Below are 71,927 nucleotides of genomic sequence, written 5' to 3' on the forward strand. Positions count from 1 at the left end.
GCGCCCGTGTGCTCACTTCATGCTCCGGATGCTCCAAAGGATGCACTGTGTTTGCTCGACCCCCTGCCTTTTACGACTCATCGCAGGCGAGCGTGTGTGTGCTTTCCCGGGACCAGCTTTCACATCCGTTTCCACTCGCACCACCCGGATGCGTTAGCCGGGGTGCGAAAAACGGAAAATAAATGGGCGGCAGCATAACTCAAACGCCGGTGCCAGCCAGGCCAAGTGATAATCGTAAAAACAAACTTGTATTTTTCACACGTTTCGCACACTCAGAGACGACGGCGACTGCGATGATGTTAACGGTGTAGCCAGAGCATAAGGAAGCAGAGCCTCCTTTGCCCTGGGCAGGGAAAAGGATTCGTCTGGGGGTCGCCTTGTGCACTTTGTGCCGAGTCTGCCAGCGTCATGGGTAGCTCTTCCCGGGGCCCGGATGCAGCTTGCGGTGTGGTCGGTTCCAGAAACCCCACTTGATACCGTAACGGTGAATAATTTTGTCATTTGGCAGCCGAACCGAACCGTGTCAGGAATATTTCGGTTACGCAGCAGACCCGATGAAAAATGTAGAAGCAATTTCGAAAGTATTAAAACAAGGTGCTCAGCACGGTAAAGAAGTAAGCGACGCAGGAATGTATCAAAATATAGTAACTAAAAAGATTCCTGAAAACCGCAATAAATCATAAGTTTTCTTCCACCACCGAAAACAGAGAGAGGATGAATTTCGGACTCGCCGCTGCCGATAAAAGACAAGCGATAACACGCCACATTAGCTATTCAAGAGACATCTTCCAGTTTATGACAGTTACTTCCCCATTGTAGCATTTTATTTCAGTTTTTCCCTCGTTTTCGTTTCCAACCCTCTTTCGCGCGCTCCGTTCCGTGTTTTTCTTGTATAATTTTTCCATAATTGAACGTTTTTACTTGCGTCGTGTGTGAGTGTGTCTGTGGTTTTCGATCGGTTCTATGGTTGTGTCGTGTGATGAGGTGTGTTAGTATATTCTTCTTCCTGTGAAAACTTTCGCGCGGCCACCGAAGCACGTGTTGTGCGACGTCCTCGTTACCGGGGCGTCGGCGGGGGTCCCCGCGTTAATGTAGTGACTTGTTGACCACCCGCTTCTTTTTAGTGTTCCTAGTTCCTCCCCTGTGTGCCTGTCTATTCTTACAATCATTTTTGTGGTTTATCATAGTTTTCGCTTCATCGATACCTCTGCTGTTGCTGAGGACCGCGTGCGCGTGCTGCCAAAAACGGGCGCGGTCTCGGTTGAAACTCTGTTCTCTCTCTAGGTAAACATCAAGACGTTGTCATGGGGGACATGGTTTTTTTCTTATGAAGCCCTCGGATCGTTTTTATGACACTTTCTGTGGAAAATTTTTGCATGCATTGCCTAGGGTGGTTTTTGCGAGGAAGATGGCGCGGAATGCGTTGCCCCCTTGTGGCCACAATCGGCCTGCCGGGCCACTACACGATGTGATAGAGGTTTAATATAGTGTGTGTCACACCAACTTTAGTGAACTGTTTAGCTCCACCAAGGGGCCCTCCTTTCTTTATGAGTATTTGCGACGTCCCCCCGGGGGGGCCAGAGGTGGTCTTGTGTTCTCAATGGGGATGGTGTACGTGTCTGTGTGTGTGTGTTTTCTTGTTGCTTTTTTGTCTACTTGCAATGGGAAACAATGGATGTTCTCTCGCGCCCGTCGTCGCCGCACTCGGCCGCTCTGATTTTTGCTTTAATATCATTTCACTATATTTACAACTAGGATTTTGGTATCGCTATTTAATAATATTTACTGCACTTTTAAGGGTCCTCCTCTTTGCCCTATCTTTAATCCCGCCCCGCTCGCACTCTCTCACACTTTCGGATGCCACTTCTCTCTCTCTATCTGTTAGTTTCCATAACCATAACAGTGACCATAGCCAAAGTGACACAACTGTTGATTGTGTCCATTTCTATTGTTTCGGTCGCACTCAGCCTGTTCCAGAGAGTGATCAGAGAGTTGGCTCTGGAGACTCTAGAAAGTGGCGCCGGAAAACGGGGGGGCTTTCGTCACCATTTTCCCCCTTCTGCTCGCTCGCTCTGCTCTATGCGGTTTGCGGTTTTATTTAAAAAGTCATTCATATATACTTGGCTCATATATATAAATATATTGTTTTTACTCAATTAACTAACGATCTCGCAGTGAGTGGATAAAGGTGCCGTGTGTGTTTGTGTGTTTTTTGGGGTGTCCAAATTTTGGTCTTCCATTTTCGGCCGGGTCTATTGCATCTGTCTCTGCCTGTGAGTGGGGTCTGGGGCGTTGATAATAGGCTATAGAGTTTCGTGTCGTTGTTGCTCGCACCGTTCCATGATATCGAGTTTTGTCTAGAGTCTCCTCCGTGTGGCGCGTGTGTGTAGCGAGCGAGTTTTCCCCGAGTGTGTGCCCCTGTGTCCTCCTCTATATGACCCCTTCTCGTGTAGTTTCACTGTTCAAACTCTTCTTCTAATTTACCCTTACGTGTATGCGGCGCATGCAAAGTGTGAATGCAACGCTATCATGGCTGAGCAGTTTGTGGGGCAGCTGCCCGCGTGCAGGGAGAGGACCTATTACCTTACCTATACGCGGAACGAAATCATCAACAATGAACGGGGAATGTGCAATAGAGTGCGTGTATGTGTGTGTATGTGTGCTACACGAGAGTGGCCCATTAATATGATTTGCAAAAAAGGACACGTTCACTACATGGAAACTGATGAGGAAACTGTGAGTGTGCGGACACACAATGCGGAAACCTAATTCACGGTGTGACGACGCCGGAGTGTGACTGTCCCCGCGCGTCCGATCGTTTTTGCCTATACTGTTCTCCTCTCGAATGGGTGTCGGTGTGTATTGTATGTATTAGGTTGTGACGCTTCTCTCTCTCTACTAATTCGGTACACGACGCGTTTGGTTAGTGGATTTTTCTTTAATATTTTGTTTAAAAACGGCGCCACGAGCGGTTCAATACGAACGAAACGGGGGCCCCAGCCACGTGTCGCGCGCCCAGCCCAACACAGAGACGGGCGGTGTCTCCGTTCGAATATTTAGATTTGTAAAACTCAATAAAAGTTTTGAGGAATAAATTAGTTGTTGTTGTTGTTGTTAGTGGTTTTGTTTGTTTCGTTTCAGATCTCTTACACATACTACAATAGATAGAGTGGTGGCCCACCACCGCACCACCGCAGCGGCCTGTCGGAATATTATCGCCATGTGTGCGCTGCAAATTTTCAACCCCTTTTCCTTTAGGTCGGACTCTGCGCTAACCTTACACAATACTTAGTAGCCTCACGCCGTGCCGACTCGCCGTGGGACGTGTATCTGTCTGTGGGTGTGTGTGTGTGTATTATGGCATAAAAAAATGGTCGCGAGCACTCGCGTCACGAACCCCTCTCTCCTCGATTAGTGTCCATTTATAGTCAATACTTAATAATAAGATAATGCAGTTATCTGTCTAATCGGCTTACTCCTCTAGTTTATCGTTACCATTTGCTGCTGCTGCTGCTGCCCTGCCCTCAGTTGAAACAGGCCCTCGAGTTTGCTTTAAATGCACTACATCTTACGTGCGCTCGCGCGGAACGGAACCGAAAAGAATAAATCCCCGCCGCTGGCGTCACGCTCTCATCTGTCTGTGTAACTTACCAGTAACTTATCGTGACAACTAAAACCGCCTGGCTTCCGCCAAACTAACAGTGTGTTACAGTCTTTGGGTACGTGTAGTAATATCAGTTTTGTTTCGCTTCGTTCTGCGCGCGCCACACCACACACGCCGCCGCCGTTCCCCCCGTCGTATTACATTCGGCGGAATAAATTATTTACTAGAGAGTACATAATAAGACTACGAATTCATGCGCGGGACCCTCCACCCGCGGGGCGGTGGCGCTTAGGGCGCTAATACTTTCTCGTGGCGCATCTCGGTAGAAAAGGGTCACCGAACCGAACCGGAACACCGGGAGAGAGCGAGAGACTGTCTCTGTGGGGGTTAACTACTAGGATACGCGGGGAGCGGCACCGGCACCACCAAATTGCGGACCAGTTACGCGAGATGGACCTACTACCCTACAACACGAGGCTACTGGACACGTGAGGCGAGCGCGTGAGGTTCAGAAAGGGTGCGTTAGAGAAGCTGATGTTGTCTTAATCCAATACCGCGTGTGTGTGTGGTTGTATATTTGATTTACTTACGCCTAGAGTTTGCGCGCACACTAAAAGACTGACTCCGCGCGCCCGTGTTGTTACGTTTCGCATGATTTCGCTCTGTTGTGACGAATGAGGATCACACGGGGGTTGCAATCTCTTCCGTTCCGGGTTCCCGGGTTCAAAACACCCGTGCCCAATGTCCGTGGCAAAGCAGCGTAAAATTTTGTCCTCCCCTCTTCGCGCATAGTCTTTGACCCCCGGTTAAAATAGAAAAGATAGGGAACGCAAAACGAACCGAAACAAACCTGCCATTGTGGATGGATGAACTTAGTGCGAAGCTAAAACTATACTCAAAACCAACAAAAAAAAGAACCTCAACAAACGTATGATACAAGCATAAAACTAGCTTTTTACAACTTTCAACCCACAGTCGGCTTCCGGTTCTCGGTGACCCATATTTCGCGTGTACGAAAGCTAAGGGCGGTTTTCCCGGGTGCCGCGTGGCCGTGATGAAAGCAAACTTAAATCAAATCATACGATACACTCTCTTTCTCTCGGTGCACTCACCGGAAGGCAGGCGCCTCTCGGCGGTTATGGCCAGTTCTAAAATTATTTTCACCCCACCATTCGAGTGCTCCGTGCCAAATGCACGGTCCATTGTGGCAGTGGGAAAGGGCATGAATATAACAAACTAACGTTAATGAATGGACCTGTAAAAACTGGTACCGCCCTTTTGGAAGGTGGTCTATTGTTTCTATTGCGGCGTACGTTATATACATGTTCATGAATAAATTAGAGTACTTCGAACGCGCGATCCTCTTCACGTTCTCCCTGCACGATCTTTGACAAGTGTATAGTGGAGGGGTAACAAAAAACCCGGGGTCGGATTGGTGGCCAAGTGGCAACCCTTTCAATTTCTTCAATTTATCAACCAACGCCTGTCAACGCCGGCGAGCCGACGGAAGTCATTCACGCTCAGCAGGATTTTGGGGTGTCCGTCCGTGATCGATCACTCGTCATCTGCCAGCCAATCTTTGCGTCCAAACTCGCGTACCCTTGGCCCAACCGTGCCACACCTCAACCCGCGCTCTCGATGCCTCGTTGTCCTAACAATAATGCCTTAAAATTAAACTTTGGTTTAAAACGGAGAAACTCGATGTGCCGTGCCGTGTGGCCTGCGGTTTTCCTCTTCCCGGACACTCCCCACGGGGTGAGGGACATTATCAGCACCGGAATCGGCCAACCGAACGGAAGGTCTCTTTGGGGGGGAGGGCAGCCAAACCAAAATTGGACGACTGATTACTGTGCGGCAGCGGTTGTCGTTGTGCGGTCACAACACATTACTAGCTTAGTAGTAGGACCCGCGCTAGGGCCAGGATCCGCGGGTTGTTTAGGGGTAGGTTGTCTTGTGGAGGACTCACCTTGACGCCGGCGAAACGATACCTCGGCAGTGTCCGCTTTGGGCCAACACCGGCGCACCACCACGACCACCGTCAACCAACATGATGATGATGATGATGACTGGCTGGCTGGCTGACTGGCTGACTGGCTGGCGGCCGTGTTGACCGTTCGTTCGTGAGGAGTCGGGATCGGTCGCCAGGGCGCTCAGGTTTTTCGTTTTCCCTTTTCTCCCGTCGCTGGTTGGCTACTAAGTACTCGCGAGAGACGTGGAGGTTTCGAGAAGTAAATTTGACTAAAAACGCACTGGCGTAAAAGTGCCGCGTCCCACGTCCGTCCGGCGTTTTTTGCTACCGTAAAAGTCCGTCCTCCGCGCCTTCTTCGTCGCCCCCCGGAGTGCGTCCGGTGTGTGTTCTGTGTGTAGTTGTAACAAAATCTTTTTTCTCTCTCTCGCTCGCTGCTCGCATTTTTTTCTTGCTTCGATTTTCTTATCCTCGCTTTCGTTAATAATCTGTTTGGGGTTCGTTCCTGTTGCCAGCAACGAGACGGTGTGTGTGTGTTCTTGTTGTGTTCGGTTTGTTTGCTTTACTGCTGCCGAGTTTGCTGATGTCCTTTTTTCCGTTCCTCTTGGCGGTCGCAACCCGGGACGATCGATACCCGGAGCCAGGATTTAATTTAAATCATCAAGCTCAGTCGGATGATGATCGCCGTACATGTTGGCCAGCTTGTCGAACCGCGGTCCCCAGGCGTCCAGGTAGTCGAACTCCTGCACCTCGTCGTCAGTGCCTTTTTTGGGGGGGGAAAGAGAGAAAGCGAAATTAAATACCCCCGAAGTATGGATACGGTAAGCTGCTTAGGGTGCACAGCATTAAAGGGCGAGGCTTCGGGCGAGTTTTTCCGAGACCTCCGAAAACAGAAAAGCGCCAGCACGGAACGGGGCCAAGCAGAGAGATAAAAGGTCGCGCGCGCCCGCGTCTGGAGCGTTGCCCACATTATGTAGACTTTAACTGTTACATAGTCTGGCGCGCGATAAGGAGAAGGTCCGGCGTGTCCCGAGGGCGATATGGCGACCCGGAAGGACACAGAGCGAATGTGCGAACGCACTCGCATTGCTTTTCCATTTCCACACAGCCTGCCTGGATCGATTTTTGGCCCTCGAGACACAGAGAGACACAGCAGCTTCCCACCTAATCTCGTTTGTCCGCCACGTTCGGCCAACTTTTAAGGGTCCAACAAAGCTAGGATTTTGGGCCGGAATAGGCGACAAAAATCGCGAACTGTTTGCCCAAGTCCAACAATCGGAATGCGGGAATTTTAATGTCTGCACCATTTTGGGCGCGGATTGAAAATAATTTTTAATCATCCATCAACAACGCGAAAACTGCATTCCCGCCGGTGCCGAGGCGTGCCATACCGTAACTTCGGGCGGATCAACCGAACCCCCCGGGGGTGGTGTGGTGCGTGATAAAATGGACGATAAACGTATTTCAGAGCGTTTCGCACGATCCGCCAATATGGAAGTAGATAAAGCATGAACAGCACAAATTGATCACTTTTTATTTGCCCATAAACTGTGCGCCGTCGTCGACAACGGCCACAGCATTCTGGCAGTCCGGTTGATCGGATAAATTAAAGGAAATTATTTTTCCTCTTCGACGTTTATTATTAATGCGCACCCCCCGAAAGGGTGTGTTTAATGTGGCCGGGCCATTTGTGGCAGTGTGGCCGGGCCATTTGTAAACTGTGTGTAATGCACATTAACAGGAATTGATTTTTGCACGACGTGAAACGGACAATTGTGGAATTGAATGCCAAGCTGGGGGGGATTCAGGTCCCGGAATCTCACCTGACTGCAGCGAGCTGAGCGATCCGGCCGTGCTGCCGCCGCCTTCGTACGCGTAGTTGCGCAGATCGTCGAACGGGGGCGCGTTGGGGTCACTGTCGGCGCGCTTCTTGTGCTCGTCGATGAACATGCCCACGTTCGGTTCGTGGCCCGGTCCCATCGTCATGACTGGATCTGTGAGTGTGGAGATTTGGAGGAGAGCAAAAACCCAGGTCAGTGGCTCGTCCGTCGGTCGCGGGACCCCGGGGGCGGTGGGGCACTTACACATCAACGGCGGCATCTTGCACTGCGTCAGCTCCGGCATCGGCCCGATCGGGATCTGGAGCGGCGTGATGTCGTACGCCGTCATATCGTCCTCGCCGCCGCCCTCATCGTCGTAGTTGATGATGTTCTCCCGGACGTCGTCATCCGGGCCCGGGTACTTGATGTGCGACTCTCGCCTCCGGTTGTAGACCACAAACACCAGCACCAGAACTGTGCGCGACGAAAAAGAAAGGTCCCCGGTGTTCCGGGGGTTAGAGAGAAAGGGCGTTTCAATTTGCGGGCGCATTAAAAATGGAAGCCCAGCCTTTAAGCTGGACCCGCCCGTGTGGCCCCATTGTGTTTTCTCGCTTCCGGTTCGGCTTCCTCCTGTTCGTATCGTGACACATTTCGTGCAGTCGTGGCAAAATTTGGACACCATTGTGCTTCGTGTTTTTTTTGCCGACGGAGGGACAGAATAAATGGACCGAGATGACCATCGGGGTGCGCGATGGTGGTTGTGGTTTCCTGTGGCCCCACCGTGTCTCTGGCCCCACCGAGGTCAAAGCCTGAAAGCCACCACATGATGGGTTTCCGTTCGGATGGGTTTCTTTCCCGTTTTTCGCCCAGGAAGAGGAATCGAGTCGGAACAGCGGAAAACACATGGAACCACGGAGCGCACACACGCTGTCTGACGTGGCGACGTGGCCACGAGCTAGTAGTGCTAGTAGGAACATCGAAACGAACGACGGCAGAAAGCATGCATGCCACGTCGCTGGTAAAGTGCACAACGTCTTCATATGGATTGGGCGGCCCTAGTCGGGTTTTTGTGCCGCCGCTACCAGTTCTTAGTGTGACGAGTGTGAGGCTCCGGTATTGTGAGCACAGCGGGTGCGGCTGTGGTGGGGCGAAAAAATAGAAAGAGTTTCAACGGCTTTCAACAATGAACCCGACGGAGAGAGAGTGCATCTCGCGGTGCATCGCGGTTCTCGTAAGCCGAGAATTCTCTTTCATTTTCTGCCACCGACAGCGCGGGAACCCGTCTGTTGCCGATCAAACAACACTTTTTGCGGATTTTTTATTATGCAACAACGACACACTAGTGAAAGGTGCCGAGTTTGGAATCAGGTTCATGAGCATTGAGTAAATGAAATGTGTGTTCTAAAAGCTGCATTCCGCATTAATGAGTGACGCATTTGATTGGCAACGGCACGGGTTACACCAAGTGACCTGAAACGCCTCGTCTACGACAAAGTCTAATGAAACTATTCACACTTGCAGGGCGCACTAAGCTACAGTGATGTGAGTGGCGGCCATACAAACCCTCGTCGCACGACGAAACGAACGCAAGATCCTGAAAAGTCCTCTGTTGGCGGCACCAAGTGGCCTCCGGATGACGAGAGTGTCTATGGCTGTGGCTTATGATAATAACCGTGTAACAAAAGTGGTGCTACAATGCGCACTGTGTCCTTGCTGTTCCCAGTTCCCAGCACGCACACAGCGGTGTGGTTCGGGTTCGGGAGAGCTTTTATTTGCGGGTGCTCCACTTTGGCTCACTTCGTGTCGGAACGCACCACATGATGCTCGGGGCGGGTCCTGGGGGCAGCCGTGGCCCGGGATATTGAATATTTAAAACTCTAACCCCGAGTGCCCGGGGCCGAGGGGTCCTTTTGTGAGCCGGGAAAATAGACCACGCTGGGGGAGAACCATCGCAAAAAGGCACACAACAGAATTCGGCGCGCGTCGCCCGGGGATTGGAAAAGCTTTTGGGGACCGAAAATACGGGTCGTTTGTTTTCCGCATTCCGATGTGTCCCATTCTGTACCAGGACCGGGCCAATGGTTACGCCGTCCTCTGTCGGCGATATTTTTACTCTAAATTGAAAACGATATTGTCACAACAATTGGCACTGGAATTTTTAACTGGATTTTCATCACCCTCGGGGACTGGCCAAAGGGTGGCCAAAACCATGCCCGGTTGCGTGATCGATGGTCACGGGAAAAGCAGCGCGTTGATCGTTCGCTGTGAAGCGAGAAAAAGAAGCTTTGAAGTCGGCCCATTTCGAAGGGGGCCTTGTGTTTGGGGCATTTTCGCCAGGAGCACGAGCCCATCATCACGGCTAGGTTTGCAGCGGATGGGAGCGGATTGTATTGTGACCGCCGGATGGGCTGGGGCTATCTTTTTCCGGCTTTCGTTGTTGATTAACCTCTCGCGCGCGCCCCCGATGCCGGGTTAGCCGGGTGGGAATTAAATAAACATGGCGTGAAATGTGTTTTTAGCAGGGCTTTTGTTTTAGTGTTCTACTTCCGGGCGGCCAGACGGCTAGAGGCGCGTTGGTGCTTTTAGCAAAACCGAAACCAAAAGTGCGGACAATTTGTTTTCTATCTATTCCATTATCGAGCGCCGGAACCCGAGCTCTCGAGTTATTTGAGGGGGCCAAGGTAGATTCAATCAATTTGCATTTCAAAGCCATGCATTCTGAAGGGTTTTTTTGTTTTTTCTATTTGAGCTGATATCGCAATTAAAATTCAGTGAACCAATGGGACCAATCAGACACTGTTGACTGTAAGGACGAATTCTCTTGTTTCTGCGTTCGATCGTCGTGCGGAAATTGGTTATTCGTGGTTAGTGTAACGGTGGCGTCGTTGCCGTGGGTTAGGTTGGCCGCTGGCCTCGCGCTCTACTTACGCATGAGTGTACTGACGCAGATGATGAGGGCAATGATGAAGTCCCGGGACGGGGTCAGCACGCCGGAAGCGAGCAGCTCCAGCTCGCAGTGGGCCCCGGTGAAGCCGAGCGAACAGATACATTCGTACCTTTTCGGCGGACTGTAGTCCCGGCACCGGCCCCCATTCTGGCACGGATGCCACAGACACTCGTTCGCGTTGACGCACTGCGCCCCGGACGGTTTGTAGCCAGCCGGACATCTGCCCATTTTGTTTTGGGACCCCACATTCGTGTGTGTGTGTGTGTATGATATTTACAACGATCCCCAAACAAAAAGATGATGGTGCCGGGATATAAACGGGAAGAACACACGGGGTGGTGACGGAGCAATCGAAAGTGAGCCAAAAAGGTAACGGAAAATAGAACCGAAGGAGAGAAAAAAAGAAAAGAAACGTAGAAACGATTAGCACAGCTACTCGGGAGCTACTTACCGCGGCCTCCACCACCCTTTGGGGGGGGTTTGTGGGGAGGCTCTGACCATTTGACCAGGAGGAGTCGGGCTAGGGGACACTTTGGGGTGTTCATTACCATCTCTCACACTCTTCGTCAAAGGAAAGGGTTCGTGAGGGGCGAACGGGGTTACTAACTACGGAACGAGCATCATGCAAAATGGCCAACAACAACAACATAAAGAACGGCCCTGAAAACGGTGGCCACGTTAGGCGCTACGGAAGCGATGCTCACTCAATATGATTAGCAGACACACGAGAATGGCGGCCAGGGCGCCCATGCTCAGCTTCAGCGTTTGGCCCTCCTGGATCAGCTCGCAGTTCTCGCCCCAGAAGCCGTCCGGGCAATCGCAGCGGTACCGGAGCCGCGGGTCCTGGTTCACGCACACCCCACCGTTCAGGCACGGCAGGTCGAGACACTCGTTCCGATCCATGCAGCCCTTACCGTCCGGCGACATGACGCGTCCTTCGCCGCAGCTGTGTCGGTTAGTTGTTGTGTTGCGCAAAAGGATTTGGGTTGAAAAATTGTTCGTTAAATTTAAATTTCAGTTCCATTCCGTTCATGCTACGGATTCCGCTAGGAAGGGTGGACCCGGCCCGCTCGGACAAGGTGGGATCCGGTTGATTGATTGATTTTATGATTGATTTACGGTACGGTTCATTTACTTTCGAAACGTTCCGCGCCCGTGGCTCCACCCGGCGGGGGCCATATTTTGTAGCGCGCGATATTTTGTGTCCGGTGCCCGATCATTCGCGCGAAACGCGCCCGTGGCCTGATATGCTAATCGGGCGCTACTCTGCCCGCCAGCAGCTGTGGCTGATTGGGGCATTTATTTCGATGGTCAGGACAGGATGATAAGGTGCTTTTGGGGGTCTTCTTCGGGGAACGCGCACGGTGTGAGACCCCATTATGTGCGGGGTCCCTCTCTCTCTTTTGATGTGGAATTTCGTGTGTAACGTGGCCTCCGGGCGGCGGGGTTCAAAGGAGAAGCGCGTTCCCTTCGGAAGAGTTGTTCCCAATAACGCCCCGGTGATGATGATGATGATGAGGATGAGCCATTATGGTGAGCGATATTTATGATTTGGAATCCGGTGCGGGAAATTCAATGATACTTCAACCCGAAGCCAACACACTACAAACGAACGTATAAATGGAAAATTATTCCAAACCATAGAAGCGCAACATAAGATCGAACACACGGCACGGCACTCGACAGCGCTCCATTCCGTGTAAATATGGAGCGTAAAAATATGAATCTCTCTCTCGAATGGCCACCGAAACACGGAACGAGCCTCTGCACAGCCTGCGATGAATTCCGCTCCTAATGGGTTGCAATGGGACCACATTACGGTTACAGCTATTGGGCGCATCTCTCGGAACGATATGCTGACCGGTTGGTGCGTAATTATTAAAACGAAAACATTTTCAGCCTGTTCGGAGTCGGAGGTCCCCGTTCCGTACCGATTCCGATAGGGCGCGCCCGGGGTGTGTAAGTGCCGTTCGGTGCAACTATAAATTATAACCATTCCAATCAGTCTCCCGGGACCGCCGGGCTGACCGGAAGCGAAGCACCAGCACTGACCGCTCCCAATCGTTGCCCGGGCTTGGAATTTACATTTTAAATGTAATTTCATGATATATTACCATCAAACTTAGCCGAGAGTGCGGCCAGAGTCTTGTTTACACGTGGGCCATCCGATGGGCTGGCTCATATAGGCCTTCGGGCCTCTTCGCGGGGGGCAGGCCCGTAGGGACGTGGAAGGCAAATAAATCAAATCATACCACATCCGGCCCGGGTTTGTGGTCGGGTTGATTTCGCGCGTGGTTTGCTTCCGTTCCGGGGTGGATTGATGCTTGCAATGCTGATTGTAAACACAAACTGGCCATGCCCATTTTCGGGCATACGCGACACTTTGAAGGGGCCGAAGAAGAGTAGAAGCAAGCTGGCCAAATGTTGTGTCAATTCCAAAACAGTCGCTGCAACGTTTGAAAAGCTTTCCGTTAAAACTCCGTGACCGATCCGTGTGAAGTCGAACTCAAATAAGGGCCGTACGCCGGGGAAGGTCCACACTTTAAGATGCGCCGTCGAAACAGAGGCAAATTTCGGGCAGCGGAATTGAAATCCCGCAATTCGCAATTCAACGCGCACGCCATCTCTAATCTATCAAACGCCAAACGCAGCTTGCCGTTGGCGGTCCGGCCGAATGAGTAATCGCCATAAGCCTCGCACGCCCAGCCGTTGAAAGGTTGAACGTCGCAATAGTGACAATCTTCCCCCCGCGTCCGGTTCCGACCGACACTCTGATTGAGCCGGAACCGATTTGCCGCGTGACGGTACGCTAAATAATAGATGCCAGCCTGCAGGGAACTGAGGGCGGATTGCGAACGGAAATCTCGTTAAAAGAGGCGCGACACAGCTTTAACTCAATTCCACAGTCTTGGCCAACCGGGGCCCGGAAGTCGTTTATGGTGTATGAGCCGCCCTTTGAGCTAGAGCTTCTTGTCGGCGAGGTCAAAGACCGCCTCGTCGGATTGAATTATATGTTTTAAGTATGCGTATTTGTTTTTTATTAGCTCCGTTCCGTGTTCCGGGCCCTCGGGTGGCTTTTGGGCGAAAGGAAAACAGAGCGGTCGGTCCGTTCGTTGTTGGTTTGACCCCAGAGTGTGTTTACCACCGCCCACCGCGTGTGTAGTAACCCAATTAGTATGTCACTTTCATTCCCGGTCTCCCGGACCCGCGGGCGACGGGTTCGTGCCTTGACTCGCACATCGGTGTGTTTGCATTGATATTTGATATCCTTTGCCGGTCTAATAAAGGCAACCTTTTTTGGGCCCGCGGACGTGGGCGCGGAAGGTTCAACGACGATGATCCGCGAACAAAAAAAAGAAGGTAAGGTACCGCTTTATGCTTCAATCAACCGCGGCAAGCTGGCCTGGCCCGGCCCGGCCCGGGGGGACGGCTTTACCCAAATCCACTACCAATCGCCCTGTCGTTGCCAATTGCCAGGATTAATGATGGAGATCGCAATCCTGCCGGCAAAGCGGAATATATGCTGGCACCGGTTCCGAGAGTTCGGGGCGCAAACATATCCTCGCGCAGAGCCGCGCTTTGCGGTTGTGTTGTGACAGGCGAAAACCGAAAAAAAATAATATTGCCACGCGTTATGAGGGATTTTTTCGTGGCGAAATCGTGATAATAAAAACATGGCCGACGTAAAATTTTCAATATCACAGCCCCAGCTTCGATGTTTAATGGCGCACAGACCGCCCGGCGCACAATCCATCCAGCAACCGGCCGGCCGACCGGCCCGGCATAAATCCGCTGACAGAGGCAAAATGAGATCCCCGCCGCGCAAAAGCCTCACATTTGCGAGGCTGCACTTTTGCACCGGCATTATTGGCGCCGGAGGAACTGATATCATTTTCAGTCCCCCCCCCGCGCTCATCTCGCGGGGACGCTCTGCTCGCGCCTCTTGAGTAACTGATTGGATTTTTGGTCCTCTGTGTGCCCGCGCTCTGTGATTGTGCCCAGGCCTACCCGCGGCCCGGGTTGTCGGATTCTATTCGGTTTCACGCTTCCTTCGAATCCGTGCTTCTCCTGGTGGCCGCACTTGATTATGATATCATCGGGCGGCGGCGCGGGGGGGCTCCTTATTGTAAAGTTTCTGTTTGCAATTATGGCTTACGGGCCTTCTCTTCTTCTGCTGCCACCGAGAGTGTCATCGGACCCGGATCATTACAATTCTACATTCCAAGAACGTCACCGAAAGCCGGAAGCCTGCGGAGCTTCTTGAGCGCAAATCAGGGCGAGCGCAAAAGTTTCCCCGTGGCAAAGGAGCATCATCCCGAGAGAAGTGGCCGCCGCCGCCGCCGCGGGTTTGACAAAAGAAGTCACGGCTTCTTCGAGTCGAAATCCAACTCCCGACCAACCGTAGCAGCGCCACTCTGTGTCCTTCTCGGTGCTTCATTGTGCTGTGTCGTCGCGTGTCGAACGTCGCGAAGGACGCGTCCCGGGGGCCCCTCGAGAGAGAGAGTGGCAGCAAATTACGGTGGCGACCGGGACTGTGTGAAGATGATAAAAATCTGCTCTATTCACGCGACGTGATGGGTTATCAAGGGTGCTCGGTACCCGGGCGGGAAGAAGCCATTGTGGGGACGGCCCGTGCCGGGTTTCACCGTCCGTCGGGACAACGGCGGAGCATCTGCTCAAGAGTCGGCGCAGCGCATAATTTCCACCGAACAGAGAGAGAGCTCGTGATTAGATAAACAGTCAAAGGCCAAGGTGACGCGACAGGGAACCCAGATAAAGACGGCGGGAATCACCCGTTTTCAAGAGGTGACGCCAACGGCAGTGAACTCCACCAGGGAGAAGCAGCCAATCAGCAGTGCACAGTCGTTATAGTGAGGCGCTACTGCAAACAGGATGGCCACTCTCGTGTGACTCCACCCTGGCCACTCTTTGAGTGCGCAAATAAACAAACTAAACCCGCTCCCGTGTCAAGCAAACACACACGCTCATTAGTGCTTCCTGTTGGCACGGATTGATTCCCATCGTATCACGGCGAGAAAGGAAGTTAATCTTTCAACCCGGCTCCGCCCGGTGAGTGCTGCTCCCTGGGATTACTTCCGTTTCCGGCCGCTGATCATAAAAATCCCTTTTCCGAGAAGGAAAGCTCGCACAGCACACGTTACTTAATCCCACAACCCGCACACAGTTCCATGAAGAGTGAGTTCTCCTGCCACAAGGTACAAGCGCACACACACGCACTCAAACACACACACAGATAAGCATGCAAACATAATGGATAAACACAAGTTCGAAATATAAGTAGTAAGTGTGTCGAGAATGGAGCGATGATGAGTGTGATGATGACGATGAGAACGAGAGATGAAGTTCATGGCAGAGTTGACCTGAAAGGACGCCTTGGGACTGTCGCGACAGTAGGGAACTTATATGTGAAAGGCGGACATAAATGTTTTTAAGAGGAATCTATGGACTTTTCTCAACGGTTTTGTTTTCTTTGGATGTGTTTTGATTAAATTCAACTTTTTATGTGTAATGCACGCGTTCAAGTATATTAAATAAGCTATTTTCGTTATTTTAAGGTTTTTAAACGCCTGAGCTATGCAATCTGCATTACACTAAAATCTTTTAATGCCCAATCTAAACGCCTGGGTTATGCAATCTGTATTGCATCAAAATGTTTCAATGCATAATCCTTTGCAAATGCGTGCATTTTCTGCAAGCAGAGACCAGGCGTCTCCATATGCACCTCAAATTTTAAAAGAAATTCCTATTAAAATAGGAATTTGCGAATCTTTCGGCCGGAATCAGCAAACAAAATTTACAGGAAATGTTTAAAATGGCCTAAACTTCAATTGTAATGTCTCGTTCAATACAGGTACATTACCGTTGCAGAACTGTGCTAACGATCGCGTTAAAGTAGCTGATAAAAATTGGTTTTAAAGAGCCATTTTTATCACTCTTTCGACTTTGACAGATGATTTCTCGGAATCTACGCAACATGAAAAGCTAAAAATCCGGATTTGTCATAGATAACTTATCTTTTTTAGGCTAATATAACTAAAATCCTCAGTTTTATTGTTCACTGAGGTTGACTTATGACCGCCTTTTCCCTATTGTGTGTCGGGGTGATGGGAATGTGGACGGATGGGAAGGTTGCTGGGGGGGGCCTCATACTTACGTGCACTCGTACTCGTTCCACAGGTCAACGCATTCGAACGGATCCGGACAGATAACGTTGGCGCACGGTTTGTTCGACGGGCAGTTCCGCTCCAGGTTCCGTGCCATCGTCGCCTGGCCCCACTGCGTTCCGTTCATGGCCGGTGGCAGCGGAAGGTGCTTTCCTTCGAGGCTACGAGACAACAAAGAACACAGTTAACACGCTGTCCCCGGTTCGGCTCGCCAGCTCGCCTTACTTACCGAATGTCATCGAGACAGCTCTTCTGGTAGTCGGCGTACACCTCGAACGTCCGAACGCCCGTGTACTCGGCCTTGCCACCCGCGTACACACCTTCCTGCTTGTCCACCAGCAGCCACTGGTGTCCCTCGAAAAGGAACGTTTCGTTGTACCGGCGCCCTTCGCCACCATCCAGCTCGAGAGTGGCGGCCGATCCGTGTCGGTTCACGCGCACCACGTGCCACTGACCATCGTCCACGGCGATCGCATTCAGCCAGATATCCTTCTCCTCGGTACGGAGCGAGTTGAGGTTATAGCGGAACCGCAGCCTTGCGTCCTTGATCTCCAGAATGCCGTACTCTCGGTTGTGCTGATCGCTGACCCGGAACAGCTCACCGTGCTGTTCGCGTGTCCGGAACCGAAGCTGAATCTGCGTGCTGAACCGGTCCGGTTCGAAACTGAGCGCATACTTGACGTAGCTCTGCTGCTTAAAGGTGGTCGGAATGGTGGGAATGTTACAGGCAGGGCCCGTCCAACCCGGACGACACTGACAGCGAGCCTCGGTGAAGCTACCGACGCAGTTGCCGTGCTCCCAGCAGCGAGCCGTCTGCTCGCTCTGACTGCACACTTCCTCCGTTTGCGGACACCCAGCCACACTGTTGCGCGACAGACCCGGATGGGCCAGATCGTACAGCTTGCTGTTGTGCACCAGATTCTTGATGCACCCGTCGAAGCCCTTCCCGGACGGCATGTAGTTCCAGCGGTAGTGCGTCGGATCGAACTGCTCCCGGTAGAAGCCACCGATCTGGAGCGGTGCGTTCACGTTCAGATACTCGTTGAACGGCGGAATGATGCCGCGAGCCTGGCACGACGAGTCGTCAAACTCGGGCGGCGATCCGTCCTCCATCTCGGACACCTCGGCCGACCGGCAGTTGTCCACCACGAGCCGCACGTTCTCCGTGTCCCAGAACACGTCCAGCCGGTGCCACTCGCCATCGTCCAGGCTCTTCTTCGTCTTGACGCGCAGCTCGAGCGTTCCGGACCCGAAATCGATCAGCAGCCGCGGGAAACCGCGCTCCAGCTCGACGGACACAAAGTCCGACACGAGCAGCTCGTCCCGTTCGGGCGGCACGATCGGTCCGTTGTACAGGAGCAGTCCGTCGGATTTGCGCGTGATGAACTCGAAGCTAAGATGCGAATCATCGCACATGTCGAGCGGCGGATACCAAGCCCAACCGTTGCCGCGGAAGCTGCGGGTCGTCTGCTGACACCGTGGCCCCGTGTAACCGGTCGGACACGAGCAGGACAAACCGTACCGGGTTTCCATACAGCGACCGCCGTTGTGACACGGCGACGAGCGACACGATTCGGCTTTGCTGAAGTTGCGCGCCCCGCAAGTGCACTCGGCCAGCACGTCCACGCGGACCCCGACCAGCGACGTCTTGTTGGCGTTCACCATGTACGGCAGCGAGTTAATGTCCAGCGTGTTGGTGCACGAACCCTCGCACATCTGGTTCTCGTACAGACACTCGTCGATGCCGACCATCGTGATGTTGATGCCGACCTCCTTCTCGATGTCCTCGCGGTTCATCAGCACGATCCCGTTAAGCCGGACCGGCTTGTAGTACGGGGAGCCGTGGGCCGAGAAGCGTACGTCCGTTAGGGGCGGATGCTTGCGGCGCAGCTGCACACTGAACACGTCCACGTTCTCGCGGTCAATGTTTAGGAGGTCCGCCAGCTTGTCCTTGAACCGGTCCGACTTGCTGCGGGACAGACTCTGGGTGCGGTAGTTCCACACGCGGATAAAGTCCTCGTCCGTGATGCCCGCTATCCGAATCGAGCCCGAGTTGGTGACGGCCTCGTGCGGAATCTCGCGCACCGTCACCGTCACGTTCGCCGGCACGTCCGCCTGGGTGTGCTTCCGGTCGTACACCTTGAACCGCAGATGGTACCGGCCGTCGCGCGTACCCTGGCGCATCGTGATCATGCCCGTGTCCTCGTCCAGCTTGAAGCGCGGGTGCTCCTGTGCCTCCCAGTGGAACTTCTTGTCCGGCAGGTCCCAGTCGTCCAGATCGTACACGTACACTCGGCCGATCTGCGTGTCCGGAGCCTGGCCCAGGTAGTTGTACACGAAGATGTCCTTCGAGCCGGGCTGCATCTTATTGTCGTTCACGTCACCGATCACCACCGTCAGCGTGGAGGTGCCCGTCATTGCCGGGTTACCGTGGTCCTTGATGACGATCGGGATCAGGTACTCCTTCTGTTGCTCGCGATCGAACGATCGGAGCGACGACACGATCGCCATCCCGTCCCCGTTCGCACCCTTCTGGTCCTGCTCCACCTTGAACGATGCCCGGATGATGTCGTCTGCGCCCGGATCGAGCCGGAACTGGAACGGCGGTCCGTTGCTCTTCGATCGATCGTCATCGTCCGTCGCCAGGATTTCGACTACCTTGCGCGGTGGCACGTGCTCCGGTAGCACCGGCCGGTAGTCCTTCAGGAACTTGGGCGGGTTGTCATTGATGTCCTGCACGATCACCGTCAGCGTGGCGGTGGCCGTCTTCGGTGGGATACCGTCGTCGATCGCCAGGATCTTTACCTGGTGCCGGGGCGTCACTTCGCGGTCCAGATTGCGCTGGATCGTGACCGTTCCCTCCTGATTGATCGAGAACTGGCGCTGCCGATCGGACGAGCGATCGATCGCGTACGATACCTTACTCTTGCCGCCCTGATCCGGGTCGGTCGCTTTGAACGTTTCGAGCGTCTTGCCAACGTCCGCGTTCTCGTACACCGACACCTCGATGTTGGGCCGCTCGAACTGCGGTTTGTTGTCGTTGATGTCACGCAGCTTCACCACGACCCACGAGTACGCCACGTGGTACTTGTCGTTGTCGTTGTCCTCGCCCTTGTCGTTCACCTGTATCCGGAACCGGAACCCGTTGCTCTGCAGCGGATCCTCGTAGTCGAGCGGCTGCACGATCTTGAGCGAGCCGGTTCCGTCGTTGTTGCGCACCATCGTGAACTTGTCCGCGCCGTAGCCACTGTTGTCGATCACCTTGTACTGGAACTTGTTCGTCTCGTCCTCGTCGTGCACCGTCACCGTCAGGATCGGCATCTCGGGCAGGTTGGTGCCGTCCGTCTCGTCCACCTCCGTCAGCCACTCGTCCTTGGTGAACTGCGGTGGCATATCGTTTATATCCTTGACGCGTATAGAGGCCGTCCCGGTCCCTTTGAGGCCCCCGCCGTCCATCGCCACCACCTGGATCGAGTAGTCCGGGGTGCGCTCGCGGTCCAGGCAGCACACTGCCGTCTTGATCACGCCCGTGTCCGCCTCGATCTCGAAGATTGGTGAGCCCGTCTCCTCCTCGATTACGTTCTTCTCGATCGAGTAGATCAGTTTCGCGTTCGTACCTTGGTTGAGGAGAGGAGTGGAGTTTGAGGGCGCTCCCCGACCGGTTCCTAAAGCCACCCAATTGACCCCATCAAGCGGTACTTACCTTCATTCGGATCGTCGTAATCGACGGCCGTCATCGTCATCACCACCATGCCGGCCGTGCCGTTCTCGGTGACGTTGCCAAAGTATACGCCCTGCGGGAAGATCGGCGCATTGTCGTTGATGTCCTTCAGGTTCACCTGCACGTCCGCGTATCCGACCAGCCCTTCGCCGCCCTCGTCCTGCGCGAACACCGTGAACCGCCACTGCGGCCGCCCGTTCGGTTGATCCCGATCCAGTGGCTGTGTTGCGTTTGGGGAGAAAAACAGAGGAAACAAAAATTAGAGCCTTCAATCAGTGCGATTTCCGGTGTGATATGTATCCCGGAATGGCCCCACTTGACCCACGGCCGGTGACGACAACGACGACAGTAGTTGCGCCGGGCCACATTGTAGGCTGCAATCACAGGGAACGCTTTACAAATGGCACCTGGCGGCGGCCAAAGGGAAGAACATAATTATCGTCGACAGGGAATCGATCAGTGTTTCCATTTCCCGTTCAATTAACTCAACAAATTGAAAATGGCGGAGTCGGACCGACCGGCCGGATGGGAGCACGAATTCGTCACCGTGCGCGGACCCAAACGAAATTAGATCCTTCGTCACCATCAGCGCGTGGTGGGACCGGGTGGTGGGAACCGGATACTGGCCTCTGACAGTCCGACGTGAAACCGGCCCCCGGTGAAGGTGAGAAGCGAACTAATTGAGCTTTCTCGGTTCTCGGCTTGCGTGTCGTCGCAGCTACTTTTCGATGACTGTGTGTGCCAGCCAGCCAGAGCGAAGAAAGGGCCATTTAGCGTGCGGTACACCGTGTGCTTCCGCCCCGCCCCGTGGGTTGAAAGGTTTTACAAATGGCACCGAAGCAGAAAAGGCAGGGTTCCCATCGCCGAACGGTGTGTGTGCCGTTGCTTTTAAGGTGATCGAAAGCAAAGCATCTCCGCCGAGAGGTCGACGATATTGCCACTCAAAAGGGGCGGTCCGTTCTCGTTCGGCACGAAATGGTTCGGCTGCGGGTTTATGGGGCAATTCCGGGGACCTGAGTTGCACCGAGAGAACCTTAAATCCGTGATTTATTCGATTGCATCGATCGATGCGCACGATTGTGATGCAATGTGAGGCGCGTTTGTATCTGCAACAGTCGCGGTTTCTGATTGACGGACTGCTCCCCGGTTGACTGAAATTGGAGCGGTTCATATTTATGGCGCACATTGCAGGCAGCAGCATGAGTAACAAGGAAGGCTTTGCTACATTCCCTGGTGCCAACCACAAGAAAACCTTCACTTAGCATACTTTTTATGAGAGGTTGAGCAATAATTGGTTTAGTTCTCAATTAAGTAGTTCCTGTATATTGTATTTTTAGTCAAAAATAATAAACGGAAGACAGTTCTGACAGGAAGTACTAGCCCGAATTAAGTGAATTGCACCAACTTAAAGGGCCGTTTACACGCAGCGATATATCGCTGCAATGCCTTGTATGAAACCAATTGCAACGATATATCGCTACGTGTAGACAGCAAAAAAGGAACAAATTGCTTGTATACGACCAGATTGGCAGATCAAAAAAATTGAATGCGCCGAGCATCAATTTCGGTCCAATCTCCATACATGTGTGCGTGTGCTGACGGTGGATAGACATGTGTGCGTGTGTTGATGGCGGTTTGGCATGTTGTTTTGAATGTTTTAAAGCAAAAGTTTAACGTGAGAATAATGGCTTCGCTTTAAAAGCCATTTCCTCGACCACTGGGACTGATAAGTACTCTTGGTACGTTCTATTTTTTGCTTTGTAACCGAAACGCACAATCCAAAGGCAGACAAGCACAGTGTTTCTTCCATGGCTGTTTCCATGACACCGAGATCTGCGATTGCAAATCGCAACGGTACATCGTGGCGTGTAGACGCTCCACCTTGGCTGCGATATATCACTGCGATTAATCGATACAAGGCATTGCAGCGACATATCGCAACGCGTAAACGGCCCTTTAATCTAAAACGCATACTGTAGCGAATATTAGCAAACCACACACGAACAAAGTAGGCTAAAGATAGGTAAAAAGGTAGTGTTCAACAAGACTAGCAGTCAGTAAACAGTCGTTCAAGGAATAGGTCGATATTTTAGAGAGATAGAAAAGAAGGAGTAAATGAAATAAAAGATACCAAGTGGCGACCGCGTTATTATTAAAGATATCACAATACGCAATGGATAACATGGAGAAAGTCAAAAATGTACAGACCAAAGAAACGTTTACAATTTCATCCAAGTTTTCAAAATAAATTTCAATTTTACGAAAACCAATCTGAGCAAGAAAAGGTTATTAAACGCATTCGGTTCAGCATCCGGATGAAATGGAGTGGAACAGTTTTGACAAAGAATTTCCAACTCCAATGGACTGCGTCGGCTCCAACGACGACGATGGTATTTTCTCAAGAACCAGCATTTCCCGGTGGCCGGGGGCCTGGTCAAGCGTTCCACTAAACCAATATTAGTCGCTCACCTGTGCCAGGTTCACTGAGACGGCGGCAACACTGCATCGGTGGTGGCCAACCTCCACAGAACGCGCAACGGAACCGGGTGGCTGATTTGCTGAGAGATGTGTCATGTCCTGCTGACACTGCGGTCAGTGCAGCAAAAGACCCCCTGGCCCCCGGACCCGGAGCCAGCCCACCCTATTATAGGGGCAACATTATTGTTTTATCCGGCAGCGGCTTCGTCGTCGTCGTGCACTGCCGGACCCGGAAGTATGGGCAGTAATTCTAAGGACGTTTAATAAATTATGCAATGCCCAGCCGACGCCGCCGCCGTAACAGGGAACCCGTTCCGACGCTCTGTGTGTTGTTACAGAATGACCCCAAACCCGACGACACCTCGAGTGCTGCCGGGTGGTGAGGCTTTTGCTGGCCGAGCACGAAATGCACGTATTTCCGATGGGGTAAATAATTAATTAAACACAACTGGACCGGGAGCGGGAGCGTGTGTGTGCCCTTTCGGGGTTTCGGGCCAGGATTGCACTTTCATTTCGCACCATCTCGGAGGCAGCCGCTGGTGGTGGCCACATATGAAAGGCTGAGCAGCAGCAATTTCCAGTGACCGGCCGGCCGGGCTGCTCGGTGGGCGATTAAATTAAAACCTCACTTCCGGGCAAAGATTGAACTCTGTTGAAGGCTCTCGCCGGAGCTGGAGCTTCTCACAACTCGATTCTGGTCAGGAAGCGAGTAACAGATGCGAGTTTGTAAAATCACAAACGGCAAACCTACTTAATCGCCATTATTCCATCCCGCCGCCGTCGCGAGCATATCCGATTGAGGAGCTTGTGTGGCCACGCGGGCGCATGTGTGACTTCTAATTGATATTGTGTCGGTGCCGATGGCGTCTTGCTGGGGACACGCATATTTCGTCAATTTATAACACATTCACGGGATGGCGGACGCGACCAGCGGGTCATAAACGTGAAATTATACCCGCCCGACCCACGGAGCGCGTATGATCGGAGCTCTGGCCGCGGGCAACACACGACGAGAAGCAGTATTTGCATGAATATTTCACTTCGTGTGCCACACTTCGACCCCCGGTGGCTCAACCCTAAAGCCATTAGGTTTTACGACCTCGAAGATGTGGCTGCTCCCCTTTGCCGGTGCCTTTTTTGCGCACTTTCGTGCTTATGATTCTCCCAGCCCCCCGTTGTTTTCTTGCCATTTTTCGGGGTTGTGTGTCCCCTTCGGATGTTTTTTTTCGGAGCCCGGTCGGAAGATTTCATCCCACCACACGCTCGAGCGAGCATTCAACGAGCCATCAAAGTGTCGTTAGGACGTAGCGAGCGAGTCTCGGGAAAAATAAAAGAACGGAGCAGATAGAACGGAACAGTTGCCAATGTTGCCGAGAGCGTGGGTCGAGAACTCGCGCGGACGACATGACACCAAGGCCCGGAGGGACCGAGCTGTGGCCCGCTTTGCGCCGAGGTGGGAAAAATCAAATTAAATGTGAAACCAAGAGATAGCGCGGGCCACCAAAAAGCTTGTACCTTTGATCGCTGGAATGTGGAATATGGAAAATGCGCACCGAGGCGTACACAGGCCGAGGCAGCCATATTCGACGGAGAAGATAATGGGACTTTCGTTTCGCACCAAATTGCGTGTTGGGCGATTGATTGAATGGACGTGTCAATGAATCTCCTCGTCCATTCGATTGATACAAAGATTGATATTAATCGATTGTCGAAATTGAATAAATGAGACAATCAAGGATCTATCGGAACTCTCCAGCATGGCCCTTTCGACATTAAAGCTCTCACGGCTCTTTTATTTGTCCCACTTCCACTGCTTCCGGGAGGGGCCTTCTTTAAGAGGGGATAAAAAGGAGGCCCTTTTTACCAGGGGGCACACAGCGGAAGACGACGGCAGCAAACGCTAAAAGCCCCGAGAGAACCAAAAAGTAAAAGGATGACTTGTTTCATAACGTCCCGTGTAATTTAAGATAATTTAAGCTGCCGGACGGACCACCACGGCGAAGAAGCGAGCGCGTCTTACTGAGACATCAGAGCCACTTTGCTGGCGGCACCCTTTCCGAGAGGCGCCCAACGTCTTCGTCGCCGTCGTCGGTGCACAAGATGTCTGCGGGTCATGAAAAATGCATCAATGAAACTGTTTTCCGTGGCCGGCGCCCTGGCCCTGTGCGGAAAGAAGGCACGGACGGGCGCGGGTACGGACAAATTTGGCTGCTTATCATAATTACGGGGCGCTTTAGGCGAACCCGAGTGGCCCCTTGCTGTGCGCAATTACAGTGACCCGGGGAGGGCCCGCGAACCGGTCCGGGGGACGGCTACTCACTGCTGTTCACTAAACTTTGCTGTCGTTTGATAAGTTTCTGATAAGTTTGACTTCAGCCGGCGGCTCACGACGGCAACCTGTGCTCGACCCGAGAGAGCCTGAAAGTTAGTCGGGTGCCAAGTGTTTGCCATCTATCGGTCCCCCCCGACCCTCCCCACTCGAGTGCCACTTGCAGACACTGGACCACCGACGGGATCACTCCCCTCGAATCGGGGCGTCCTGGTTCTTGGGAGGCGAAAAAAGGCCTTCCCGGCTGGAGCCAAGTGGCACAAGCGTTGACAAAAAGGCCGCGGCGGCCCGGCGGCTCTGGTGAGAAAGTTTCTTTTAAGGGTCGTCGTCCGTTTTTTACTTCCGCGTTGTATCTTAGACTTGAACAATGAGCCGACTTAAATATTATTTATTGAACCGATTTCTGCAACCGGCTGCCGCTGCTGCTGGTGACTTTAGTGACCTCTCTTCCGTCCCGGGACATTTCTCGCCAGCCCGCGCGCGTTTCGGGCGGCTTCCCTTATCGCGGTTTTTTGTGTCTTTTCTTCGGGACAATTATGTATATTTTTTGTGCGCGCGGCCAGGCCACCGATTCGGCGCTCAAACGGCGTGAAACGAACACGGCGAGAAAACGAGCAAAAGTAAATTGGACATCTTTTCTCATTTGTTACTTGCCAGTGAGCACGCGCGTCCACTGCACGGGAACCGGACATAGTCCTTCTTTTTTACGGTGAGGCGGATCGAGAATTTCCCTGTCCTGTTTGCCCAACCCGGGAGTGAAGTTGGTGGTGGTTTCGAGAGTGTCGGAGCAAAAAGTTTTACAAGGATTTTTTCTTTTGTTTGATCAATCGCGCCCAGCATCCTTTGATCCAGTCGCCGGTGGCTAGTTTTGGGTGACCCACCGCCGAGATGTCTGGTGTGTTCGATTCGCTCTGACAAAGCGTAAAATTTGATAACTTTTAAGTGCCCCTGTGTGGCGACTGGAGCGAATGCGTCAAAATCAACGAATAATGGGGCCAAAAATGGGTCTATTTCGAGGCAAGTCTGAGAAGTCACGAGAGCCAGTAAATGTTGACGTTCTTTGCAAATAGCTTTCCCAGGTTTATTTTTTATTACCCGTCTCGACACGCGACGGCATTATTATAATTACACATCATTTATCGTCGATGGCCGGTGGCGTCGTCGGAATCGTCAATCGGTTAACGACTAAGTGGTCTCATTTAAATTTATGACTCGTTCGGCATAAAAAATGGCAACCCGTGCAAGGGAAGACGATCGGGCCGTTCGTGAGATCATTAATTTACCCGTAGTGGCCGACCGGAAAAGCAGATTAGTTCCGGCATTTTGCAGCCCGTGCCCGTGAAACGAATGTTGACAGGACGGGGCTGCTGCTGCTGAGTGGGCCCCCCACTTTTGTGGAGAACCGGCCCGGCTCGGCCCGGAGTCTGATATCGACATCGATGAGCCCCGGCAGAAGATGGAAAGATAAATTGTGCCAAGTTTCTTGATTTATGACAGCTTACCGGACCACCGACCGGGCAGGAGCATTCTCGGTATCGGGTGGGCCGGATGGAAGGGCCACACAATCGGAAGCGAATGTCGGAGAATGTCGGAATCTTCCTGTCTCCGCATGATTAAGCCAATCTATACGCGCCGAGGAAACGGACGCCGGTTCTGCTAAGGACGTTTGCCACTATTAGAAAGTTTCTCACGAACCGGATGGATGATATACCGAGAGGGTGGCTGTCTGTGGTCAACAAACTATTCAATTTGCACTCGTTGTCAGTGTGCGAAGCGAAGCCACAGAGCGGGCGATTGAGTTGTAGGCAGGCGAATCCGATCCGATCCAACTGCTGGCTGATTGTATTAAAGGACCGTCCACTTCTAGTGGCCTGGTACAGCAACAACATGGTTTGCGGCTGACCTTTGGCCGTGCTATGGCGCGCTGTGCTGAAGAACAGCGGCGACAGCAACTCTCGTAAGGTTAATTAAGCTTCGGAGAGAGCCTTCACACACGCCCGGAAGCTGGTTTGCACTTACCTTGAGCACGAAAATCTCGCCCGTCGTGCGATTGATGTCGAACTTGCTGTTGGCCGGATTGTCCGGATCGATGCCCTGGCCGGTGAGGAAGTAGACAATGTTCTGCGGCCGATCCTTGTCGCCGTCCGAAGCCAAGACCTGCAGTCCCATGCAGTGCGGTGTGGAACGTAAAACGGAAACGGAAAGAGACTTTTGTCAGTATTGGAAGCGATTCAAGAGACATGCCACATTCTACTAGCGGATCGCATGCGAAAAAGGTGTTAGGGGGACAAACTATACAAACAAAATAAAGTCAAGTTAGTAACAAACACACGCAAAGGATGGTTACCGCGCGCGAAGGATGGTTAGTTGAACAGATTTAATTTCCGTTGGCACCTTCTTCCCCAATCAGAGAGCTAGGTCCGTATTAGCTTAGGCAATTATTAGTTCGACTTCCCGCGGGGACCCGAGATGAAAGGACACCCGGCAACATCCGTAATTGAAAGTCGGTCGCCGAATCGAATCGCAAGATGAACGAACTGTTTGTGGGGACCGTTGTAGCCGCGGTATCTCGAAGAAGAGCAGCAGATTGCAATAAGCCCATGGCGCGGCTCCCGTACGCCAGGACGAGTGCATTACGCACCGTATCCCGATGAGTCTCAATAGAGACGGCCGAAGGTAACAGGACTAAAAACGGGAGTGCCTATCCGGGGGATTTCTTGCCACGCGGAAACACTTCACACGGACCCTTTCTCGGAGGACTTCGTCGCGTACGTCGTTTCGGTAAAAAGCCCCGCTTCAGATCCAATTTTAGCACACACTGCGTCGACGCGGCCTAGTGTCGGCGGCGATGCTGGTGGATGTTGTGGATTAGAATTTAATTAGCGCGCCAGCCAGGATCAAAAGGATTCCCGGATGCTGCTGCTGTCGCTGATGACACCGTTTTGCAGTCGTTTATTGACTTTCGGGAGGGAACCACACGCTACCCGTCGCCCCCTGGACGGGATTAAAGGATTCACCCGGGCGATCAACGCTAATGAGTGGCCTTGAGACCCCCCCTCGTGTGTCCTTGCGTGGTGCAGGGAGTGCCGCCCGGAGTGAGCATTAATCTCCCGGGCCCGGGTCGATCGGCATTGCGTGAAAATTGAGGCCTCCGCACGGCGCACCAATACGTGCATTTTTTTACTGAAAACTCCTTCGCAGCCGATAGCGCCGTGACAAAGAGGTCCCCGTTGAGGGCCAGCAACAACGAGACATCGAGATGGAACCGATCGTCGGCCACGTCGAGGACGTGCCGCGGAAGCTGTACTGAAAGTAGGACAACTAGGCGAGAACCATGAGGACGGCGGAACCGAACGCCTGGAAGAGCAGGCCAGCGAGAGGAAGTACGTGCCGGGCGAGTATCGGCCGCCGGAAGCTTGGCCACAGTCATCGGTGGACCACGCGTGTTGGTCGCGCTCGTTATCCACACCGCCACGAGAGCGGCACGAACGACGGCCGGCCACGGGCGTGCCGAACAGCAGAGCGCAACCAGCACCTGGAAGAGCACTCGACCGAGAGCAGGAGAGGCCTATTGTATTGTCAGCACCCGTTGAGTGAAGCTGCAGGTACCCTCTGCCGGATTATCCTTTCGAGATGCAACCGAAAGCCCGCTCCTCCGCCGGTCCGTTCGGTGTTTCGCGGCAGGCTCGCTCCAGGACTGCTTGTGAAGACAAAAAATCCGAGGCTCCGTGAGTGCGACAGGACAGGGAACACCGGCCGACGACCTCACGGTACAAGAGCCTGTCCCCAGGACAGTACAGGTTGGCTGGTGGATGGCGCACAGCGCGTATTGGCCGAGCAGTTTCCGTTAGCCACCGGACACTGCACGGCAGCAACGCAACGTCTTTTGGTGTGTTCCCGCGGCCAGTACGTCAATCAGTGTCGTTGTGCCAGCCCCCGAAGGGCCCAGCAGACACGCAAGTCCGCAAAACAGAGGCCGTCTCCGACCGTTGTACCAGCAGCAGCTTGTCGAAGGTGAAACTAATGGCCGCCGGGCCGGAAAGGTCATGGTTCGCATGTTCCGGGGTCCGAATTCGAATCGCGGACGATAAACTTGACGGGTTGACGTCACAGGGAGTCACAGCGTAACGTCTCCGCAACCTGGCGGCAACAGAACGATAATTTTAATCAATCGATGCGGATAAGATCCTGACAGTCGATGGTGTCCGAGCGAACTAAACGGATTCTGGCACACGTTGGACTGTTGAGCAAAAAGAAGGGAGGGTAGATTACGGTGACCCATTCACGGATTAACAGAATTCGGAGGTTGACGTTCCTAGTTCCGAGCGCTTTTTTCTAATTAAAACTCACTGATCGGAGCGATGAAAAGTGAGCGAGAGCGAGCGAGACGAAAGACTCTATTTACGAAACTATGTCCAGTGGTCCAACCTGAATCCTGGCACCGACGACAGGGGACGGTGATTTGAAACAACGTGGCGCACCGTTGCCAACCTTCATCGTCACCCGCAGCGATTACGACGCGTTTTCGGATAGTTTTTTGGACAGTACCGATGGTTTTGCTTCGATTAGCAGCCCACCCGGTCACTCCCCTGCGGGGTCGCTGGAGGAAGTTTACAAATTAGTGATTTGTTTCGAACTCCACCCGGACACTGTCACTGTGGGGTCGCCGCAGAACGCTGTTGCAAGGGCGATGGCATTTCCAATCAACATTTTCCCGGCGTATGGCTTCGAAATTGGAGTTTTTGGAAAGTAAAAATAAATGGCCCGGTCGGGTTCCCGGACCGGTCGGAAGTGTGTGCTTGTGTGCCCGGGAATTTATTAATTTTTTGCCCACTGACCACTGAAGGGAAATGGGTGGGAAAATTGATGGAAATTTATGGGCACCGGCCACGGGTACGATGATTATTTGGGATAATAATAAACTGATGTAATTTACTACTTCCGCCGGACTGCGGTGAGAAGGGGCGCATCCGGGTAAGCCAGTCAGATGGGGTCCAAAGCTCGCAGTCCCCCTGTTTTTAATTGGTATTAATATTATTTGCCCATTGGGTCTCCATTCGCAGAGATTCCTACATTTTACTAATTTTTTTTCTCTTTTGGTTCGAAGTGGTCAATTTTTGCACAGGAATTCCGCGCATAAATGGGGCCGGGCCATTCGCCCTCGGGAGAAACACATAAATTCAGCACTCAAGCAAGCGGTCATTAGCGCCGCGTTCGCTGGGAGTTAATTAAAAAATGTACAATTCGTCACCGACAATCACCGGCGGCACTGGCCGGTGGTGGTTTGGCACGATTTTCCTGTTTGGTTTTATGTCCGGACGCCGCCATTGGCTTCTGGTGGACCCAAACATGTGGACCATTAATATTAATCACGCCAGACCCACACGAGCAACACGGAGGAATCATTCGCGTACCGTTTGTGGTCGACGCAGATTTTGAATTCCAATTAAGGGATTGGCTTCGGGGCGACGTCGGCCGCAGAAATTGAATATTAGGGGGCAAGTTTCTCACAAGATGACCTCCCCAACAACAAGGGTGGCGAAGGGTGGATAAGTTTGCAGATTGAAGTATGCTCATCATTAGAGACTCGCACCGCCGGGGGGCCATCGAACGAGCGCGAGGGGCAAGTTGTTGTGCCCTACTTTTTGGACCATTTTTTTCCGTCTTTGTCGTGTAGCGTAAAATAAACTTTCGTTCGTTGGGCCGGGCTGAAGTGCTAAAGTGTAAACGGCGCCACGAAGAGGGAAAGAAAAAAGTAATTTTCATATTTCATATCCGCGATAACTCAGCCCGACAGATAACTTCAACTTGGTTGGTTGTGCCCGTCCTTCTTCGACGAAGTAGGGTGGCGGCCACGGTCCTAAGCCACGGTGGCTTATCGCCCACCATCGCCCACCGGAGGCGAGGATACGGCGCCGGGGGCTGCGAAATTGTTCCCGACTCTGATGGGGCGGTGAAATATTAAATTCGAGAAAAACTCTCCACTCCATCTGAGCGCCCTCCCCGGCTTCGGGAAGAACCAATCCGGCGGTGATAGTTGCGCACGTAATCTGCCGAATGGCTGCGGTTGAATGGGGTCCAAACTTTGCAATTTACCATCGATCCGGTACATTGGGCTTCATTCTCATCAACACCACACCGCCGGTCGACAGAAGAAATATATCTTCTTTCGAAACTGCGGGACTGCTCGGAACAAACACTGTGTTCTGCGTTGGAGAGTTTGTTGTATGATTTAAAGAAGATGCAACTCTAGAAAAAATGTCCGTGCCGGCCAAAAAACACGTTGCATCGGCAAAGCCCGGGACACAACAGCAGAAGGTGCACTCTACTCGCAGAAAAACGCTGCGAGTGCCCCATTGGGTTAAAGAACCGCTTCTTTTTTTGGGACCCCCCCCATTTTTGCCATCTTCAATAACGTTCGCTGATGTGTAATGATGCGCTACGGCCCCACGTTGGGTTTTGGGTTGACTTTGAGAAAAACCCTTCCCGTACGATACGATGCTGGAGAAGGTAGTGCTCGACGGAGTGGATCCTTTGGTAGTTCGTGGTGTGCGCGGTTTCCCAATTCCCAAAAGTGCATCGCACGCGGAACTTGGTTGTTGCTACTGCTTGGTTGCAGCATCGAATTTTTTTTCGGTTCATTCGGACGGGGGCTAGATATAAGATGCGCCTTGCCTTCGCCGAACCGGCTGGAACCACTAAAATATGCGCTCTCCAAAAACGGAGCGCGCGCGCGATTCCGGGAGCCAAAACATTTATGTGAAATGATTTATTGCGGGCGCTCCTCCTAAATGGCGCTTGGCTGTGCACTTGGCTGCTGCTGGTGGGTCTCTGGCCAAACAGACTATGTTGTGAGAACATTTTCCAAAGCATAAACTACCCCGCCAAGTGGGTTCCCGGAAAAGCAAATCATCATTTTGCATGTTCTCGAAGAAACGGAAAGGTTCATCTGTTGATCAATGGTACACGATTCAAATTATTCCAAATTATTACGACCATCTTTCTAGTGTTCCCGGATTTTTGCCGCCTGGTAACTGGTACAAGTTCAGCTGTTGAGCATTCGCAGCAGGTGAGAGGCATACATAATTTCCTACGCCACGCTACCGAAATGAGCACGGACTGGTGTCAACAATGGTGCTGCGGAGGAAAATGTTACTTCCCACGAACGAATGGAAATCAGCTGGGTTCGGATAATTTGCGCGAAAAACCCGGAACATCGTTCCGTTGCATATTCAGCAGTAGCAGCAGCAGCAGCAGCCAACCGCCGAAGGGCTTGCGCGAGAGCTATGTAAAACGATTAAATTTCATCTTTCGGCCCGTGATCAAATTTCGACCATACCACGGGAAATGTTTCACTTTAAGCGCATCCCTCGTTCACGAACGGAATTTCCGGCTAAAGGATAAACTCCGCCCCGTGGCGAAGCGGTCGTGATCCGATGAGCAATTTGCTCCGAATAATGCTGCCCGGGACCGGGCCAGGCCGGGCCGGGTACTGTGGCTGCGAATTCTAGTTCCGTCAAACAATAACTTTCGCAATAGATCCGGTGCGGTTTGCTCGATGTAGCAACAAATTTCGAGACAGCATTTCGTGGTCGGGCGCAGAACATTGTTCGTAAATATCTTACCCCGTCCGTTGACAGTGCTGTGTATCAGCGGAGCATTTTCCTGGCAAAGGCAGAATGCTAGCAGCCGTCGAAAGAAAGGTTGAATGTTGCGTTGCAAACTGAAGAAGCGGAAGAAACTTCAAAAAAAAAACACCACCCTAAAGATGGAAAGGAAAAAAATGGCGCATCTATCTGCGCTCCCGGGAACAAATTGTTCTAACGAGATTTTAATTGAATTTGGAAACTTGGAACGTTCTTCCGTGCCATTGGCGACCGAGCCTTGAGCCAGTGCCATTTGCTGCTGAGCACGAAAAAGCGTTGGCATTAGGAGAGAGTTTTCCTTTTCATCCTCTTTGGCACCGGTGCGCGCGCGATCGCAGCAACCCTTGCAAGGCAAGGCTAGGAGGAAGCAAGATAAGAAATGGACGAAAAAAGCGTCACGCACCGAGCGAACTGGGTCGACCAACGGGTTGGGGAACGTTCACTCGATCCGGCCAGTCTTTTGCCCGGCCAGGAAGCATAAGGACCAGGTAAATTACTTAATTATCATTCATTAGACCGGCCCCAGGTTGATTGCGGAAACGAAGGACTCCCCAACGTACCGTGGTCGTTCCCGAAAGGCGTTAGATCAACACACAGCTGTAATCGTGCGATGGAAGCCATAATATTAATCGCTGATAAGACCTCAATAAACTGTCATTTGGCGAAGGCGAAAAAACACCGAAAGGCGACACTCGCGACACTCGTTCCAAATTATTTCGCCCCCGCCGAAATGGCCACACGCCAAGTAATGGGATACCATCACGGCAATGAGTGTTTCCGAAAGTGAACACGAGGCCTCCCGATTATCCTGTGCGACATCTTGTGCGTTACACTCGCTTCAATCTCCATTAGCGTGCCCATTGTCAGGCGGGCGGCCCCCGGGCACAGAATGGCACCACTCTCGGCACTCATTTCCCGCGAATTTTAACCATCCTCACCGAACCGTGAAGCCGTGGTTAGGATCAAACGAAATGGGACACACGACGAAATACGCCGAGGATTATGGCAGAGGCAAATTAAACAGGAAAATGGTTAGCGCGACCTATCGCAGAGGCCTGTGTTTCATGGCACTTATGGCAACATAATAGGGGTCCCAGCCCAACACGAACGCAATAAAAGTCAGTTGGCGGCGTGCGCAGAATATGCGCACGAGAATCGAAACGAAATGGTGCAATTCTTTGAATTCATTTGCCGATCAGTTTTGTTTTTATTTCTCCAACAGAAAGCGCTTCCACAGAGAGCTATCTGTGTTCACCGGTGGCCTCCGACGAGCCCGATTCCACAGCAATGGGGCGCGAGAGGAGCATTATGTCGCTGTCAGTCGACTGATTGCGCTTCATTTGCGTGATTGCCGATGAACGCAATTTGATAATGAAACAGCAGGGGGGCCAGGGTGCCTGCTCACAGGACAATGGCGCACAGAGAGACCGACAATAACCGAGGACACCACAAAATCAAACCTGTAGGGCCGGCGCCGCTCCCCGGGCGGATAGAAACGGCGGATTGATTTGATAAGGAACACATCTTTGTCCTTCCGCCGCCTTTTTGTCGGCAGCAGCAGTTTGCTTGCTTGCGGCTTATTAGCTGACGTTGGCAAGGAAGGGGACACGGATGCGGGCAAAGGGAAAGAACATTTCCTTAACCTTTTTTCGTCTATTTCGGACCCACTTTATTCGGGTCCACACACAACGAAGCCTGAAGGAGCGAAAGTTTGGGAAAAATCCGAACATCCGGTGTCCTTGGCATGAATATCGAATTAATGCCCGGAACCGAACCCCGGTGGCCACGTGCTTTTTCCGTTAGTTGCATTGCCCTCCGCCAGCCCCATCGATGTCAAAGGTCGTGTTGGCGGTTTTTGCTGAAACAGTGTCCTTCCCCTGCTGGCGGTGGACCAAGGGCTTGTTGTTTGTGCGTCAAAGAAAGCAGCACACCCCATAGCATCGACAAAGTGGCATCCGGATGCTCGGCAAATTCAGTTTGGGCCACCAAGAAGAACAACAAACACAATTGCCGGCGCCGTAACGGCACAGCAAGAAAAGAAACGGCTGCGACGACGGTGTAACCGGTCCGATTCCTACGTGCACTCCACAATCCGCGGCAAAACGTTGCACTGGAATTCAATTTTTAGCGCAGGATAATTGAATTTTCAAATCAACCGTACATCATCGCGTACGCCCGGCGCTCCGACGAATTTCGACGACAAGGTGCGGTGGTGCGCCATCGTCAAGACGTCGTCGGGGCCACGCCGAACGGTGAAAGGATTTATTTTTGCTCGACCGTGCCCGCAACAGAACGTAGTAAGCACTAATGCACTCCGCCACTGCCGTCGTCGTCGTCGATTGCACAGCTGCCATTTAAATGTCACCATTGCGCGCCGCCGTTCGGGAGATGGCATTTCCGTTGCCGACTTTCCGGTTAGGTGGCCCTTGTGTGGGGCGGCCTCACACGGGACGCACCCGATGTAAGAGAGACGCGATGGGAAGTTTTGCATTTTCCAATCATATTTTCCTGCCATTTCGTGCCACACACACTGCGGCCACGGTACGGTGGTGGAGATGCCATTTGCTTCCGGATTTATTGACAATTTTGATTGACGAGATTGGGCGAACAAAGTAAATATAATTGAAAGAGTTTCGGAGCGGAGCAAAATATGAGGCATGCGATGTCAAGCGGAAGGTTCTCTCTGGCAGTTCGCCATCGTTTTTTGTCGACTTCAGGAAAATACCAAATAGCAATAACGCATTACCAAGCCATGGTTGGGTTCAAAAATGGCTAAAAATGTTTTAATAACCAACATTCACGGTTTCGAGTGGGTCACAGCACACAAACAGCACCGAAGCTTACAGCTCATTCATCGAAAAGTCGCAAAAAGAATGTGAAAATCGCGTCATTCACGTGTCTCACCTGAAAATGGGTCGCTTAAGCCTTCCCCGAATCAATGAGCGCACTTCATCGAGCTGTTTGAAATCGAGAAAAATCGACAAAATAATTTTCCCGGAAAACACACCTTTGTGTTCCGGGTGCTGCGTGACTCTGAAATGTCCGTTGCAATGAGCATCACCGATTGGTTCGAATTAAATGACGGCACGGCGCGAATTTCAATTAACTTCCAACTGTAACTGCCGAATGCGAGATGTGAATGTAGATATTTAAAGAATTTCGAGAACCCGCGAACCTAAAGTTGTCACAAAACCAATCCGTCATCTTTCTGCGAAGCTGTGGGGGCAGGTTGTTAGTTGAGCGTCGTCCGGCCCAAGGGTCACCCTCCTGCCCCTACTGTTCGGACGGGACATATAGAAGGGTTCATTCCGACGGCCGACGATTTAAAGTTAGTGGACAGGTTTTACGAGCGAAAGCTGTTGTTGTTAAACCACCACCAGAGTGACGTCATCACGACCACGGCGAAAGTGACAATAAGCACACCGACACATCTACGCGTCCCGGAAATCGATCGATAGCGACAGGCGGCGGACGGAGAAGATTAAGCCCGAAGAAAATGGTCACATTGCGGCGAGGCGCGTTTGGTGAGCCAATTCAAGATGGCCTACCGATGGGTTAGTGGCAAGCGAGAAAGCGAAGCGAACCACCACCAATATTAGAACCACCGCCACCACGGCACCAGTGTCCCGGCGGCAAGGACCTCAGCCACACAACCTGCATGATCGGGAACGGGACGGCCAGCTCCTCGTCCATCGTGCGCTCGTAAACCTGCTGCGGAAAGCTGGGCGGCATATCGTTCACATCCTTGACGTTGATCACAATGATCGTTTCGTTCTCGTTCAGACTATCCGAGGCGACCAGCGTCAGGTGGTACTAGGGCAAACACGAAACGGGAGAGAAACAGAGAGAGAGAGATGTACTCGAGGCGAACGGGACCAACGGGAAGCTGAAAGCCCACGGGCACTGCAATTAGTAGCCGGCGTACGGGAGGACGGACCCTTCCTTCACGGGTCGGTTATCCGATTATGGATTCTGGTAGGCGGCTGCCGGTGGTACCACCGGCCTAAGGACACGCACTTCGTGGTACCAACTGTGGTGGACGGCCGGACCGAACGGGCGCGCTACATTATTCAACAAGTTCCGTAAGCCTTCCGGAGAATTGCGACCCGTGATACCTGGGGTCTTTACAAACAGGAAAAAACAGTGCTCCTCCTTTTCCGGCTCGCAGCAGCTTGGTCGGAACCGGGGCCCACCGGACCCGGGCCATCCCTCGGGTCGGGTTCGGCGAAATATTTATGATTACTTGCTGTTTGATTTGCGGTACACGCAAACCCCGTACACGCCTGGCCCCGGCCGGCTTCGACGGAACCTTTTGGGAGCATAAATCCTCGGACGCTCCCCGATCGATGGAAGGGTTCGGCCGCGGCGGGTTGACCACAAAGTCCGCACTCGGACGCACCGGTGCGCGGTTCCGCGGATCAGGTGCCGGCGGCTGCCGGTCACGAAAGCCCCCGTGTCAGGCGCCGTGAGTTATGGGAAATAAATGAATTATCAATTTTATGACCCATTTATGGGCGCGCCCGTGTGGTGGCGCTTCTGGTGCGGTCGATCCCCGCGGACCGCACCCATCGCCCGTCCGGTGCGCGCGAGGTGTAATGCGCGTGATGGAAATTAGGTGATAAAATTTAATCAGTTGTAAATCTGATTTTGAAACACGAACCCTGCCGTGGCGGCTCGCGGAAAAGCTAATCGCCATTAGGCCACGCCCGGTTCCGAATAGTTTAGGAGGTGGAAAAACGAGGTGTTGGAGTGCCGCGGCGTGTGGCTTGTTAAACCATTACGCGACAACATTTATGCTTCATTAAAATTGTCCGTTTTTCACACTGACGGAGGAGTGGGGCTTCGGTGGGCGAGCTAATTATTGAACAACATCGATAACGCGCCTGACACGGTGGGGTCCGGTCCGAGAGGCTAAATATTGCCAGCTAATGAATCGGACACAGATTGCATCAACGGGCATATGTTTGGGTGGGGTGGGATCTATAGCAAACAGTTCGGTAACCATCTAAACAACGCTAAAAAGGTAAATATTTCGCGTGCGTGGAGAATTTAGGTAAAATCAAACAGAGCAATCATAACAAACACGGTGCTAGTTAAAAGGGTCGGGTGAAAAGGGGGTCGCAAATGGAACGCAGGCATCAGAGAATGGGATCAAACGAGGATCGGGGAAAAACACGCGGGAAGACAGGCAAGAGAGCGATTCGGTGACCTGCAGGACACGCTTCGGTAGGTTGCGATCGTCCTCCTCGGTGATCTGCGTCCGGTACGTGGGCCGCTCGAAGACGGGCGGATTATCGTTGACGTCCTTCACGTGGATCACGACGGTGGTGTAGTTTTCCTTCAGATTATCCGATGCTGCGAGGCGGAGCTCATACTGCGACGAGAGGCGGGTGATTTAGGGCAAGCCGGAGCCAGAAAAAATCGGAGTAAATCGGATTAGTGGGGCACGCCAGACGTCCGACGGAGTTTTCGCTGTGGGGCAGAAGTGCTGAATGTTGTAGTTGTGTTCCCCAGGATGCTCTGGCTAACGGCGCAGTGCGTCTCAGCGGGATCTTTCTGAAACTACTACGAAATGCTATCGACCCCCGCTGTGTGACCACGGATTGGAGGCGCCGGCCGCAATCGGCAATAAAACCGATCGAACCGATAGAAAACGTCGCCAGCAAGCGTCCATCCATCTACCGGCGCGGTCTGCACATAAATATATTCGCCCAGTTCGCCCTTACGGAGACACTGGGTGTGCCGAGCATATTTATGTTTCATATATCACACTGAGTGCGCCCCGTTGGTGCTGCGTCGTCTTGGGCGTCTGTGTTGTGTGTGTCCGTGGGGTCCATACAGCGGATTTAAATCACTTTTTTCGTGGATTTTAATGTTGCATAAATTTTGCGCTCGTCTCCATCGCCGATTAATCGCCGCCAGAAGCGCAGCGGGCCGGTGGCCGGTCACCATACGCGGCCAAAAATTATGCCCCTTTATCGGGAGGATTATACATTTATTTCTGCAACATTACTCTCCTCTGTCCGTTTTACTCCATTTTTGTGCCATATTTTTGCGTGGATGTCATCCTCAAGCGTGTGCGCGAGAGTGTGGACGGTTCCGTGCGCCGGAAGGCACGTAAAAATAATAAATCTATCCGCTCAAGTATTGCTGCGTCGGGCGATATATTCTTCCGTGCGAGCCCCCCAGGGGGGGGCCGCTCGCTAGCTAAAGTGTGTGCACCACACCCGAGCGCCATGTTTGGGTTCCGAGGCGGGAACGTGAACGATCAACAACACAACACTTGGAGAGGTGCGGCGATACAACACGGTAACGGGCGACCAAGCGGGCGAAGCGACTGCAAACGTGACTCGCCGTGGCCCGAGGAAAATCACGTTAAAAATAAACAAATAATAACAACAAACAATCACACAGACACACACACGCGCACGCTGTCCAGCCTTAGAGGTCCGTAGCGCAGCACCAACAGCTGGCGACACACAATAAAATATCGAATAAAAATAATTTTATTCCAGGGAGCTGTTTGCTGTCACGAGTCCCGCGGCGTCGTTGGCGTGATTGTTTGCGATGGAGACGCATGGTGGCCCATCCCGGCCCACGTGGCGCTTGGCAGCACCTGGTGTGCCTACCTGTAAAGCGCGTGCGCGGGAGGGTGTTAGCAGCAGCGGGTATCTGTCTACTTACTCGTTTCCTCGTCTCGTAATCCAGGGCGCCAGCGACGTAGATAGCGCCCGTCATGTTCTTGACGGCGAAGGCACCGCCTATGTTACCGCTCGTGATCTCATATCGAATACGCGACGCTGGGGACGAAATAGAAGGCACGAAGGCAAGAACGTTAGGTTGGGTCGGCTCGAAAGGATGATAAAGGAGCTATCTGGTTCCATCTGTGTAACGGTGTTAACAGGCGCGTTAAGAAGGTGATTCCTGCAATCGTTCCGTGCGGAACACACGTCAACGGCACACACGGCATTTTATTCGCCCCACAAACGATCCGGAAGATTGCCGAAGGACACTCAATTCCCCCCCCCCCCCCCCCCGCTGGGGGGAGCGCTGTTGTGACTTTTGGGGCAGAGAGTTCACCGTCGCAGTACATTAGCATACTCTTCATCACGAATCGTTGAACCGCGCCGCGCCGCGGCTGACAAATCGGAAGAAAATATTTCGGCGACAAGCTGTGCTCTGCTGTGAAAGGGGGTCACCGTTACGTGTCGTGTCGTCACGAGGGCGCAATGAATTCCGTGCGCTGTGCGGATGTGAATGGAGTTGGGGCCGTTTCGGTGGCTTTTCAACCGTCTTTCCGTGGCAAAGGAATACCGTACGCACTTCAAAGACAGTCGCAGCAGGCCGGAAAATCGACTCCATCGCCTGTTGATGATTGTTGCGAGCCTGTTAAAGTTTTGTGCGTCGAGAAATGTTTAAAGTCAGCCCCAGCCAGGGAATGTAAATGCGTCCCTATCAACGCGTTGAATCGAATTGGCGTTATGAATGGTTTTTTCCAGCGGTGGTGGGCAACCATAAGGTCACCCGTTTGCACAGAAAAACAAACATCGAAATAACGTGCGAATTTTTATATTAATAAAGCAAATACCCAGCACACCAGAAAAGATAGCAAACGGGGAAAAAATCACAGCACAGCACAGCGCCACTGATAACAAAACTGTCTCCCGCGGGGCATGGTTTGGTCACCGCAGCAAATGGTGCTGTGTGTTTTTTTAATTATTGGCCACGGTTTTGTGCAGAAAACAACCCGGGAGTCCGGGAATGCATTGGTGTGCTCCAGTTGTGGGTCGGAACCATAAACATAGGGCGCACTAGCCCCGGCTGGCTGGCGTGGAAACCTAAAACAGCAGCCCGGACCAAGGTTGGCGCGCTAGGAAAAACGCAGCATAAACACATCGGATGCACCACCACTCGGAACTCGGACCGACCAGGAGGAGAGGCAGGACAGGAAAATTACTACCGGTCGGTCGGTAGATAACCGAGGGCCAAAACAAATTTGCAGATAAAACAAACCAAATATTAAATGCTACGTCTTGTTTATTTCTGCTGCCAAACCCCGAGTTCGGTGAATGCAAAAAATCCATAAAAGTTCAGCACTTCGCACTGGCAGTCGGAAAAAATGGCCAACACACACACGCTCTCGCGATAGTCCTGTCACTGAAGTTTACTGCTCACAGCGAGTGCGCCAACATCTTCACTGTTCGCCCTTCTACTGGATGGACAGTAAAGGTTGTACTTGAAGGGAGAGAACAAAAAAAAAAACCATCGGCCACCACACGGAACAAAAGCACCACGGGCCTCCCCACACACGGGATGATGTCTGAAAAATCCCTGAAACCAATAGGTTTCGTCAGGACGTCCCCGCCTGGTTCGTCGTTCTGGCCGTTCCCCTTTGCCGATCGTGAAACAATCAACACCAATTTATGACCAGCGGAGTAGCGGTGGCGTGGCGACGGCCTTCTCGGCTGTGCCGTTGCCATGGTGAGTACAGCAGCCACGGAACGTTTTAATAGCTGGATGCACTTCCGGCGAACTAGCCGGTGCTGGCCACTAGAAGTCACGCATGCGAAACGGTGCGCGTAATGTTCAGGAAACGTCAGCAACGCCACGCCAGGACCGAGATAGAGAGAACCGGTTCGCGAAAAGATCCACGAACCGCGGTTAGCCTTCGGCGAGGAAGGATTGTTAGATAATTTATTGTTGACATTTATGTTTCACCGAAGCTCATCGTCCGTCCTCATGCTCGTATCGCCACCGACTGCAACACGGGTAGCAAACAATGGACTAACGCAAATGTTCTTCGCGGTGGTGCGTGATGATGCTCCGGGGCTCCGGTGGCGTAGAAGGATTTCCGTTTTTACGACTATCTGATGTTATCGAGAGGAGCCGAAACGAGGAGCTAACGAGCATAGAGCATCCGTGGACCTCGTCCTGGCACAGCTCGTCCATTCTATCGGATCAACACTATGATTCGTGGCGTGGCGTGGCTGATGGTGACTAACGTCCGCAAGAGCGCCCCCCGTTGATCAGAAGAAGCAGAAATTTATTTAAATGAGCTTTCTTTGGGCCCGCACTCCAGCGGTACGGCCTTCAACATCAAAATCATATGCACCCCCCGCGGGTGTGTCCGCCGGGTGCAGCGAAGAAATTAATATCACTTAGACTGTCGATTTATGTACGAGGGGAGCGGGCAGCGCAGCATAACTTTCCATAAATCAGCATTCCCGGACTGTGCGCGAGATCGAAAACATTTCATTCGTCTTCATCACGAGAGCAACGAGACTCTCATCCACGGCAGCAGCAGCACGGCCGATCATTATTCACAATTAGTTTCGGTGTTTGTGTGAGTGAGGACCCCTTGCCACACAAATCTTGCCGCTAAATAATTGATGAAAACTTTGGATGACACATTTGGGCTTTCTTTCAAAACTAAAACCGCACGGGCTAATGGAGGTTGTTTACTCTCAGGCTCAGTGGCTCCGATAATTTTCCGCACGATTGACCGACGTGAAAGAAAAAGTCCGAAAAACATACAGCAACATTAGGGACACCGTCCCGATAAAGGACACCGCGTCACGAGCCAGCAGCCCGCCACGATCTTGGGAGCATCTCTCGTCCCAATTTGTTCGACCCGCTCGAAATTAAACTCGTTCATCATTCAACCGGGACGCGGCATGTCGACCGGAACATGGTCTTGGTCCATCTGTGAGTGTGCCGCCCCGCTCCGCGGCACACCAAAGTTCGGCTACACAAACAAAAAAAACGCCAAGCCGAAACACAAGCGCCTCCGCCGCCGGCAGCAATGTAGCAAGCACTCGAAACAGGGAAAAGGCGAGAAATTTACTGCTTCTCAACGCTCCGCGCGCGCGCGTGTGTGTGTGTGTGTGTGTGTGTGTGCGATTCGAGTGGACAGCTTGCGGGACTGTCATGACCCCAACACGTCGCCGCCACACGCCGCCCCGCTGCACCGTGTTTCATTGGGAACAATTTATTTTCCCAACTCCCGGCCCGACCGGAAAATAAGCGAAAAGCCCGGAAACCAAGAAAGGTCCATCATGTGCGCGAGATGTTCCGGCTTGCGCTGCTGCGCGGAGCGGACATAGTACATAGTAGCACCGCAAAAATGGCGCTCTACAACACGAGGAGCCGTGCTCGGCGTGGGTTTCCGGTTTTTTCGTTTTTTGATAGAAATAAATAAAATAGTTTTTCGTCTGTTTTTCCGCGCCGCGTTTGGGGAACTGGTGAGAGACCCGGAAACGAGTTGTGCCAGTAAGGGACCAACAAAAAACAACACACGGGGCCAAAACTCGGCGGGACGACGCTAAAAGTTAAAAGTTGTAAACAAGCTCGTTCCGGTTAATTTAATAAGGCAATTAAAGAAACAAATTGAACTCAGAACGGTTACCCCATTATTTTTTGGCTGTCGTCGAAGCGTGACCTGCGACCGGGGCAGTTTGGGCGGCAATTCCGCGGGGCCACCACAGAAAGGACATAACTCAGCTTCCGGTTTCAAAGTGGCCGCGCGCGCGTTGGGTAATTTGTACAAACAAATGTTTCGCCTTTAAGGATGTCTTGTTTCTCGGTTCAAGACGCCGAGACACGCCGGGGAATGTGGGCCGCGGACCTTTGAAATCGAGCCATTTATTACAACAACAGGACAGTCTCGAGCAAAACAACAACAATGGCGGCGGCTGCTGGCTGGTGCGGTGTGGTGTGGTTAATGTTGCATTAGGAAATGAACTCGAACTCGAGAGCTCGAAATTAAATCTCGTAGCTTCTCCCGAAGCCGAGTGAAAAAGATGAGGCGCTACGAAAGGGCGACCGAGACGCCACCGTTCCGTTCCACGCCACCGACATCACGCGGGGCCAACGCCAAAAAAAGGCTCATCCTCTCTCTCGCGCACTCCCGGTTCGTGGAAAATTACCTGTCGACCGTAAACAGTTTCACAGTCGCTCGCCCGACCGGATTCCCGGAAAGCTCGGGTAGTGCCTTCACGTTAAATTCATAAAATATGAGCCGAAGTAACTCGATTTCGTGCCGTGCCTTGCCGCTGAAGGCAGCTGGCCATCAGAACACCGGACGGCGGACGGAGTTTTTAGTGACGGTAGAAAAGCTCTTTCGCTTCATCTGCTGCAACGAGCGACGACGGGAAGCCATTGTCTTCCGGCGGGGCCATTGAGTGACATATTGGAGGATACCGTGTCGTTCCGTGTTTCATCGACCATTAGAGCCGCTCTCGGTGGTGGCAGTCACCAAAGCAAATCGCGTATCAAAGACAAAAAATCCACCACCAGCACCGTGAGCTTAACTGCGGTTAGCAGGTTAGGGAATGTTTCCGGAATGGCAAAGTTTCACTCGAAGCACTCCCGGCAAAAAGTGGCGGCTCCTTAGTGGCTTCCACAGTGCCCGTGAGCGCGTAACCTTGCCGCCACCGGCGGCGGATCTTTCGCCGCGTTCTTCACCAAAACCGAGCGGGAAGCGGGAAAAATTAAACGTTGCAGTTCTTTTACTAAAATTGTTCTCTCGCTTAACAACATTTCAGCAGCGCCTAGCCGGCGGGCGCGCCTTACCGCAGTTCAAAGCAAACACGCGCTGCTGCTGCTGCTGCTGCTGGGAGGGAAAAGTTTTTCCTGCCCGCCAAATTCGGTCTTCGGTGAGGTTAAAATTGTTTGTGGCCGCTGCTGCCGCACCCAAAAACTGTCAGCGCGGCAGGAGCAGCATTGACAGAGGAGAGCACAAACTCCGGCCGGCCGGCCGGCCGGTGGCAGCGCAACAACAACGCGCCAGTGGCATGGTGATATTTTAATAAATTTAGAATGGCGACCGTTATTAAAATTCATAAGCCCGGTTCGGTGGGTGTCCCGGCGTTACGGAGACTCGCGACACAGTACAGTGACTCTGCGGTGCGTTGTTCAATAAGTTTTGTGGTTCCACAGCAGAGAGCGCTAGCCTAAATTAATTTTGGTATGTTGGTGAACGCTCTACATGTGAACGTGTGTGAAGTTTCTTTCCAATCATTCAATTTATTCTTTGTTTACAAGTTGTTTTAGTATCGACTTACTAATCGTAGAAAAAATACAGGACATCGTTATGGAAAATCGTCATGTGATTGAAGTATTGAGTTTCAAAAAGCCGACAAAAACAGTTGAAGAACAAAAGCTCATTCGAATACAATTTTTTCGGCAACATTTAGAGCGTTTTCGGAAGGGTAAAGTGAATTTTTTGCGACGACTCATAACTATGGATGAGACTTGGATCCATCACCATGACCCTGAATCAAAACAAGAGGCTAAAGAGTGGCATGAACCTGATTTTTTGGCTGCCAAACGAGCCCGTGTTCAGTTAGCATCCGTTTTTTGGGGGTTGGAACCTTCATAAATCTTCATAAATTGGAATCTTGTTCGAACAAGTGTATTAATATTCAGGGTGCTCATATGTGCTTTTCTTGTCGAACCGCAAAACTCATTGGACAGCCTCCTGCCTGAGAAAACAAAGGGAATCACAAAGCGCATCTCGATCGAGGTGCACCTCGACGCCGCTAAAGTGGTAACACCGTGTGCGTGGTGCTGGTTGATACTCTGCAGCCTTTCTTGCTCTCCGGACAAAAAGCCAACGACCGAAATGTTCCGGCTTTTCCGGCGTGTTCCAGTTTATGTTCCCGTGTAAGAGACACACCCGTACTACACACACGTTCCGTAGCAATTGTACCCGGAGGGCGGTCACTATCGTTTACTGGGAACGTTTTATTATGTCGTTGGCCGACAAAAACGGGAGGCGGACCCCGAGCGGACCTGAAGAGCCCAGTGTCATCGCAACAGACCGGTTGCCTTCTTCACGCGGGGCTTGATTTGCAAACGGAGCAGGCGGTCACGAGGGGCACCCAGGGCCATTTAGACGAAAAGCATAACCCTGGACCTGGACGGGGGCTGCAACGTTGCGTAAAGATGATTCAACGTTCATGACTGCAAACAATGTGCGCCCGAGGGGGTGCCGCTGCGTATCATCCTCCTCCCGAAAGGCCAGAAGCCAGAGCGACCAGGTCCAAATGGAACGACCATAATCCATTGCCTTTTCTTTGGCACACACACAGACATTGGTGTTCCCCGACTTTCGGGGGTCTTGTTTATTAGAAAACTTTGCCCCTGCAGCGGCTCTGAGGGCTGATGCCCTGCGGTGCGCGGCTGGCCATGTTCGGGTCCATCAATTTTCCAACGGGTACACTCTGGAATTCGGACTCGGGAGTGATGTAAAAATTCTGCCCCAGCCAGATCAGTGGCCAATTCGGTCACGGCGCACCGCAGAGCACCGGGGGTCTGTCTCTCCACCCTTCGGGACACGCCAAACTCGGCCGCCAGATGGATGTGGCAGACGAGGAGACCAGAAGCACACACAGAACCTGTTCGGTCCTATGGTTTATGGCGCTGGTTTATGTGTGTGTCGCTGTCCGATCGAATTGTCCTCGGTCCACTTCCCCGGGGAGTGCGGATCCACGTGGACACACCACAGAACGCAAGAGAGAGAGAGAGAGAGCGAGAAATAAAACGAATTGAAAACAGCTCGAGAGCCAATTCGAGTACTCGAAAAGCGAAACGAAAACCAGACCTGACCGGAAGAGTCACAAAAAAGTAGCCACCCAAAAAATGGGACGCGGCGCAGAGCACACAACCGGAGTAGAATGGGGACGCTGCAACATGTTCACCACCAACGGGACCTCCTGACTTTCCTCTCTCCTGCTGTCGGGAGAAATGTCGGAAGTTATTAAATATATGGCAAAACTTGTGCCATCACTGTGTAATGGGTTGCAGAGCCGACGAACCCGGAAAAGTCAGCGGGGAAAGGGAGCAGAGGGACAGTATTTACGGTCACAAAGTGACACTATCAATTCGGTGCGGTCGATACACGAAACAGCAGGATACAAGGATCAGTGCGCTCGGCGGCGGCGGTGCTAACCGGAGCGGCCGCCCAGAACCAACATTCAGCAGCTGCCAAAAGATTCCGAACTCGCTTACTTTCTGGCCTTGCAACCGGCGTAAACTGCTCCGGATGTAAAGTAGTGGCCCTGCAAAGAACCTTAAATTCCTGTGGACTCGCCCCCCATTAACCGGCTCCTCGGAAGACCGGTTTTTATTGCCCTACCGGCACAACTAATCTCTCGAAGATTATCGCCTCACCAAACGGTGTGCGACTGCCGGGGCCACTGCAGCCTTGGCATGGGTAGGTGGCTCGGAACCGGAAGTAAAAAATCACTGCCCAGAACAAGATGGCCTGCGGGTCATCACTCGACGCTGATGCTGCTGCTGCTGCTCCTGCTGCTGATGAGGACGGCGCTGGTTTGAGGTCTACAAATTGCTGCTAAATGAGGCTCCTGTGCGAGGCGTTTAGCACGCCCGTCACTTGCCCAAGGCCTCAGAAGACCTCAGACCGCTCACACACTCTCCTCCGCCAACGGAGACTGCATGCGGCAACTATTTTATTTTCTCCACAGCACCGGGGTCCGACCATTAACTTGCTCGTATCTGGAGAGGACCGCCTGCAGCTAAGTTAAACAGTGCAGCATATCCCATCGTCTGATTTCTGCAGGCCGGGCGTGCAGGGCACGGAGGAGTGGCAGCGGTCACGTGTGTGGTCGTGAAGGAGGTGAGCTCGCTACGGTACGCTGCGGAAATTGATTTTCATTCCCGGAATGCTTTCTAATCTGGGCGCACAATGGGCGTCTAGGAGGAACCGGACCTAGAAACCTCTTTTGGTGATTTGAGCCCCCACCCGGACATTGTTTTTCACCGGGGAGGTAGATGGTACGCAAGGGCACTACTTACATTCATCGTGATCCTTGGCGGTGACGGTGAGCACCGTGTGCTGGATGTCCTCGTTCTCGTCGACCTCCGCCTCGTACAGCGCCTTGTCGAAGTACGGTGGATTGTCATTCTTGTCGGCGATTCCGATTCGGATGAACTTAGTGACTGTGGGGAGAAGTCAAACGGAAAATCGGTGTTAGATCGTTATCGTGTGTGTCGATGGCGCAACATTTAAACCGGAAGCCATTCGTCCCATTCGCAGCCCGAAAGAGCGAAACTTTTGCGTGACTCGCGCGCGTTGTGAGATCCGCGGAACGAGAGGCCACATTAGCCCCGGCACGGCACGGCACGGCCGGATGTGTTCGCTGATTCAATTAAACAAACTGCGCGGTCCGACCGCGGCGCTCGGCATATAGCTTGGTTATGATTAATTTCGCTGGCCTGGGTGATAGGAAGTGAAATATGGAGTGGTCCTTTTTTATGTGTGGCGATGGCGACAACGTATCAGGCGGACGCGCCACAGGACGTGCCGGACCATAATTCACTTGCTTGCCCGCCCGCCCGGTTACGGTACGTGGCCACGGGATGTCCATGTAAACATGGTGCGTGCAGAGCACTGGCCAGTCCAGTCGCTGCACGGCCTGGTACATGTGTTTCCAAACGTGCGTTATGCAAACGATCTGTGTGAGTGCAGCCAATCGGACTTTGGGATCCTTCGGGTGTACCGGTCGGTTTCGGTTCCGGGCTTTTGCATCACGAATGTAGGCCCCCAGCGCCCGTATCCTTCCGCACAAGTGCACGTTTTATTTAGTTACAGTTACGAAACCGGAACCGGGTGTGCCTTTAATCTTACAGAAAGACCATCAGGCTCGGACGGCCAGGCCCGGGCCTGATGTGGATGAGTGTGACAATATTATACTCATTACCATAATGACACCGACGCGTCTGGGCAGCAGCAGTCGCCGGCTCGCGGACCGCGGTGGAGCGAAATTTCGGCAACAATCTCGTCCGCATGCAGAATAATGCTGTGCGCCACTGCGGCGGTGGCAGTCACACTTTCCACTAAAACTCGTTAGTTGGACGGTTCACGTTGGCAGCCGCCGTAGAATGCATAGCTCCGCGGACGAGCTTAACTCCCGAGCGGTGTAGAGAGCCGGTGCCAAAATCCGCGTCACATAGACGACCACCGGCGGGCGTTGACGGCGGTGAAGCGTAAAATTACATTCCACGGTAATTAGATGAACGCGGGCAGTGGGACGTGAAGAGAAAGAGAGAGCGAGAAAGTGCCAGCCAACCTGCCCTGTGTCGAAACAGTGGCCCATCGGTTCTCTGATGGTTTTTGCATGACATTTTGTTGCGCCGCTCGCGTTGTTGCCGTCAATTGGCAGTTGAGATTTTTTTCGGCTAGAATATCGGCTCGGAGAAGTGACTTTTTGGCAACTAGTATTGGCTCTTTCGCTGAGGACTAGTCTGTGTTCGGCTTACATGCAGGCGAAAATAAAGCTCTACTTAAGGCAGAGTATCTGTGCTATCGCTACCATATTTCGGTGAATTTTTGGAGACCATCACAAACGAATTGGTCCTATTGTGGCGTAGCAAAATGTAACGCATGGATTGAAAAGAAGCCTCGGGCCTCTTTAACACATGGATGGCGCTAGGCTTATTGCATAAACCGCTGCTTTTGTTACTGCTAACCTCCAAAAGAAACCGTATTCGGAAGATTTCGCTCCCAGCGACTCCTTGCTATTGGCAGAACTCAAAAAATGATATTTCGGTAAGAGGTTTCGCTCGAATGAAGACACCTAAACGCTGAACCTGAGGCTTATTTTGAGGCAAAAAAATAAATCGTTCTACAAAACTGGTATTGACATGTTACAACGGCGCTGTGCAAAGATTGTATGTGGCTCCTTGATGGAGATTACACGTGTTGATGATTGAAGCCTGCTTTGAACGCAAAAAACCCTGGTTTCTTTTTTGACCCGTTTCTTACTTTAATCCTTTTTGCCACGTTTTTGCCAAAAGTAATTCCCAATAGAATGATAAAATCCATTCCCGGAACGGTATTCAAGTATGCCGTTGTCATGGAAACAAATCACTGTGCGTGTGTGTGTCTAGCACATTGTGCAATTTTGGCCGAGTTTGATCCGAAGCTTCCTTCAAATTGGTTAGTTGCTGTTGGTAGCGTTACATACTGACCTAGCCTGACCTAGTTTAAGTAGCTCATTGTAGTGCAAACCCTTCAGATCCCATCATACTCGCTCGCTCTAAAATCTCCACTTTAAATTTCATTTTGCCACTCAAAGCACTGTGATTTTTCGAGAACATGCTTCATGTTTCGACAAGCATTCGGTGGCCATTCTCTGCAGCAGTTTTCTTGCAAATGATAGCAGAACGGGAATGATCCTGAAACAGAGGTCACAAACCAAAACTTGTTCCGGTTTAAATTGAAATCCTTTGCCAGATGTCAAAACAAAGTCATGTTGGCAGCTAAAGGCACAACGGTAAACAAATCCTGCTTTCATATCAACGCACCGCGCACCGGTAAATATGCCAATTTTGATTGATTACGTCAAAACAGGTTGGTTTGGGTAGAGCTTTACACTGAAACATTCCTTGGAGTGCCAATTTAACACACACAAAAACTGTTGTTGGTTCGACTTGAAGAATGGTGGTTTTGCTGGCATCAGATCGATCGATGTAATGAGCTCTGTGCGCCATATTTGATTGAGTCATATTTTCAGGTCATATTTCCCCCCGCAAAAGGTATGCTGGAAAAATTTCCCGCCAAAAATTGGTGCTCGTGCGACGGACGCCGCGATGAGTTTCTTCCTTCCATATGTTTGTTCTGGTTTGATTAAATCATTCACCAGCGAGATCGGGAGAGAGCATTGCGGTGGAGGCCCCCTTTTGTCGATTCCGAACTCCTGTCGGATAGGGGCGGCCGATGGGGCAGAAAAAAAGTGTCCCCCAGTCAGGCGAACGACGTTGGCACACAACTTCGCATCGTCTGCACTCCACACAGCACCGGCACTCGTTGCCCGGGTGACATTGGGCTACCCTTTTGTTGGCGATACCAGGTGAAGGGTTTTCGGGTGTGAGTTTGATGAAAGACGATTGAAATTGGGCGCAAAAAAGAAGGAAAGCCGTCAAGGAAGCATGGCAGAGGCAGGCGGCAGCAGCCTGAGCCTGGGAACCCCCGCTGTGTGGTGATTGAAGAGTTCTGACGAAACATCTCTCGGCCGTCGAGAAAAGGACGGGCGGGCAGATCAAGCCCGGTCGGAGGCACGGGACGTGGATAAATTCGAGATGAAATTTGCCGGTCGGTTTTCACCTGGCAAATGGAGTTGATTGGAAAGTTTGAATTTTCGATTGGAAATGGAATCCCCGGTCGGTCGGTCGGTCGGTCGGGTGGGATCGGGACGGGAAAGGACGTGACTAATCCACAGCAGCAGCCGGGTCGAACAGTGGGGGCCGCCACTACAACATGAGCCACTCGTTAGCCGTTCCCCGCTGACGAGCGTGTCAACCACGCACCTCTTACCGGGGGTTCCTTGCTGATCGCTTTGTGGAGAGTGTTGTGTGTTGTTGGGAAACATCATCATGCGTGGGTAACGCACCAGGTGTGTGTGTGCGTGTTTTGGGAGAGAAAGTTTTTTGAACAAAGTTATCGACAACGACGGCCCGTCGCGGCGGCACCTGTTCCCTGTGATGTGGCCGTAATCCTGTTGAGTTGTGATTTTCGGTTCTCGGTTGCATACAAATTATGCTCGAGATGCGATCGGAACAAAACGGGATCGTCCGGTGAGAGCTCGCCCAGAAAGCCTGAATTTCTTATTGAATTAGATATCCCCGAGTTCCACCGGAGGAGCGCGTTCGACATAAATAAAAGAGCGCGCCAGGAGCAGCTCCGAAAGCTCTTCAATTCCAATTACTTTACCGATCGGGTGTGTGGCCGGCCGTGTCTAGCCGACCGTAAGACAGATTACTGTCTCCTGCTCTTGCTCTCTCTCTCTGTTGTCGAAGCGCATTGATAAATTCAGCATCATTTCCGAACATCGAGCGTTAAGCCGATGTTGGCCGGGCCGGCCGGGTCAGCGCGTCGGTCAGAGATTGGAGGGTTTATTTTGACAGCTAAAACGATTGGTTTGGGTTTTTTGGTTGTTCCTTCGTCGTGACGTCTTTATAGACCGAAAATAGGCGAGATAAGACGTGCCGCCCGGGGCAAGGATATCAAATGACAGAAGGTTTTTTTTTTGGCCTTTTTTCTGGACGTTTCACAAACGGGCCCCCCGAGGCGCGATTCGAGTTTTGATTCGAGAACTCGGCTTTCGGTGCTCGGCGAATATTCACACAAAAAATGCGCCCAAAAATAGCGGAGCTCGCTTTATTCCGGTCACTTTTTCGTTCGTTTGTTTTCACTGCTGCTGTCAAAGTCGGGCAGCAGTCGGGTCAGTCGCACAGGGTGGTCAGCACTTTTTTCGCCCCAACACCCCAAAACACACACGGGCGGGCACAATGCTGTGCTTTCTTCTCACTGGCCTGGGGGGTGCGCACCGTGAAATCGGCTTTCCCTCGCAATCGGAAGTGCAGTTCCTGGGGCACGGCTTTTACCAAGCTGCTGCCTGCAGCGGCAGCAGTGGCAGCAGCAGTGGCCATTGAATCGCTTCCAGCAGCAATTCTGCAAATGGAGCGCGCCGGACAGTGCGCGGTGGAAAAGCCCCAAATTGCGGCAACCACTAAATTGTGCCAACTGTGTGTATACATTTCACCGACCGCCGGATCGGAGGACCGGCCAATGGGGGGCCCACATAAACCTACATGAGTGACGACAAAGCACGCTGAAGGACATAAAACACAATGCCGGCCACGCCGCTGGGGCCTGCCGCCTGCTTCTTAACGCTCATCAATAGTGGTTATCGAGTTACTTTAGCTGCCGCCCCACAGTTCATGGCATTAATCCCGCGCAGCTTGAATCAATGTAGCACCGGAACTCGACCGACCGGAAAAGCGGGCACACCGGAACCGGAACCACCACCACCCGCCAAATAGAGGCCACACAGTTCCGTGGTCCAGCGTGATTGTGAGTGATTGTTGGCAAATAGTGCTCCGTTTGTGGTGGTGCTGGTCAGCGTCCCCACCGGAAGTTGATACCGATTCCGGTGGCGAGCGACGACAGTGTGTCCACAATGGGACCATTTTCTTTACACATTATGGTCCGGAGGTGCACCACCCCATGACCGTTGACGATTGTTTGAAGTGTGTTTTGGAGGACTGGGCGCACCAGCCCCACATTGTGAGCCACACTCCAACATCGGCGGCCCCCTGATACTGTGTCACACAGCTGATGGTGGAGCTGATGATGATGATGATGATGGAGAGGAAAATGAGCTCCCTTCGAATGGGACTTGGAAAGTGTTGTTCGCAAACAAAAAAAAGCGGTTCACACCCCGCATCGAGAACACTCGACCAGCATCGTCCGGTCCGGTCCGGGGTTTTGGAACAAAGTTTCGATCCTCTCGGTCCAGGGTTCCAACGATGACGATGAGGAGACCATTCCGACCAACCATTTTGGACCAATTGGAACGCTGCAACCAGCTCGCTCCCCGGTTGCTTTACAGCGTGTGCGTTCGTGTGAGTGCGGTAGGAGTTGTAGCGGAACTGCAGGCTGGATTTTGTGTCCCGAGCCACTGGAGCAAAAGTCTGGTCTGGGTCTGGGCGCTCTGTCAACAGGAAAGAGTCCGTTCGAGCGTTAAGAGCGGATGCTGTACGCTCGCACAGCAAACACCATGACGTGTGATAGGATCCGATTTACAGCTCCGCCGTTCTCGGATACATTCCACATTCCGCATCGCAAAACACGCTCCGGTAGATGCGAAGATCAATCAATGGAGAACCCCGTACGGTTGTGGTTTCGAAATTTGCGCCAATAAGGCTTGTTGCTGAAGGTGAGTGTCGATTGGATAAGATTCTCTCAATTACTTCAAACAAGTTCACGCAAGGCTCGTCCGAATGATGCCGTAAAAACAACAAATTTCGGATACAAAATCAACATGGTTTTATGGTTTGCTCGGCAGAAGCGAGTATGGCAAAGGCCATACTTCAGGTTAAGGGGCCTTCAGGAGCATCCCTGGGCTGCAATCGACAGACGACGACTGCGACCGCCACTTAATTGACTTCCTTCGGGTTCGGAAGCAGCACCAAAGCCACTTCGCCGTTGCAGCCTTTGCGGGTCCTTCACGGGGAACCGAGCGCAGGGCTTACCTAGTGTCTCTTGTTGGCCACGGGCCGATTGTTGCGGTTGCGGGTGTTGCCGTTGCTATCGATAATTTATTACCTTTCATGCAGCGATTTGGTAAGAAAATTCCACAATCCACAGATTGGCCCCCGACGAAGAAGGTCCCGCGCGTTCCATCCCCAGGCAGGCAGGCGTTTCTAGGTGAACGTTATTTATGCCCCCTGCTTATGTAGCGTTTTTCCTTCACCGATCACCGTTTTATTTATTCACTCGCTCACTCCTTCACGCTCGGCCACGGTGGGGCGGTGGGCTGAACATAATTTATGGTCGCCCCCGTTGGATGCGGCTGGCAGCCAACAGATTATTGCGCGCCCGGTTACGCGAGGTGCGAGACATGTTGAAGCGCACAATGATGTATCTTCGTTACGGGCCCTTCGGCACTTTGCCATAGGGCCGAAAAAAAAAACAGGAAGCAAAGCCGGAAAAAGGCGACCAAAATTGTGACCATATGAAACAAAAAGTACCAACGGTGCGGCCACCACTGTCAGCCACTCTGTCTCTGTCTCTGAGAGGATCCCTTCGGGTGTGGAAACTAAAATTGGAAGCGAAAAGTTTCGCCTCCGACGCAACTCGGGATGAAATATTCATCGGTCCCCTTCGCAAACGGGACGGGAGCGCTAACCCGGCTGCCAATCCGTGTCCTTTTTTCTGGCCCCGCACGAGAAAGCGAAAAGCCGGCCGCACGAAAGGTTGTCCAACATTCTATTCCATTAGTGTCATCTCTCAAACAAAGTGTTAATTTTATGTTGCAGCTCGAAGAGGCCGCGTGTGCGTGGTGGAAAACGAGGCAGAACGGAAGGTCCACCCTTGGCGAACGGGGTACTCCAGATACTCTACAGGTACGTCGTGTAAACGGGTAGGTGTAACCGCTCCATAACCGTTTGTGGCGATTGCGGGCGATAGAAGATAGAGTGTAATGAGACCTCCAGGAAGCACTTCCCAGTCGCACGGCGATCCCGGAAAAAAGGCATTCCCGAACCCACACAGCACACCCAACACACACACACACACACATTACACAAACCACAGTCGTCATGCCGTCGTCCGGAAGAACTTTTAGTCTGGAAATTTATGACAAACCATTAAACCAGATCGACTCCACCACTTAAGCGTTGGAGATTTTGGGTGCCTTTCCATTCCATTTTTTTTGGGGTGCCCAACCTTCTCTTCGATCTGGACCCGCCCGCCGCCAGAGGGCAAAGGGGCGGGAGACGTAGTCTGAGGCCAACCACGGAAGCCGCCTCGATTCGAATCGCATTTGCCTGGCCGAGCGCCGGGCGCCGGGCTACACCTAGCCGCGGAAAACTTTGCTGGACTTTGCCTTTAGCCTGGACCCCGGGGCAACTTGCTAATGGAAATGTAAATTGGTCGAGAATTGAAACCGACGGAGGTAGCATATTAATTCGGGCCAGCAATTTATCGTTATCGACTAGTTTCCCGGGCCCGTGTAGTATCGGCCGAGCCCGAGATAAAGATTGGATAAAGTTGGTCCTCTCGAGCGCGAAAGGCTCGTAGTGTAGAGTTTTAATTAAAGTTAAAGCCACCATTCGCTCGGAAATCAACCGGGCAGATTGGGCCATTGGCGGAGGATGAAACAAGTTTTAGGGCCTGAGGGTTTTGACAAAACGGCGACCCCCTGGCGGCTTGTAGTTTTACAACCATCTACAAAACTAGCGTCTCACGTTGGAGCCCTCCCTGTAATGGTCCCTCGAAACCCTTGCCTCGTTAGTATTGTTTCAGCTGCACAGAAGACAGGGAGAGAGAGAGACTGAATAGACCAAGGACCGAAGGAGCGCCGGGAGGCTTGCCCTCGTAAATCTGCAATAACCACACAGACACACAACCAGCACGCTTTGTGTGTGTTGTTTGACTGAAGTTTACTCTGCTAAATGGCCACGCCGCCGTTCCGTCGCCGGCGGTGTCGGAACATGACAAAATACTGTTCCACCCAAAACGGCACCGTGCGCCGGAAGAACAACAACCGGGAGTGTTTGTCGAAGCAGCCACTACTCTAGACACACACACAGGAGGGCCGCCCGATGACGGCATGGTATTTTGATTGAAAAGGTAATTCTGCGAAGGCAGCCCATTTCGACCGGAGGCCGACTCCCGGAGGAGCTACCAGTCCGTAGAGGAACTTTCCGTTACAGCAGCAAACTATCTCTCCGGTGAATTAAATAGCCTTCGGGTTTTTGGGTGGGCTGGGTGGGCTGGCTGGCCAGGCGGGGTCGGCAAATTAGTCCCAGCATAACAGAGAACGTAACCTCTGCAAACCCCCCATTGTGAAGCCGAAATACGGGGTCGAGAAGCTGTTGAATTTTGGTCTACTCGAATCAACCATTTTCGGGGAGTTCCGTTCGGACTTTGGCGTTTGTTTCGTAACCCAACATCGGGATGGTGGGGATCTCGTCAATTTCGAACGACAATTGGTTCGTAAAATTGGTATTGCATGAACAAATTGAATCGCGCGCAATCAGCATCGGTGGCAAGGTTGCGATTGTGGCGTCCGAAAAACTTTGTGCCCCATTTCCGTGTTTCCGCAGGAATCGTCGCAGCTCATTGTCGATGCACAACTCGAACTTCTTCTTTTTGGGCCAGCCATTCTCTGTTCTACTTCCCCTTGCAACTTTTAAACTCCAGCCCACCGCGTACTGGACACCTTCGGCAAGGTGACAACTCTCCCACCAATCGAAGCTACGCAGCCGGCCGGGGAGAGCCGGGTGTCTGTGCGTCGTACGCCTCGAAACTTCCACCGTCGATTTAATGAAATTGCACCTTGCGATGGTGATAAATCACGAGCACGGAACGTGACTTATTAGCCACCGGTGCTGTGAAGTCGGGCAGCATCGAATCCGGTCCGGAGTTCCTTCTCCGTCGGTGCCATCGGCCATCGATCGATCGTAATGATGGCGGCGGCACGGTGTCCCCCCCCCCCCGTTGGGAGTATGATCGGCTCACAATTCTTCGGGCTTGTTGCTTTCTCTGCCAACGATTTTACCCGTATCTTTGCACTTCACTTCCGTTCGATTGGTTCTGACATGAAATATTGGACACCTCGCCGTCCTCTTTAGCCACCCCAGAAAACGTGCGCCCCGTCCGTCGGTTGGGAAAGTCAAGATTTCGAGCGTGCTCTAGACAGACCAGGGAAGCGAGTGACATCGGCCTTGTCAACCGACCGCTGACCATCGACGACGATCGTCGCCTGATTGACGTGACGGGTGTGATGTCACCGCTCAATCTATTGCCTCTTTCTTGGACCGAGCGCCCACAAAAAGGCACCCCATTTCCAGAGGGGGCAATTTGGGAACGAGAGATCCGATCCGGCTTGTTTCATCTTTCAAATTTGGCAATCAGCTCGGGTGGCAGAAAGGAAGATTAAATTTACCATTCCCCCAGCAGGCGACGACCGCAAAAGCTGAATCATTAAAAATACATTATTGCTTGGTGCAGCTTCAACAACAACGCTGACGCCAAATGTGGTTTTAATAACATCAACATTGCTTGGTCGAACATCGGCTCCGGCAATCGGATTAGTCAGGAAGTCCGTCTTGCGTCCTTGGGGACCATTTTGTTTGACAAAATCTTCTTATTTTCACACCATGCTCCTGTGTCCATCGCCCTGCCCTGGGGAGCCCTTGCGCGCACAACAACCACAACCCAAACCGGTTGATGAATGGTCCCCGTGGGGAGTTCTTCTAATTTGGAAGCACGACTTCGGCGGAGGGTGGGCAAACCACCGTCAGCACTCTAATTTACAGCATTTGGTGGCAAGTCCCAGCTTTTTTGACAAGTTCCATTTAAACTGTCAAACGGTTTATTTCGGCGGTCGATCCGTTACCAGCTGGAACCTCGAAACCGGAAATGACGGGGAAATTGAGTGTGAAAAGTTTCGTTCAATTTGTTCACACAGCCTGGGCGGGGCGGGCAGGCGACTGGAACTTCATATCCATCTTCAGGAACCACACCACCACAGAGGACGGCACGGAGCACGGAACGGAAAGTTTCCTTATCTGATAAAACTACTTCCGCCGGTTGCCAGTTGCCAGTTGCCGGCTGTCGGTCACCGGCGACACCGGAACCGGCTGCAGCCAACGACTATACGGCCAATAAGTGATATCGTGTGCGCCGGTCAAAGTTTCGGTACGAAGCTTTTGCCCGGTTGGCGTAGTGAGGGGCATCGGCAGGATGCAAATCGCTCGCAACCGGACCGGAGTGTCGCACCGGATCCGGTGTCGGTGTGACGGGACACTGGGGGTGCCCGGGAATTGGGTAAAGTTTTCGCAACGTCTTCGAAACATTTTCACTCTTCACTTAAGTAGGTTTGCATACTTTTTATTTGCGTGCCATCCGTGCCGATGGAGGACGGAGTGAGCCTCGCGCCGTAACGCCAAAGACACACACTCGCATCCGACCGAAAATTTACACGACTGTCGCGCTTCATCCCTTCCCATTAGAGAGAAAGCGGATTTCGCCGCCGACGACTGTTCGACTTTTGCAACAGTCGAATGGAAAGTTTTCCACTGCGCCCCGCTCCTTCCTCGCCGCTCGGGTTTGGGGCCGGATCCGGGTTTGATTGAGAAACTTTACAATTGCCGCACAATTTCGGACGATGTACACACTTAGACCCGGGGGCGATGTTTTCCGAATGCCGGTTCCGATTTTCCGAAAGGATTAATAATCATCGATAAGTTCGCGGGGTGGTTTTGTCCGCGTGTCCGCGGTGCGCATCGCATCAAGTGCAAAGTTGGAAGCGATCCGCCGAAACTTTCAATCGATTTTCTTATAACCCAGACCCAGACGACAGCGGGCCGCTGGAAAAAGCTCGAGAGTTGGTTCTATCGGTCGCCAAAGGTGATTAGCCGCAGGAGTTGCGGAATGCTTTTGGTTTGTTCCTTCATTAAAATCTCGCACCAAGCACACTGAACAGTTCCCGCAGTCCCCGGTGATGATGACGCTGGCCGAAGGCAAAGTATGCCTCCGGCCACGGCGCGGTGTCCTTGTTGCGAAAAAGTTCGTTTCGCTGGTCGAAAGTTTCTGTCCGTCGGTCGGCTCGGAACCTTAAAGCGCTTCCGGCTGCTCCGGCTGGGTCCTTCTTTGCGAACGACAACGACGTTCTAAATTACATGTAATCGGACTAACACAATCCCAGCAACCCAAGAACTTAAGGGCATCCTGGCCACCTGACCACCGCCAAGATAAGCTACGGAGGACTTTCGAATGTCCCTTTCAACAGTTATTGAAACCCTGCCTCGTGAAAGCCACACTAAAGCCAGCCGCGCGCCAGCGGATGAATGAGATAGGCCGTTTCGAAATTGAAATTTCGATCCCTTTTCCACGCGTTAATGGTTTTTCTGTCGAACGGAGCTTCTCCTTAGACAGACCGCAACAACTAACTAAATGGGTGCCAGGAAGAAACCGCACCGCATCGTTCGATGAAGAAAATAAGCAGCGCTATCCGGCGGTCACCAGACCGTCCATTGCATCGGAAGCTACTATCATTATGTTGGCCTCGAAACTGCCGCAACGGATCCCATCACAGAAAGAGAGGCTAACTAACTGGCTGGCCACTTACAAAACTCTTGTCCTCGGGAACTCGCAAAAGCGTAAATAGTCCTCTCGAGCCGGACTGAGTCGGGCTACGGTGAAGTAGCTTTTCGGCCAGGTCTCCAACGTAACCAGCGCCGTTCTAAAAAGGGCGTTCCACAACACAACCCCACCACACCACCGTAAAACACGGCCCAAGACCGGCAGCGAGAAATGAAAATATGTTAAACACAGCCACCGTAGAGCGCCACCGAAAGCGATTCCGCCTTTCGGTGTGGAGAGAGACCACACGCCAGGGAGGATTTGCATAATCCCGAGCCAATTAAAGGTACTTAAGTTCCGGAGCAGAGCGCTTCGACGGCGTGCGCCACCGGTACACGCACCGTGTGTGTGTGTGTGTGTCGAACTATCTACCATCGCGCACCGGTGCGTTAGTAGTGCTGCTTACGCCTTACGTGCCACCAGGATTAACACACATGGAGGAGTTTAATATAATTTCCAGCTAACGGGGAGAGAGCTTTACGGTCTTTCGAATTAAAATCAATTTTCTACCCAACAAAGCACACGCCCGCGAGTGGCCCGGGCCACGGGTAGGAATGAATAAATTAGCCTGCACACTGTAGCACCGGCGATGCTTTTTTGGGACGAATGAAAGAGCCACCCGGTTCCGATGGAGGCGCCTGGTGGTTCTGGTGTGATAAGTGTTGGATTGTCGGGACCGGATGATCCTGTATTCAGCCACCTCTTTCACCGGCACTGATATGCATACAAATCAACAATTGCTGGCATTCCCGGAAGTTGAAGTTCCCGGGAGTCCGCAATCCGCGATACACCTGTGTTAGAGCGAATGTAACACTATTGAGCACGGCGAAAGGTCAAAAGGTCCGTGCTGGAGCGCGGACCCGGTGGGGGCACAGAGGCATGTTTTTCATTTTTGCATTGCAAATGGTATGATAATCGTCACCCAGGGGGGGATGCGCTGTCACCACGCGTCGAGGGCAACAAGGTGGACAACACCTTCCGGCGTTGGGGCGATGATAACTCTACGCGGTGTCGAGCCTTCGCATCCTTCCGCCGATTGTCTTCACGGGTGGGTGACAGTAAATAGAGGACACGGTCACGGACCGGATGGACCGGTAGGCGCATAGCACGGCAGCAACACGGAGAACACATTACCTAGATACGTGCTATTCGTGAGTACCCAGAATATCTTCAGTGGGTCTACCATCACTCTTCCGCGCAGCCACCGTCCTCGGGCACCGCCGGCGTACTGGAACAGGATCGATAGGACCGATGGTGGTATCACTAGTCACCAGGTGGCGCAGCACTCCACCATCGAGCGCTGACGCAGCGCTTCAGCCGTCAGTGCAGCTGCTGCTAATCCTAGAACGCGTGCTAAACACTGACACCACGACGACACGGCGTTGCCGTCAGAGGGACGACAGCCGTCGCTCTGACCACGGTGGGTGGCGAGCGCACACAGAAGAATGACCGGAACCAGATGGCACGCACTTTTCATCGCAACACGACTCGGAAGCAGCAGCGAACTCGACCGTGAACGGGCCTAGCTTCCCTTCTTCTCACCAAAAACACACACATAGGCAGAAAAAATTAAACCATGATAATGGGAGTCACCACACACGATCACACGTCACCAAACACTGCGCGGGGTCACGCATACTTTTAACAGTAAAATTTCCTTCCCCCAGGAAGGATGGAGCACACCACCGATCAACCGGTTAGCAACCGGTTGCGGGAACCGGAAACAATCATTTCGATGATGACGTACTCCGTACACCGATCTCTCCGATCGTAAAGCGTGTGAAAATAATCGCACCGAACGCGCGCGCGTTTGCCAACCAACTGACCCGTTCCGTTGACAGCCGATCCTGACGACACCACGGGGTGGGAGCTCACGGAACCGAGAGAGCTTTCGCACGGTCCAACGGAAGCGCTTTCGGCTCGAAGGTTCGGCTCCGGTGAGAACCAAAACAATGTGCCACTCATCGCGTGGACCGGGCACGCGAATGCGCAGAGCGAGCTCATCCTTTGCGAGCTTTCTCTCGCGGGTGTTTCGCGCCAAATGTGCCGGTCTGCAGGATGCAAATTAAATTGTCACTCGTGACGCGCAGAACAGGCCGCCACGCGTCCGTACTGTGATGACGTTCGACAGCGCGGTGTTTTTTAAGGAGCGGTCTGGTGACGGCGTTTCTGTGCTTTCCGGGACCGATAGGAAGCCACAAAACAGCAGAGGACCCGGAGAGGGTTTAATTGCTTGGGCGAAAAGTTCACGGCAAGCCAGTGTGTGGCAGGACTTCGGACGGGGTGCGCCACGTTTTGGGGATTCTTGTTTTTAATTAAAACTTTCCCAATTCTTAACCCACCGAGACGACCGACCTCCTCGCCCCGCACGCGCACATGGTATGCGACTGAGCGAAACGACACAGAGCCTCGCGTCCGGGAAGCGTGGTGCGTATGTGGGGAACGGACCACGGTTACTGCGGCCGACGCAAGGCACGCCGTTACATCGCGCGAGGCGTGCCTTTTTAAACTTTCCCGAAGACGCGCTCTCTCTCTCTTGACAAATCGACTAACTGGGTGGGGAGCTGGGAGTTCTAAGTGACCCCAGCACTCACACCCCACCGGGAGGGCACGCGGGGGGCGATATTGCATCATTTATCATGTTGACCAACTCGGCCAGATTCCAGCTCCTCCTCGGTTGGAGGAGCGCATCGTTCGAATAGTTGATAAATTGGTTTTCTATCTCGGGCTTGGGGGACGGTCCGCGCGCTCGACCGCCGTTCTACCCCATTAAAAGCTCTGGCAGGACTCAACGAGCGCGCGGAGGACATCTCTCTCTCCGCCGGGTGGTCCGGGGTCAACAGGTAGCCGGCAACTAACAAGTTCTCTGGCACCATTCTGTGTGTGTTTGTCGATGGTCCCCGTGGACCACTCTCGAGTAGCGGCGATGTCTGGGAAAAAGGAAGGTCAGTTGGTATCTCGGAGGTGGCACAATCGTTAGCGATTCTTAAGATGGGCGCACCCGCCGACCCGGTCTCCGGTCTCTGTGGTCTGAGGAGCCGTGCCGGAGACAGGTTTAAAATGAGCACACCACACGCCAGGACGACTGTCCCCTGCCGGAGATGTCAATTTATCGAATTGTGTGTGTGGTAAAGATAATCGTAGCCCGTGGACAACGGGTGGAGTGAGTGGGGGGCTGTTCTGTGGCCGCTTCTGGCACCAGTCGAACGGACACGACAACCAATTGAACAAACCGCCGCACGAGCGTCGCAATAGTAGCGACGGATTCAATCCAATTTCGTGCATTGTGTGCCAGAGAGCGCACACGATTCTATTCGTTGTGACCCGCCCGTGAGGCACCGGGAAAGGATGCAAGGAAACGGACACCCCCCCCATTGGTGGTGAGCTGATTATCCGATTATGCTGACAATCGAGCTCAGAGGTTTTTGGGACGCGCGGTGGTCCGGGGAACAGCAGACAGTGAAATGTGGCTTCGATCAGGTGCAAGGATAATTGAAATGTAGCAATTTTGATAAGCCATTTGTTGGCGCTGTCGGAACCATATTTTACAGTTTAATCAGTCCGAAGGGCGAAAAGGTTGCCGGCCGGCAGAAGGTTTGCGGCTGGCTGCACGTCCGTAATCCTGTTGACTGAAGGAGCATTAGAACGAGATCGGAAGATAGGATTGATTTTTTTGTGTCTACCATTAAGACATTAAGGCTCAATCAGCAGAATGCAGTTCCGAGTTCCGAGAGATACCCTAAGTAACCCCTAAGCACACAAGCCGGAAGGAAGGATAAACCCTGTGTGTGAAAACACTTCTGCTCCATTTCGCCACTAAGCGCGGCAAGCCGAAGAAATCTCAAATCTCATTACGGCGTTTGAGAAGGGCTCAGAAAAACGCAACTCAACAGCACTCCGGCGGATAATCTGCTGGGACTCAACAAACAAATCTATAAAATAACGCACAACGGCGGTGACCGAGAGAACCAAATCTCGTTCTGTTTCCACTGCGCGTTTCCGTTCGCGGATAGGGCCGCCCGGAGTGTCCTCTCCTGTGGAGTCCTTCGCCAAAGGCAAGGCAAACAGCACTTTTACGAGCACTTGATTTTAATTTGCTTAATGATAATTAACTCCTGGTGTGTACACATTATGCTACAAACCGTTTCACGGGCTCGCCCTCTCTGTCTCTCACTTGCCGGCTCCTGCGGTGCACTGCAATCCTTTCACAACGGGGCGCACCCGCTTCCGCTGATGAATAGGGTATTTAAAACAAAAACACCAACGTCTTCGCCATCAACGGGGCCCGGGCCCGGCGTCGGCATCATTAACGGAGGAGGAATCTTAAGGACATCGAGGCAACTAGGTCCAGGTCTCACTCACAAGTGAGTGGAGCTCGCTCAACCGGTGGATTGTTGGGGTTGCCGCCGCCGCCTTTCGCGAAGGAAGAAGTTGCCTTATCTTTGCCGATAGCCGGGACCTACCTACGGCACGTGCTGACGCAAACCGTGCGCTGTGGCAGACTGAGAGAAAGGGGGTCCACCACCATCTAGGAACTTCTGCTGCAGAAAGTCTTCCTTGAAAGCATCCTGACCGACCACACCAGGGAGGCTTCAAAGACGTTCGTCAAGTAAACGGGGCGTTTATTTTGGGCTCGCCGTTCGCTCCAAGCAACACCCCAAGTGACGTCCTTCTGGCAGACGTTTCGTGGGACGCGGTCGAGAGTAAAAGGGTCGAAACGATTCCCGCCATCTCGGTCGCCCGGTGTCCGGTGTGTTTCAGGTACGATATTTACATGATGGTTTTAATTAAACCATCGCCTTCAGTTGCTCCACTTGCCCGCCCGAGATTAGGACTGACCGAGATGAAAATGGAAGGCAGAAATTAGTTAAAAAATCCTCGCAGCCGACCGACCCTTCGCTAGCGATGATGACGCTTGTTTGGTTTAGCCCACGTAGCAACGATAACGCTGCCTGTTTATGAGCGCACCGGACCTAATCTCGAGCGGTGTGGCCCGTCCTTGAACGTTGTAACGAGCATAGCGAGGCGAATCGGGCGAATCTAATTGAATGTTGCCATTACGGCAAAGCATGGGGCTCCGGCCCATGTTGTAAGTAGCGTGCCAATAATGAATCTCGCGCGAGGCGACAAGTGTGTCAAACAATCAGTGTCATTAATGATTTAATTACAAACTTCTTGCGTCAAGCTTCTTGGCTAAGTTGTATCGTTCGCCCAGCATGATGTTTCCTCCGAGTCTGCACAGTAATGTTTAAAGTACGCTAGAGGCCATCAGATGGCAAACGGGAAACGGGCTTTAAAATTTAGGGCAGGGCTGCAGAAGCTAGCTCGAAGTGGCCCCAGGCTTTCCACACTGCCAAAATTGCATGGCCTCAATCAGCATTGCATGAAAGAGTTCAACAGGAACTTCCGAGGAAATTGATGCCATAACATTTAAGGACATTGATTCCTAGGAAAATTCTGCCATAAAATGGAAATCTATATTCCGAGCGATTCTGCTAGATGGTGCTGCAAATTTAGCAAACGAAGAATTTTCCAACTATTTTACTATAAAATGTTGTTTCCAATACAAACCAACACTTTTCGCTATAATCAAGCAATGTGGTGCCATAAAAGGCTATAAAACTAAGAGCGTTATTCTGGTTGCTCCCGGGCGTTACTCGCGCTGCTATAAAAGCTCAGGATAACGGAAGTGTAACGTGCCAACATTCAGCAGGATGCCAAAATATCGAGTGAGACACCCAACGAAAGCTCTATGAAAACACTTTTTTGCGGTCCACACGGATTGTTACAAAAAATACTCGGAGAACGTCTTCGCATTCTTTTTCGTTGGCCGCAAGTGTTGAAGCGTATGATCGATTATGATGCGAAATTATCGCCAGAGTCAATGATATGGAAAGTTTTTTGTGCTTTCCCAAATTTATACACCGCGTTACCCTTAAGCACAGGACCGATGTGAGACTTCGGCAGGAAAGAATGATGAATGAAGCTTTAATCGGTGTTTGGCTTGCAAATTGCACGAATACGCGGGCGATAAATATTATTTATACATACATATCGCAGACCGTGGCGAAGGATACGTTCGGGTTGTTTTTAGTTACCTGCAAGAGAGAGAGAGAGAGAGATGAGAAAATGTTTAAGTTCCGAAGTGTCATTTACAGGTTTCTCTTAGTTCTATTTTAATAACATTTTAAGAAAAGCAACACCACTAAATAGGAAACATCGCAACGGTAAATGGTTCGATGAGGTCCACTAATTTTTGTAAGATGTCTACTAAGATGGCACAACCACATCGCGTCCATTCATAAGATCTTCTCATTGACACTCAGTCCGCAACTCGAGCAAACTGGAAAACTGATAGCGACCCCGGCAACCAGCACCGTAAGAGGGTACACCATGCGACCCATGGCGTAATTAAATAATACTTGCTCCGCTAACCCTTGTCAACGGATTTTATCGCTGCATTCCGAACCCATCAACCCAGTGTGACCAGACCAGAAAGGTAACGATGCTAATGGCATCGACTTCCCGGGGGGACACTATCTGTCGCGCCGCCCCACAACAGCGTAGGTCGTGAAGGATGTGGCGTCGTTGAGTACGACTCTTTGGCCACAGGATCAAGCTAAAGATTACCTTTCTCATTCGACTCGCACTCTTGAAGGTCACGCATTCAACAGCCACCGTCGCAACGAGTTTGTTTCTGGCAGATGTGCCTCTGTCTCTCTGTTTTCTTACCAATTGACGCCGGTGCTGCTCGTCGACGCCGGTTGTCAAGGCGTACACAACTAACGCTCTTATCAAATAATTAGGTTCGATTCTAGTTCTAGGAGCGAGTGAACCCCGTTCACCGGAAGCACTAATTGATGAAGCGATCGCATGGCAACGGATAAGTAATCGAGCTCTCAGCAGTGCGTTCGGTTTTCGTAGAAACGAACGCAGGGAAAAATGGGATTCAGTTCCCCATCAGTTGGTTTCAGTTTAATGATGCTGGTGCCCTTCTCTCTCGCTCTTGCTTACGCCGTTTTCCGATCCTTTAGCGGTCCGGATGGTTCGTTGGGTCTTAATTAAAGCACCACCCAAACGAGTGGCCCGCGCGCACTCGTTGGCCGAGGCGATAAAGTTGCATAAAATATCGATGTACCCGCGCGCTCGGTGTGTGCGCTTTCATATTCCACGCTGTCAGCGTTAGCCTTGCGGCCGCTGCCACAGGCCAGGGCGCTCCGATACGCGATTCTGCAAGCCTTCCTCCTGGCGTGGCATCGTTGACGTTGCTTGTCGACTTGGGGATAAGCAGACTGTCGCGCACGAAACCGCTGGCCCGATAGTGAGGTCCTTTTGCATTGTGTCCTGCGCTATCACGAACAGAGTGCGGTGGCCGCCTCCTTCAGCCGTCCACCATGGCGAGCAAATATCCGTTGCTGACAGTCACCGGCAGCAGCAGCATCATCATGCTCCACCATCGTCGTTGCCATCGATATCTTCGACGATCTTCGGTAGCTCCTATAGGCCAATCCCCATCGCGTTCTACACCAACCAACCCGCCCTAGTGCGCCTCCGGTGGCCATCTTATCGGAGAGAGATTGATGGTAATGCTTTCGGTACATCCGACTGCAGCACTTCCGCCGTCCTTGCACCGACCCGGCCGCCCCGTTGGATGGCCACTCGGACCAACCACGGCTATAGCCAGATTCTCAAGATAGCAGTAAATAATTTTGCTAGCAAACGATAACATGATTGACAAGCACACATGAGCGCACACACACACACACACGCAAGGCGGTAATGACGGTGGCCCAAACCACGGCATGGGACAACATCCCGACCCGACGACGACGACAACGACGGTCCACACGACGAGACGTGTTGGCTGCCACGAGCAGCAAAGACGATGACACCGTGCGGTCGACCGGCATCAGGAGGAGGAAACGATATCATGCCCATGCCGCCCCCCGTGTCCGACTTCCTCTGTGGCACTTCCAGTCGCACAAGGCGCATCAGCAGTGCCGCCACAGAAAGCCCAAACATATAATTTATCGACATAAGCTAGCGATTGGGTCCGCCGTCGCCCCGGGGCCTCCGGTTCCTGAAGACGAAGCCGAAGGACGCAGAATCGTCGCTGAGGAGCCGGGTCGAAGGGAGAAACAATATCAATCTGCGGGGCAGATTAAATATCAAATATCGATAGCCCAAACGGTACGCGCATTCAATGAACAGGACACTCGAGGGCGCGCGGGCGCGCGCTCATCAATCATCTCCCGGGCAGGTAACGATGGTGCGGCGTTCCGGCTTCAAGCACCGAGAACGCTCGTATGAGACCGTGGCTTTTGCATAAACGCAGGTCATAACGGTGGGAAATTTATGCACTTCAAGGAAACCGTGGAACGTTCTTGCCGCAGATCGAACTTTTAATGATGTCCTGCGGACAGTTCAGTACAACGGCTTGTCCCACTGTGAAACTGTGAACGGAACAACATGCGAAAGCGCAGGCTAAAGACGACCAGAGCACTTGAAGAACGGCACAATTTCATCCAATCATTCACAGCTGGTTTCATCAATCAAGATGCGAAGGAGAAGCGGCAAGGCGTAGTCTGCGCCCCACCGGTGTAAGCGGTCTAATCTTTTACGTAGGGAGAGAATTATTGCAAAACTTCCATCCGTCGTCGCCGCTCCGGATCCCCGCAAGGGATCTCCCGAGGAGCCTTCCAAGGAGCGCGCTACTCCCGGCCAACAGGTGATGAACTGAGGCGGGGCGACATAGAGAAAGAAATGGTTCAGAATGCAGCGTCCTCTCGATTGAAGGGGGGCGCGGCCAGTATGTGTGTGGATCCTTTCAACACCTGTTCTATTCCTGCGCCAACTCCCTGCGTCTCTCGGTGGCTCGAGAGAAGCCATCGATAGATAAGCAGCGGGAAACAGGGCAAGGATTTGCATACCGGGTTTGAGATTCGACCCAACCTACGGCCCGGCCCCGCGTGCCCCCCACGGGGGGACTATTATCCGTTCCCACTTGTCAGGATTTCTTTGCCGACTTTCCCAGCCAGCTGCCGCTAGCAGAGGACGACGTTTGGTTTGCTGCATTTGCAATCAGTGTGACGGCGGTGCAGAGGAGAGCTCCACCTTACTACTCTGTCGGGACCCATCGGGGATCGAACTTTTCGAATCGAACGCACCGTCTGTAGAAGATGGTCTGGGGGCTGGCAGTGAGAGCTCAAATTACTTTTCCTATTGCACCCACAGTTCAAGAGAGCTCCAGTTTCCAGTGGGCTGTCCATGTCAGTTACGGTGGCTCGGACATAATAAAGTGTGAAACAAATCGATTTGAGAGGCGCACATTGGGAATGTGCGAACAAAAAACGCATACCTTGCGCCGTTCGCTCCTTACTGACTCCGCACCAGAGAAATCGTCGGCTGGAGTGGAGTGTGACATCGATGGAGGGGTATAGAGCAGGCAGCAGAAAGTGTATGCAAAATTAATGCAAATTTAATGTCAGCGCTCCGTAAATTGCTTCCGATACCATTAGCTTCAAACGGCCATCGATACCTCTGCTCGAATTGAGACACATTTTTAATTTCCAGCAGCTCGCGCGGGCCCCCTTGTGTCTCGGATGGCCACGGACATCATTCGTGCACTGGGCAGAAACAATGAAACCGGAGCCGCGAAGGTAGGTGATGCCATAGACATTCTATAAATTCAATGTAATTTATATTTTATGCTAATTCCCCCGGTAACATAGCACACCCCACTTGGGCGATGGTCTCTCGAGTGACTCGTGTTTCGTGGTGGAGAATGCCAGTTAGTGGTCGTCGGTTTGCGGTTGTAACGAGAGAATCTCACTTGTTCGTGCATTGATGCGAGTACCATTTTTGCTCCGTAGGTTGTTTCAATGTTGAATAAATGCAACAAATGAGACACAGTCTCGTGATAGACCGAATGAGCTCTGATCTGCTAATTATTGCTGTCATCTAAGTATAAAAAAACGGCATCAAACCATTGTTAATGAAGAACAAAGCCAATGGATCAATATTAAATAACCAAACTTTTTCACCCGATTCAGTGGTGTGTGTGTTGTAAAAATGATTCAATTATTCTTATTAACTTTTGATTGGTGTTGATTTTGCTGCACCTGCAATTAAATTTCCATCAACCCGCCCACACAAAAACGGTTGCTGCTGTTTGTTGAGTGGGCATCGGGGGGGGTGCCCACCGAAGGACCGCCGCCGCTCATTTGCACACAATGTGGATAATTTACGCAAATTCAACAATATTCCACACGGGAGGTGAATCATAAATTCTGCCACCACATTACACACACACACGCGTCCGTTGGCACCTCAAAAAAAGGCGGTTCAGCAGTACAAGAAAATTAAATTCAACACACACAGAAACCAAAGCGCGGCGTTCGGAAACAATCGAAGCGAGGAAAAAATACTCCGACCGGCCGCCGAAAACAATAATTTTGTGTTGAAACTTTTATGCAGCCCGCCCTCCACAATTCGGGAATCCCCCCGAAAGGTGGCTCTGCGTGGGGCGAAGTGTCGAAGTTGTGTGTCGATTGGATTGGCAATTTCCGCCCAGCGCGCTTGGGGAAGCAAACAAACCGATCCGGAGCGAGGAGAGTGCTGACATGTTTCAATTACACTTTTATCACCCCTAATTTGCCCACCAATGGCACGCACACTGGGCCCTGGTTCCCACACAACCTGCGCCCCCCAGAGGCCAGCCAGTAAGGAAGCGGGGAAAATCCGAAGGCTCGCAACGAAAGCCGCAGAAAGGTTGCGTGACGTTAATCAAATTTGCTGCTCCAGGTTCTCCTTTGGGGTGATAATCGCGTTTGCCATCGCGAGCCCGCGAGGTGAAGGATCGATAGGCCCGGTGGCCGGTGAGAGTCAAACAGATACCCGGAAAGGAGGAGAATGGTGCAGTAAGCGCTCTGTGTCGTTTATTAAATTTATGGAAAACATCCGCCATTTAATGCGGTACTCGGCGAATTTGTTGAATTGTTTTTCACCGTTGATCGGTGTCACTTGAAAACCCAAAAGTGGTACATCATCGCCATCATCCGATGGCAGTGACTGTCCTTCCATCCTGCGGTTATGCTGCAGCAAAATTAGACCAGTGACAGTGTGTGGCCACCAATATGTACTTTAATTCGGGTGCGTTTGTTTAATTTTAGCGATTCGTTTCCCATCGGTCTGCCGCGTCAGGACCGAATGAAAACACAACTGCAGCCAGTGTGCGGCCGTTCGTTCAACTCTGGCCGGTCGAAAAGTTGATTTGAAAAATGTGATTCCATTTCCAGCCGCCGTTTTTGTTTGTGCACGACGACGACGAAACCGAGAGCCGAGAGAGGAAGAGGATGGCCAAAATCAACTCAACAAAATCGCCCGAAATCGACGGGGAAATCTTTTACCAACAACACAGCCGGCCGGACCAAGCACACTAAAGTGAGAGGGGCGGGGAGGGGGAAGGAAAACACGGTGGCACTTGGCCAACGCTTGGCGGTGGGTGCAAAAATATATTTTCCAAGCGGCCAGCCAGTCACAAAACGGAACGCGAAATCGGCCGAAGCAAACATAACCTCAAACGAAAGGCGCCCAATAATAGATCCAATAGACCGTCGCGGACACACACAGATATTGAGTGCAAATTGCACGGAACTGCTCTGCACACACACACGGACGCTGGGAGAACAAACACAAAAAACCCAAACGGAACAAAACAAATCGGAAAACTCCGGTTTGCCATTCCAAGTTGCGGCGGCGGCCGTCGGAAACATTGCGCGCTTCGGATTCGGCAGATTTGCATGTTCAATATCGGCGGGGGCCGAACACGTTCCGTTGCTGGCGTGTTTTTGATTTCGATTAAACCGAGGCCACCGGCTGCAGGCCCCCCGTTTTTCACGGCTCAAAATAGTATTTTATATTTTGTGAGTGATTTTTTTGTGATTTCGTATTTTGTTTTATGTTCCGACCGAGCTTGGGCCGCCGAGCTCCCACACCACAGTCGGTCGGCCGCTTCGCTGCCCGGTGTGTGGTCGGTGCCGATGGGCAGAGCACCGCAATGTACTGCCCGAGAGTTGGTTCAGATCGCACAGCCGGGAAAGCGTTCAAATTGGTGGAAAACTAGGAGCCAAACAGTTTATTTGGAGGACCAAACCGCCGACCCTGCAACCGGCTGCAACTCTTTATGCTGCGCTGGGCTGGGCGCGTGTTGGTTTTTTGTCTATGCTCTAATTTCCTAACCACCCCGCCATGTGCCCGCGTCTGATGCCAAAAAAACCCGGACCTGAATCAATGTGTTTGATAGATGTAAATCCGTGGCGAAAAAGTGAACACAAAAATAAAACACCACCGTGCGGGAGGGAAGTTTCCGGCCGCCAGCGAGCGTATGGGAATGTTGCAACATCCGGTGGTAGTAGCGTGGCAGCCACCTAAACTTTTTGCGTCATCCTCCGGAAAACCAAGCCGAGGAAGATGCAGAACAAAAAAATTAACCCACGACCGGCCACCACCAACCGTATCAACATGACGGCGGTCCGTGTTTTCCAGGATCAGGC

The 71,927-nt window shown here is 52.3% G+C and overlaps 1 protein-coding gene across 1 annotated transcript; it reads right to left on the reverse strand.

Annotated features, from left to right (window-relative positions):
- Nucleotides 1–6,217: 6,217 nt before the first annotated feature.
- LOC128272996 (neural-cadherin) lies at nucleotides 6,218–60,559 on the reverse strand. Its single transcript, XM_053010899.1, has 12 exons — nucleotides 60,508–60,559; nucleotides 47,514–47,657; nucleotides 39,381–39,496; nucleotides 37,906–38,070; nucleotides 27,070–27,207; nucleotides 20,226–20,463; nucleotides 16,752–20,139; nucleotides 16,513–16,683; nucleotides 11,042–11,283; nucleotides 7,655–7,864; nucleotides 7,394–7,564; nucleotides 6,218–6,333 (listed from the first exon to the last, which is right to left on the reverse strand). Exons 1-12 carry the CDS (start codon nucleotides 60,557–60,559, stop codon nucleotides 6,218–6,220), a joined length of 5,151 nt encoding a protein of 1,716 aa, XP_052866859.1.
- Nucleotides 60,560–71,927: the final 11,368 nt, after the last annotated feature.

This window comes from Anopheles cruzii, chromosome 3 (genome assembly GCF_943734635.1).
Source record: "Anopheles cruzii chromosome 3, idAnoCruzAS_RS32_06, whole genome shotgun sequence".
In the NCBI taxonomy this organism is placed as follows: Eukaryota; Metazoa; Arthropoda; class Insecta; order Diptera; family Culicidae; genus Anopheles; species Anopheles cruzii.

What these genes read in the sequence shown, in the direction of transcription:
- LOC128272996 (XM_053010899.1), bottom strand. Translation starts at nt 60,559, where the DNA reads ATGGTAGACCCACTGAAGATATTCTGGGTACTCACGAATAGCACGTAT. An exon ending in TGGAACGAGTACGAGTGCAC is followed by an intron (nt 11,284 to 16,512) that starts GTAAGTATGAGG and finishes TAACCGACACAG; the next exon opens with CTGCGGCGAAGGACGCGTCA. An exon ending in GCTCAGCTCGCTGCAGTCAG is followed by an intron (nt 6,334 to 7,393) that starts GTGAGATTCCGG and finishes CCCCCAAAAAAG; the next exon opens with GCACTGACGACGAGGTGCAG.